Below are 71156 nucleotides of genomic sequence, written 5' to 3'. Positions count from 1 at the left end.
TGGACCGTCGGTCAAGCTGCTGTCCGAAAATGGAACACAGTTAACGGCCCGGTTCTTTCAGAACGACTGCCGAATTTTCGGCATACGCAATGTGTTCACGAGTACGTACCACCCGCAAGCCAACGGCAAAGTTGAGAGGTTTAACCGCACGCTGACTTCCGCGTTGCGAAATATGTTGGAGAGCATCCCAAGGACTGGGACCTATTTCGCGACGCTGTGACATTCGCATACAACACGCAAGTTCATCGAACTACGAACATTGCGCCCTTCGAGTTGGTGTTAGCTCGGGTGCCAAGAAGCCTTGCGTTACAAGCACAGCCAACTTTGGGAGGATTTAGCTCGAATCGAGCGTACTACCTGAAATGGCAGTCGTGGTTGGAAAGCCTGATGAAAGGCGCTGATAAGAGCTTGCGGAAAGAACAACCGCTCTACAAGCGATACTTTGACGCGAGGCTTCGCAAGCCGAAGTATGACATCTCTTCAGGATCATACGTATTCCTTTGAAAAGAGCAAGGCACGGCCATCGAGCCGAAATATAAGTTGGCACAAGTGGCTACGGGTCCGTATCAAGTTAAGGAGTCAACTGAGACGGTCGTCATTTTTATAGGCGACCAAGAAGAGCGCTTGTCGCGAGATGGACTCGAATTAGCCCCTAGTCCCATGGACTAAACGCCGATAATCGGGCTACGACAGCGCTACAGTTCCTAAATCGAGGTGGGGGACGAGAAGAACCCGCCGCGCAAGCAAAGGATAGCACGGATGACGGACCGTTGATAAATCAGGAAGCTGCGGGCATCCCGCCCGATCTACAAGAGATAGGAGGTTCGGAAGACCAGGATGAGGATGAGTCGCTGGCTCTTCGGAAGGGGGACGGACAGTTGAACACGCAGAAAGAAGGAGCCGACAGTCAGAAGTATGTGATCGACAAGATCGTGGACCACGGCTACGACGAGGAGAAATTAATTCTCAAAGTGAGGTGGTATGGGTATACCATCGAGGACGCAACGTGGGAACCTATTGAGCAAATCCCCCGCATTGCGATAGTCACATATTTCCGAAGGAAAAGGCTACCATTACCGGCGCAAGCGTCGCACGCACAACCGGGATAGCCATCGTAAATAGAGTTAGTCGGTTAGAAACAACTGGGAGATCAGAACTTCGAGGAAGGAACACATCTACGAGGTCCGCAAATAAGGAGTTTGAAGGAAAAAAGAGCAAGGCAGAGAAGCGAAACTGTATCCTTGGATGAGGCATTGAGCCTCCCGGAAAACACGAACACGCCTCACCGCAGTACGCACGAGAAATGACGTTTCGAACAGGCGGTCCGCCCGCGTGGAGGATGATGTAATCAAAAAAGAAAAAATAAGCGTGTCCACAACAAACTGCTGAACGAGCGACACAAGTCAGAGCTCGAATTCCAGCCATGCTGAGAAATTATAATTAAAAAGCAGGAAAAATCACTGCAGCTGCAGTCCGCACGCGAAGTTGTTGTCGCTTGCCACAGTCGGCGGCATAAATATTCTAAGTCTCTCCGCAGCCAACCCTCATCCGACCTCACATGATGCCAATCGTCACACTCACTCCTAACACACTGCCCAGGCTCGACGAGCAAGAAAATCCGTCCATATGGACTACCGTCAAAAGACCGCTGCTACGAAGGACCCCGCGCGACCGATGTCGACGCTCACCCACAGTCCCATTTTCCAGAGCGATCTGTTTAACACTTACCTACCATAACCTCCCTTCCGTTCCCTTGTTTTCTTTGTTTCTTTGCTTTCTTGTTTTCTGTTTTGATATACTCTATTCTATTTTGTTTTATTTCTTTTTGTGGTTGCAGGACGATGATGACGTGACCGCGTATCGCGGACCTCGATCAACAAGGCTGCAAGGCAAATCGATAGACGGACGAGGAGGAGAGGGAAATTGTACCCGTCAGGAGCACGAGAGAAGATGGTGCGCAACTACAGATTGATACGACGGCAAATCGCGTCGGGAGCGTCAATCCAAAGGACCCCACATTTCGCATACGCGAAAATTGGAATTCTCGAAAAAAGGGACAACGAAGGACTACGTGGATACACATCGACCACGGATCATAGCTTGTGTTCCTTATGTCCGTGCGTCTTTCAGATAGGAATTACCCCGATGATGTCATTTCCAATGACATGAAATGTACACGAGCAGTATCAGAGTTCGTCGAACATAGTGGGCTTACGACAAACAACCGAGTCGGACGAAGAGCGGACGCAGGACACACTCCTAGTGGGTCGGAAAAGTTCCTCAGAATAAGGGGACATTGCTCATTGAGCAGGAGGGTTTTCCAAATTTTGTGACAACCGTCCGCCACTGTCCCTTACTTTACCCTCTTTTACTATTCTTGTTTGTTATCTGTATTCTTTTTGTTACTATATGGTCAAGGCGATACCCGAGACACAAAAGCTCGACGAGCAGGAGGGATGGACTGCGAAAACAAGAGTCAGACTGACTTCGGAACGACCACGGACCTTAGTGCGAGGCACAATCATGGAGAGCCCGCAGTCAAACTCTCCCGTCATTCTAGAAGAACAAGGAGGTAAAAAGAGGATTACTGTATGAAGAGGAGAGTTAATAACGAGTGGGGGTTGAGAAGGAGAAACAGCGAAAAAGGGAAGCTATCCAACTGGGATGCTGCCGTCGAGCCACTGGTCGCGACTAACTCAACGGCGAGCATATTTTTGTCACGAGCGACAGACTTACCGTTATACCGATAACCCCCTCTCCCAACTTTTCGTTTCTGTTTTGTTTATTTTTTATGTTGAAAGCGCAGCCCGGACCACGTCCGGAAGACGTAAGAGACCAAGGGAGAAAGCACGACCGTCGGTCGAGCTCTCATGAACAAGTCATACAATAGGGAGAAGCAACGTCTCTCGAGGCGGGAGTCAGGTTGATTGATGCGTGAAGGAAGAGAGACGTGATTGACCATCTACAAAAAAAATGGGGGTACGCTTTCGTTGACAAGAACGCAGCAGTAGATAGATTGAACATGAAGTGACAAAGAGAGGAGAACGGAGACCTCAGGAGGACGGTCGTGGGAAAAGAGAGCGATGTCAGAGCCTCGAGTGAGGACAACGACGAAGGGAAATAGAGACTCACAGGAACCATGGACGACAGAGGCAAGATGAAGGAGATTCCGGATCGGTAAAGAAAGAAGTCGTTCATCCTCTGGACAGGAGTAGAAACAGGAAGAAGCAAAGGATACGAACTGCCAATTCGCGTTATGCGCAATGGCTGACGTGTATTCCGATGGACCGACACGATCGTTGCGACAGGGAAAAAGAATACATTATTTTTTTATTGTGTTCAGAAATCCTTGGCAACGAAACACGTGAGTCGCAGAAAATTATCCAACGGGGAAGAGCTTAACGGATACGGAGGAAGGAGCGGGAAGACAATGCAACACATAGTGGCATGCTCTGCGCCTATGTTGACAGCCAGACGAACAGCAAGGGACTCTTCCCTTAGGATCTGAGATTCAAAGGGCTTGCTAGCTCGCCATTTCACACGATTGTCAGTGGCGAGTCAAAAGCTACCCTGCCGCTCATGCATGTTTATAACACGGCGAACGAATCGCCGAGCCAAGAGAATTCAACGTGACCGCACGAAAGGAGCCTGAGAATCGTCCCGACGAGCCCAAAAAGGGATAGTTCGTACACTGCTATTTTATTTGGGGGGAAGCTTTTCCAGTTACCTTGGTTCTGCACCGGAGAGATTGGAAGGTAACTTCGACACGGAGAGAACAGAGGGGACTGTCGCACGTGACAATTCACTGTCGATGAAGAAGAGGATTTCGCCAACCCCGACCAAATGGCGAACACAAACGGAAAGTTCTACGAAGACCTCGAGCTTTTCCCTTGACACCCCGCCAGGACCTTGCCGCGCAGTGCTTATGAGAAAGCGAAGACGGACATCCGACTGCAACTTAAAATTGTGTTGACGATCACATCGACGAGCTCAACCAAGAGCTAGACTACGGAAACGACCAGTATTCATTTATTTATTGCCATATACCAAACCTCTGCGGTTTACCAAATTTAACAATCATGAGCCTCACCAAAGGAGCACTGCGGACAATATTACGTCGTCATCATGAACAGGGGACTTTCGAAAACGAGCTGGACGAAGGGAAAGGTCATTGCAGAAGACCTACAAGGACTTCGGGTACTACCCCCACAGCGAAAAAGGAAGGAAAGGGAATTTGGATCGAGTTTCAACTACGTGGAGGGCCTTACAAAAATTTATGTGTGACTACCGCCCAAAAGCAGGAGCACACAGGCCTAGGGAAGTTACAAGTCCCTGGACTCAGAATATTTTACATGATAATTGGGTACAGACGTCGATGAAGTCAGGACAGAGATGGATCGGGATCGTTCAACAGTCAGCAGGCCCCAGAGGAGGTAATCACGTGTTTGAGAGCTGAGATATTTTCTCGCGAAGGGGTGAAAATAGACATCGAGAAAGCCTGAAGGCTAAGGAAGATGGGGGCATTTCTGAAGGCCGTGAGAGGTCCGTGGGCCGAACATTGAAAAAAAAGAGGGCATGACTCCCTGACCAGCGACCTCTGGTGGATGAGCAAAGGAAAAGAGAATGAAATGGGGGAAGTGCGACTGCGGTAGCAGAGACTCACGGAGAAAGGGAAAAGAGGAGGAAGGCAGTAACGAGGAAAAGAGGCGGGACCGTAAAAGTTTCGTTTGTCTTGTCCTTGCCCATGCGAAAATCGTCGGCTGAGGGAAGACCGGAGCGGAGTAAAAGGGGAAAAGAAGTTGGAGATGAAAGAGTGAGCTTGCTGTGTAAGAACGCTCAGAGGGGGATATGTAGTGCAATATGGGGCTCCACAGGGGGGTGAAAAGAAAGGAAATTTTTGGATATGAGAAGTAGTCCGGGTTGGGGGACACACGTGTGAATAATTGCACCGTTTTAATTTTTAATTATTTAATTTTATTTAGATAATTAGTTAGCATTAATTTTGATAGCACTAGATTAGATCTAGTATGAAGCGCCGCGAGCTACTGTAGTGACTCTGGCCGGGCGACATATACCTTAGCCCACTGGCCACCAAGTCAGTAAAGGAAAACCGAGTTGCCAGAGTTGAATATCGCCTTGGTCGAAGTTCGTCTTTCCCAAGACGCTCCCTTTATCACAGATTACGTTACCCTTTGCGCTCGGGGGTTCCCTTTCGTTTTCCTTTATTTCACCTATCCATTTCTATTTCTATTTCTATTCCCTTACCTTGTGTTGGTTCCACAGTGCCTGATTGCGATCCGCGTTGTGACGACTGGAGTCCTAGAGCTGTTGTGTTGGTTCTTTTGTTTGTTGTTGGTGCCATCGGCTTTGGTTGCGACTGGACCGGTGTAGGTGTCTTAGCCATCGGGCGACACGTGGGTGTAGTGCTGCTACTTGTTTACGTCCCCCGACGGAGGCTGTTGCGACGACGTCTCCCTCAAAGGGCCTGTTGTGTATACAGGACAGTGTTGGTTCCATCGGATACAGGTTGCGACCGTTCCGGTGTCGGTACTTTTCCATCGGGCAGTACGGACGTGTAGCGCTGCTACGTGTTTGCTAATTCTCGTTGGGCTGCGTTGCGACGCCCCCGTCGAAGACCTTATCAAGGGTATAAGGTGTACCAGGCGGTCAGCGAGCATTAGCTTTACGACCCATCGGGCCCGGCTTCTTAATCACCGCTCCGAACTCGACGAGCAGCTGCCTGTACAAGACTTTACCACCATTCGTCCCGGGCCGGGCATCTTCCTTTTGCCCCCCCTATCAGAGATTTGAGCTACTGTGGGCCGCAAGCGCACTTAAAGGGAAAGGGAGAGTCGGACACTCCGTAGGGCTGTGCCGTCGGCAACTCTTGTTGGTTGTTGTTTGTTGGTTGTGTTGTTGCTGGACCGTTTTACTCTGGTTCCGGCCTGACAGGCACATTGCACTACAGCTTTGAACTCCCGCTGCAGGACTTTGGTCACATCACCTTGCTCCTTCCCGACGAGATCAGAGCTGTTAGCTCTCCCATGGCGGTGTGCAACTCGAAGATTTGCCGCTCAATTTGCGTCTGTGCGAGGGCTAATTCGGCCTCGAGAATTTTCTTCGTCTCTTGGCGAATTTTGCTGCTCATTTTCTGTAACCTCTCGTCCAGATTATCCTTGACGGGTTCAGTTCCCGTCAAGGATTCTTTAAATTTTGGGTCTGCAGCCGTATTGGTTTGGGTGCGGGTGCGGGGTCTCGACAGGATCCTCGACGCCCTTGCCGACACATTTCTGCCCGCCCCGGGACCGACCTCCCCCGGTGCGCTTGTCGGCATGGTTCGTTGCAAATAAAGTGGACCTTCTTAACAACAACCAAAGAAACAATAACTACGATACCTAGAAAAATTGTAGGTCCAGACTTCCGCAGACAAATTCTAGGTCTGCAGACCACATTTGTAGTGCAATGCGCCTATCAGAAGAGACCAATGTCCGACGGTCCAAAATACAACTGCGCAACAAACAACAACAACTGCCGATAGCACAGCGCTACGGAGCGTTCGACTCTCCCTTTCGCTTTAAGCGGGTTTGCGGCCCACAGTAGCTCTGATAGCAACGGGGGGCAAAGGGAATGTCCCGGCCCAGGATTGGTGTGGAAGAGTCTTTCGAAGACGTGTGCCTAACGAGTGTGGGGGGCGTCTACGTAGGTCACCCTTTCACCCTGGTTTGTGAGGCCAATGCTCGATGAGCGTCTTCGGAACCTTGAATACTCGACAAGGTCTTCGACGGGGACGTCGCAACGCAGCCTGACGGAATATGGCCAAAGTAGCAGCGCTACACCAGCGTTATGCCCGATGGCCGAAACACCTACACCAACTCGGTCACAACCGAAGCCGATGGCACCGACTTAGAAAGAAGCACCGAATGGTGTGCCAATATTGTCGTACGCACGCGCTGTAAGGCCTTAGACGGAGGCGTCGTTGCAACGGACTCCGACGGAATTAGAACACAGTAGCAGCGCTACTCCCCGTGTTTCCCGATGGCTAGAACACCTGCACCGGATCGGTCGCAACGGAGGCCGATTGTACCAACAAAAAGCAAAGGAAATAGAAAAGTAAGGAAGATAGAAATAGAGATAGAATTGGTAAAAAGATACGGAAAAAGGAACCCCGAGCGCAAAGGATAACGTAAGCTAGAGTAGAAGGGAATGTTTTAAACAAGACGGACTTCGACCAAGTGCTAATCAACTCTGGCAACTCGGGTCACCTTTACTGACTTAGTGGTCAATGGGCTTGGGTATATATATCGCCCCGCCAGAGACACTGCAGTAGCTTGCGGCGCTAGATTCTAAATCAAATATATTGTGAGCGAAATTAATAGTAACTAATTAACTAAATAAAATTAAATAATTAAAAAATATAACTATGCAAATACTCACACGTGTGTCCCCCAACCACAGACTACTTTGTCATACCCCACTAGTTTCCTTTCGTTCCACTCTCCTGTAGAGCCCATTATTGCACTACACGTGATGAAGGAGTCTGCTTGAGTCTCCTTTGAAGCCCACATCTCCAGTTTTAGCATGCATCACGTCGCCTCTGCCAACGAAAACGGAGTATGGCGGTATGGAGACGACCGTCGCTGGATTCATCTAGGCTACCTCTATGAGGTCATTATCATCAGCTGGTACAGTATTCACTTGGGCAATTCGAATGTGAGAACCTTCGCATACCCATAGCCTGACGTCCCTTTCCCCTGAGCAGATCGTGAAAACCCCAGGGCTTTTAGAATTCTCCTGAACTTAAGAAGCCGTCGGCGTGGGAACGTCATCGTTAATCTTCTTCTTGTCACACTTCTTGGAAGTGTACAGCCAACGGTCCCCACTGCTCGGAATGTACATGTTGGTGCCGTCAGAACTGGAGTTGTTCCAAGCACGTAGTGCTGCCACTGCCCGAATAACACGCGAGTTCCACAACACACGAGATTTGAAAGCCCAACTGCGCAAAGTATTCCCTTCAACCGCCGTCGTCATTCCATAGTTCGTAGCAATATATCACTCGATGCTCTTCTTGCCAGCTTCGCTGTCGGCTTCGTGTTCACGTTTTAGTATGTGCGTCCACTCCAAGGGCGTCCGCTCGAAGATAGACTGCCGGCTGGAGTTTCCAACACCAGGGAAAGACTGTGCTGAACTTTCACGTAGGCGTTTATAAAAGAGTCCCTCCTCCAAATGCGGAAGGGTGATGTCCCTCAATGTTTCAGACATGTGAGCATCATCAAGATACCTGAACCGACTTCTGGGTCCCCTGCAATTCTCGTAGACGTCTCACCGAGGTCATTGCGCAACGTTTCAATGCTTGCCATGAGAGTTGGCAAGGGAACTCCGTGAGCCTGAGCCGTTCGCTGCATTTTCACAAAAACAGATATTCGGCACCGTCGGTCCATACCAATTCTCCAGCTATACGCAAACCTCCGAGGCATGTGAGGGGCTCCCTGAATCCGCACCTGCGACAAATCGATTGCAATTCCAACAGGGCTTCTTCTTCGGCATCAAAGTCCTCTCTCGGACCGGAAGGTCCCGTCTTGGGATCAACAGCAGTGGAAGCCTCTTTCATTTCTAAATCACTAGAACTTGAGAACGGCGACAACAAAAAACGTCATGATAAGAAACTGGGTACCGGAAAGTTACCTCTTCGCTCTGGAACGACTTATCCGGTAGTCGCCTAAGCGCAGAAAGTCGTTTTTGAAAGATTCGCTCCTTGCAAATACTCTATTTTCGATGTCACGCCACCACGGACCGAATGACGTGGTACCAGTTCGTGTTTTAGAAGCAAGACCCTACACTGAAGGACGGCTTGGGAGCGGTTAATACCATTCCAGACCTTCTCACGTGAGTTCAGACCCTGCTCGTGGTCTCAAATGTCAACACTGCAATGGAGGAAAGCATGGAAGTAGTTACTGTATGATAGTAACTACTACCATGAACGACACCGAACGTAGATGGGTTGGGTTGCGCGGCGGTCAAAGCGGCGGCGACAGTGGCGATACACAACTTCACAGACATCGTAACCTCTTGAGATCACCGACAGTGTTGGAACGATGGTAAGGGGATACTCGGGGGCAATATGTACAACGCGCTCTGGGGGCCTCTCTCCCCTTGAAGCGGCCTCACTTTCGTGCAGTATGGCCGCGGCTGACGCTGCCTTACGCTGAGATAACGCGGGTTCGAACACGGGAGGGATTCTGGAGACCACCCGGTGATGACCGGCACCGCGGTCCGGGCGCGCCGTGCACGGTAAAAGGCAGAGCCGTAGTCAGCGATAAAAGAAAGAATTAAAAGGAGAAGAAGGTCTAAAATAGCACGAGCGGAGTGACACAGTAGCTAACGTAGGATTCGTAATAGGTCTCGTGCGGAGGGGGTAGTGGGCAGTGCGTGGGGAACTAGTTGGAATTAGGGGGGTAGATAGGTCGGTCGGTGTGGACGTACCAGTTCCAAGTCGAGGTCACTCTCTAGAATCCAGAATTCCAAGGTAAGGACCAGAGGCTTTGTGATTCTTTATCTTGAGTGTCGGGTTGACTATGCGGTCCCCGTCGCCGTAATGACGAAAGATAAATTATAGTAATAAATAGGATGTAACGTGCCCGATACATCCTAGTTATTACTATAATACCCCGGTTAGCTCCGATGAGACCAGGTAGGGCCCTTCTGGCCCCGACCCGGGGGAGGGGTGAAACGTGGCCACCTATCAGGTCCGCCGCTGGAGGGGGATTCCACGTGTATCGTGGTACTCGTGGGAAAGGTGTGCGCGATTTGGCGGAGTTGGGACAGCTGTCTCTTTATGCTGAACGGTACACTACAGATCCCCCTTCTTAGAAAAACACCAACAGGTCCCCGCGTGGATGTAGGGTGAAAAATAAGCGCCACATTAGCCGGCGGCGCTGATGTAGAGACAAAGGGAGCGACTGAGAGGTCTTCTGTGGGGCGGTTGACCAGTGAGGGACGAGGACCAGGTCAGTTTGCCCCCCTTTTCGGCAAGCTTTAAATTCGAAGCCAGTGAAGTGCTGGAGCACTCATGTCGTTCCATATTTACATTTTACTTCCCCTCTTTGGGTCCATTGTGCCCCTTTGTTTCCGTTACTCGCTCCCTTTTGGTTTTCCTGACACGACGCCGGTGGAGACGAGAAAAACACCTTTGAAAGCGGAGAGGCGCTCCGTTATCACGGCGACGAGCGATGGAACGGTTCCAAAACCCGTATGGAGAACCGGTGGAGACGGGAGTCATGAATTGGAACGGATGGCCGACTCGTCGGTAGTTGCGCGGCAAGGATATGGTCGACGACCCGCTGGTGTTCGAACGTTCACCATTTCTTAATACTGCGTGCTTACGGGACAGCCACCTGATCCGATCATATACGGACGTGACAGGAGCTCTTCTCCGGGGTGTTCGCTTAGGAGCTGTATGGTCTCGTGATTTTGCCTTCCGCCTCGTGGTGGAGGAGGAACACGTGCGGCCGAAGTATCGCGGGGATAGGCGTGGTCGACGCCCGAAGTATATGGCGGCATTAGTGCACCGGCTCGCAAGGACTCTGTTCAACCGCCCGATCACCGTCGAGTGGAATTTTGACACATGGGCGTACTGCACGGAGGGGGACCGTGGTTACGTCGCCAATTTGAGGCGTGTGTTGAACAACTTACTACAACGTGTCGAGGAGCCGGCCGTTGAGCATCTGGCGGGGCACAAGTCGATTATTCCTCCACGTTTTGAGGAGTATGCGGAACGTGCAAACGACTTAGGACGGCGGCGGACGCGGGCGCTTCTTCCTCCGTGGCGGAAACCCAGATGATGGGGGAGATCTAGTTGTGGAGGTCGCCCTGAGGGGCTCCTGTAGCTACGGAGGTCGAGGGGGACCCCCTCATCTCTGAACGGGCGTCTGTTCCTTCGGGGGCACCGTTTGCGCCGGTGGCGGGCAAAGAGGAAGACCTTGCTGATATAAATGAATAGTCGGGGTTGTAGCGGGTGTGCGTCCTCATAAAGGAGCTCCCTGTGGTAACGCGTAGCGCGCATATAGAAAAAGAGAAGAGGTATTAAGATAGACATTAAAAGGGGTCCCCTTCTCGGACCTATCGCTTAAAATAGCCGCCTGATGCCGGTTGGGACAGCGTGCGGTGGCCCCTTGCGCGGAGCGACGATGGACTGTACCGCGGGTGACAGTAGAGACGGACGTGGTTGACCAGAGAGAAACGCCGGTGACGGCACGTAACGACGCGAGGAGTGGCAACCGGGGTGCGGTTACATGTCCCTGTGAACGACGAATAGGGAAAGGGGCGCTAGAAGGACATAAATCCAGAATGATAGTCTGGAGCGTCGATCGCGCGCCCCTGCGAGTCGATCGTCGTTCGGCAAAGGGTAGTCCGGGACTTGACACGCCGTGAGATGACTCGGTGCGCCTCTCTAGGGGGCGACAAGGCGGCTGACGGAGCCGATCATTCCGGCAGTTCAGCCCGGGGCTCACTGCGTAGCTTGGATCTGGTACCGAACATGTCGCAGGCACCGCTTGGAGGGGGTCCTCGGGTCTGCATAACCCACAATGAGGCCTCCTTTGCGGTTTAAGCCGGGAGAGGAAGGGGGATTCCAATGGGGAATGCGGCGGCAGCCCGGGGGTCGACCTTCCTTAGCAGAGAAGTCGCACGGGGTCATAGTAGTCGTACGGTGATCAGCCCGCCGCTACGGTCGCTTCGAGAGGTGGCCCTGACGTACCCTGACCTGATGAGACGCGCTCCAGAGTGGTCAATCGGACGTCTGCGTGGTTCCAACACGATTTAAAAAATCGGGAGTACGTCATCTATACATATGTACCACACCCGTCGCTGCGTAGGCCCAGTTGCGACTGACGATTCGGGGTCTGAGATACCTGGGTAATAAACACCTCTACGAGGGATCCAGACGTAAGAAGCTGCTGTAGGGCTCACGCGAGACGCAGAAAGGAGGTGCTATGACACGAGGGGACGCCTCTGGAACGGCGGGACATAGACGGAGCGGGTCATTCACGACGCACGCCGTTGGGGGTCCTCGTCTTCTGCCGGTGCGAATGGGCTGGGAAAGACACCCAATGAACAGAAAATCGAAGGGCGGAGGGGGTGTAAGTTGTCGACCCCCTCACTGTCCAGGGTCGACCATAACCTGAAGTTTGGTACGGAGAGACGCTTGCGTTTGCAGAACCATACCACTGTATTATAGTCTATAAAATTAGCGGGTTCCCAAGTGTCATCGTCTGCGGCATACCCGTACGACGGCTCGCAGAAAAGCGGCATCCCGTCCGCTCCCGGATTTTGACCAGTCAGAGCCTCGACCACATAGGTATTGGCGGCTTCATCGGTAGGAGGGGCCATTTTCGTCGCCTCAAGGGGCGTGGTGTCGGGCGTTGAGATGAGGTGTCAACCGCAGGTGACGGGGGGTCAGGACGTCCCGGAGAGTGAGGAGAAGTTTACCGAAGGTAAATGTAGACGCCATTTTGGCGAGGTGCCCCTCGGTGATCTCTCCCACACTCGGGGCCGTTTGATGGGAGCAGCGAGTAGAGTCTGTGATCACCACCGGTACGCTGTGATCGGCCCGGGAGTTTTTCTCTTGATTTTCTGCCGTGGGAACATCGCCACCTGTCAAATGTCTTGGTACATACGGTACTCGCTCGTTCAATCGACGACTTATCGCCGTTCGGGGCGCGGGTTCTCAAGTACGGTACCGTCGCGGATATCTTTGGTCCTTTAAAAAGCCTGTCTACTCAGGCAGGGACGCAGGTAGACTACAGTGATACTGGCGGAGGCGCTATGCCAGAACTACAACTTCAATAGCAGTGGATAAAGTTCTTGATCTGTTGCCCTTCGCTACCCACCTCTTAATCGCTCGCGCTATGGGTCCTTCTCCCGTTTTCCTTGACACCCCCCTTAAGTGCTCTTTTCACAGTATCACTTGAAATACATATCTGCCTTTCCTTCCGGACGTTAATGCGCTTCCTCACTAAACCTCAGAACTCACAGCTCAATACAACTGTATTGCAATGCGCCTGTCAGGCAGAGGCCGCGGTCCGATGGTCCAGCAAAAACAACAACAGAAACAAAAAGAAGAACTGCCGACGGCACAGCGCTACGGAGTGTCCGACTCTTCCTTCTCCGTTTAAACGAGCTTGTGGCTCGTAGTAGCTCAGATCCCTGATAGGAGGGCACAGAGAAACAGCCCGGCCCGGGATCGACGTGGTAGAGACTTGCGAAGAGAACTGCTCGACGAGTGTGGGGTGAGGCCTGTACTTAGGTACCTATACCTCGGTTCCACTGGGTTGTAAGACCAATGCTAGTTGAGCTTCTTCGACACATTTTAACGCGACAAGGCCTTCGACGGGGGCGTCGCAACGCAGCCCGACGGGATGAAATGAAAGTAGCAACGCTACACCAACTGTGCCGCCCGATGGCTCGAAACACCTTCACCGGTTCGGTCGCAACCGAGGCCGATGGCACCAACACAAGATAAGGGAAAATACGTAGAATTAGAGATAGAAAAGGATAGGGAAAGAAATAAAAAGGAAAGGGAACCCCCGAGCGCAAAGGATAAAGTAATCTGTAGTAGAAGGGAATGTCTTGTGAAAGACGGACTTCGACCAAGGCGATATCAGACTCTGGCAACTCGGGTTACCTTTACTGACTTGGTGGTCAGCGGGCTAAGGTATATATCGCCCAGCCGAAGCCACTACAGTAGCTCGCGGCGCTAGATCCTAGATCTAATGTAATGTCAGCAAAATTAATGCCAACTAATTAACTAAATAAAATGAAACAATTAAAAATTAAAACTGTGCAATTATTCACACGTCTGTCCCCCAACCCGGACAACTTGTCATCTCCAATTATTTCCCTTTCACTCACCCCCTGTAAAGCCCTGTATTGCATTACAACAACTCATGTTTGTTCACTCTCCAATTTCTTTTCAGTGTAAAACTTGTCTTACAAATGAGTTGAATGGTCGCCACCCGCTTCGTGGTTTAGTACGGGGTGGCATCGAGCGACCCTACAAAATGGGACAGCACCCGATTCCTTGACCATATACATGCAGGGTAGGAAAGACACACACAGTATGAACGTATTTTTGTTTTATACTTTGTATAAACATACTGTGCATGTCCTTCTAAAACAGACTCAAAATAAAAGGAAGATACTATCTTAGGAGGTAAGAGGGTAAGTTCTTCACATTGGCAAAGAAGGTTTCCGGGAACTGTGAAATTAACGCATGACAGTAAAGAGAGTTTTGCCACAAGCAAAGGTATTTGCTTCTGAGAACAGGGGGCTCAACAGTATCGGTCGAGATGCCCTGCGGGTTCCTCACATCATAATAAAGAGGTATGGAGAAGCTATGTACGGTGAGTAAAAGGAGATAGCGAAATTGGAAAGAACATAACTTGGAACGAAGCATGATAGTGACAGAAATTAGGGTAATAACTCCGGCGGGATTACTTTGCTGGCTCTTAGGCAAACGCAGACCACAGAACAAGTCTAAAGTGCAACCTAAAAGATTCCACACGCCACCGTAGTCGCAAATCAGTGTGGTAGCGGATACATGTTGTCTACACTTTTGAACTAACTCCTCCATTCTTTAAATGGGCGGCGTACAACTTCACTACAGTTCTGTTCCATTCTAGAAAGAATTTTCAAAAGAGGAGTACAGTACCCAGTGGATGTTAAAGGGATGGATGGGGGATTGAAAGCAAGGACATATGCGATTGTATGGAAATTAGTTCTAGACTGAAGCGATAGTTTATTGTGGTCTAGCATCTACTGTATCGTGTGGTATAACTACCTTCGTCCCGACCACTCGGAAACGAGGGGGGTTAGAGGTAAGGGAGCGCGCGCCCCCGGGTAACCCGCGCGCGAACGCAAACCGTACGGATAGACTCGAAAAGAGGGAAGGCTCACGTGGCCGGTGACGCGCAGCCGGTCGGTGGTGTTAGATCCGGACGGCCGGTCACGGGTTAGAAGCCTGAGACTAAGAGGGAAACCGGAACGGGATAGCAATTAGCCGTAAGGGAAAGGAGGTGAGTCTGTCTCTAGTTTACTGGAACGGGGCAGGTGCCCCCGGTTTTAACCCCTAAGTGGGATGCCAGGACACCTGTCCTGCTACAGTAGCTGTTACTTACTGTATACCAGCTACTGTACTAAATTGTCTAATTTGTGCCATTAACTACTAGTTACTTACCGTTCGGATCCTGCACGTGTACCTGGCGGGTTACTACTGTACTCCGCACCGGCCGTCAGCTCTAAATATAACTCCTTACGGTTCTGCTCGCGCTTACAGCCCAACGTACTGTAGGCCGGGGCGGCAGCGGTGGTGCCGTCGCCTTCGCGCGGTTGTACCACATATCGGTCTAAGTGGCAACTACGAACTTTATAAAAAGCGTGGAGTTCGGTCGGGGAAGGTAGAAAGGGGCACGTCATAACAACGCACTAACCATGAGACCCCCAACCCGCAACCCCAAGTTTGTCCAACTTAAAAACCGCTTTGCAAGAGCGACTCAACAAAAGTGAGTCACTCTGTTCACTTTATAACCCTGCGCACCGCTCAAGTACAGTACAACCTCGCCGTCTACTGCACTTGGGTGAATCTGGCTACTAACACTCCGCGAAAGAATTATAAAGATATCTGTTTTCAACACTTGGCACGTTGACAAGTGGAGCACGTAAAATCAAAAAAGCGGATTTCCTCTTTGCATGAGAAAAACACATCTACAAAAAAACAGTATCATTCGGCTTAAAGTTTGACTCGGCGGGAAAGGCTACTAGAGTGCACAAAAGAACTATAAGAGAAGTTACTGTTTAAGGAGTTTCGCGCCAAACAACAGGAATATACATGTGACTCTTCAATCCATACGGGCCTTATAGGTACACGTTCATCGGCAGTCACTGTCTTAGAGTTTTAAAAGATGGGGAGGGGAAAGTTTTGACGAAGCACGAACGAGAAAAAATTACCCTCCGAATGAACAAAATCGTTTTCAGATAGCAGTTGCAGAGAAGCCTGCCCGTTCCATGACGGTGATAAGCAACCATTTGAGGATTTAAAAGCGGCGTGGAGCTGAAATGGGTCCCGAAAGGCCGTCGAAAATGATGGATTATGACTTTCGTCAATTTCTTCGCGCAGCTTGTACTCAAAATAAATCACCTTGAATCTCCGACAGAAACCTGTCGTGCACTGAGGGGGAGGATTGGGAATCCCCCTCAGTCAGAGCACCGCGCGTTCGGGGGCGCGGGGGAGTATTCGGGAGACCACCCGTGGAGTAATCGGCACGGGGTCCGGGCGTCTAACGCAGTAGGTAAAGTAAGGGAAAAAGTGGGAAAGCAGAGCCCAGGAGGGGCGGAGCGGTAGGGACAGCTGTCGCGCGGATAGCGGGGGGTAGCGGGAGGACGCGCGCGGTAGAGATAGGTGGGAATCGGAACGCAGATGGCTCGCAGGGTACCGTCGTAGAACGGGGACCGACGCGAGGCTACGACTCCGTTCCAGAAACCCGAGTTGTAGACCGAAAGCTTCGTGAGGATTTACTTAGAGTCGGACGTTCGCTATATACTAGCCGACGTCGGAGATATAATTAATTAAACTAAAAAATACTAAATTAAAACGACGGCGGCGACGGCCGGAGAAACTCCTCTTGGGGAAGTATGACAACCCTTACACGTGGGGAATGACACCTGGACACGGGGGCCTTGATGCCCGGTTACACGTGGCGTGAGGTACACGTGTGTCCCGGAGAAGGAGTCGTGCTGGCCGGGGACAGGTGTCCCCTGGGAAAAAGGAAAGATGGGTCAGTGCACTACAAAACCCACCTTACTTGTCAAAGAGCGCAGAGACTTTCAGTCCATAAATGTGATTGGGCTGTTGCGGTATCACGGCATGACGAAGGGACATTCTTTGAATCCTCGACATTAAAGTGTGCAGTAAGATTTTGCACGTGTGCACGTTAGCTGCGACGTCCAGAAGCGGTGCAAGGTTGCAATTAGAGACGGAAAATTACATTTGGATGGTCTCAGTCGGTTTGTTCTACGTTTAGCATAGTATGGGTATCAAGGAGGAGTTTTTGTCAACTGGAAATCGAAGAGGGATCTGTGATGGTTTGCGTGTTTTCTGTGATTGAAACAACTAGCTCGGCGTTTTTGAACGTGAAGCGGAGGCAAAGGACTTGATTAAGATGCTTTAAGACCATGTGATGCATTTCACGAACTAGGTTCATGCTTCGGATTGGATGTTGTACGTACGGGCCTCGATGAACACTGCTCAACTCTCCCAACTTTAGCGTTTGAACTATAATATGAACGATCATCTTTCGGCTTTCTCCTGACTTAAATCGGATAGAGAATGTAATGGGCAATAATTGCGATGATCCGCACAGGCCAGGGGGGCTACTGAGGGGCGGCACTCAAAGCGTCGACACGTAGTACAGGAGGCGATGTAGGTTGACCGTAGATAGTGGTCTTCTTGAAAGTTGTGGGTTGGGTTGAGGTGGCGAGTTCCCCAACTGGTCCAACTCAAGTCCCCTTTTTATAGACTTTCTAATCTTTTTAAACAATACTAAAAATGAAGGTTCCGAAAAGGGCCTTCTAGAAAACCCTAGATAAAACTACAAACATAAAAGGTCGATTTGAAACTCCGAAAACTTTAGATTTGGCGAACGTTTCTACGCTCGAAGAACTAAACGTAAAACTTCTGGACGGCTCTGTTTGCATCTAGATTGTCGCAATAATGGCATGAAGGATATGTGTTGAAAAAGGTAGTTTGCGCAGATCTGGGAGCTACGGGACTGTATTCGGTAAGTCCAGCTCAAGTTGAGGGGTTTCAGGCACTCCCCAGGAGCTTTGTGCAGATACTTGAAAGACCAATAACCCTTTTCAATCAAGGATTTTCCTTAAAAAGCAAATGCTCATTTGGAGGAGGTTCTTAGATTTAAAAAAAGCCTCAGACCTTTATTATGTGTACACGGACACTACTGCCACTTGATGAAATCTCCACCACCACAATCAGTGCACCATCATGGGAGACAACAGTTTTGATTTACTCCTTCTACTGATGACAAAAATGTCACAAACTGTGGCACATACGGACATGCTGGTGTATCCAGGAGTGAAATTGTCAGGGGCACATCGCCAGAAAGAGGAAGAGGGCAATTCGGAGGGTGAAGCAGACGGACCTGGAAAGGGAAACGTGGAATCGGGGTCAAAAGCAGCATATGCGAAGCGTACCGCTGCTCGTCTGTACGACAACGTACGTTTGCTCGACCCCGATGTGGATCCATTTGAAAAGACTGTACATCTCAGCCGTTATGAATTCGATGGCATGCATGGTTTGGTACGTGGAGAGCTACAAAACGAGATGGATGTGCGATGAGAGCATGCTGGAGAGTTTCGTGCATCGCATCGGCGTTGTTTGAACACAGAAGAGATTTTTTTCATGTTTGTGGACATAGTAGGTGGGTCTAACGAAGGGGGAATTGGTATGGGCCATCACTTGTCAATGAGCCAGACATGGATGTGATGAAAACCTTCCTCGCCATTTCTGACAACGTGTTGGACACACATTCCACGTTTTCGCCTGTTATGCGGAGCATATGGGACCTTTTACAGGACATACCATAGCAGTTCTGCTCGGCAACTATGCAACTGTCGGCGACGTGACGTGTTATTGCGCTGTATTCGACGCAGCCACAAGTCGCATCTAAAGTTTTCAACTTTTACAGCGGCGCCCCGAATGAAAGGAGTTGCATGAGCACTCAAGCCTTTTCTACAGCGTTCATGACGAAGCGCTGCCAGGGGCGGCGGGATCCGGTAGACGCTGTCGATGGAGCGATGGATGGGGGCGGGCGCGGAGACTGTTCTGTGAACGGCGGCGCAGGGTGATCCGGAGAGATAGTGGCTGGCGTTTCACTTGTCGGAACTGGAGCATCCAGGATTAAACCCATCGAAGTGGGGTCTGCAGGAGGGAGGGGGAGGAAGGGAGGGAGGGAGGAAGGGAGGGGGGGCGAGAAAGTAAAGATGTGAAGAAGGGCAGACCGCCCTTAAAGCGAACCTGTGCGCGGATAGTCATTTGAGCAAGCTAAGGTTTTTGTGAGACCTGCCCAGTCCGTCCCACTATTTTCTTGTCTGTTTTCAAATTAGCCAGAAATGTAAGCTTTTTGCTGTGCGAAATTAAAACGCATCCATGACCCAACTTCTGGAATTTCAAAATCAAGCCCAATTCTCGCTTAATTAAAAAGGGTTAATAGGCAGTACGAACCACTTGTGGAAAGCTGCAATCCAGCAAACCGTACACATGAGTTTGAAACTAGCCAGAAAATCATTCCTTTGCTCTCAGAGATTCAGCGAAAAGTGAAATATTGACGCGAGATGCATCAATAAAAACAATAAAAATTCTGCAAATATAATATTCGGCCCTTTAACTATTAGCACAGCAATGCAAACTCGCTAGTGTCTAGCTGACAAGTGACCTCAATTGAGGCCATTTGACCTCATATGCAGTCACTTATATGAGGTCAAATGGCCTCAATTGAGGAAAGTTGTTGGCTAGACACTAGATTTTCTTAAAGGTGCCTTCCTGTGTGAACAAAGGGAAGATTCTTTCGACTGCAATGCCTTTCCGACGGCGGCGACGAAAGTTTGATGGAGCGCAATGATGCCAAACTATCTGAACTTGAAGGAATTTCGCTGCAGCGATGACGAGGGCACATTGCTTGAGCGTAGCGTTTGTTGTGAACTTTTGTAGAACGACCCTCATCAGTAGGTATTGACAGCAGTTACTAAGCATCTCCGTAATACGGGAAAATGGCGTTTTCTGAGCTGTCAGTGCGTAACCACACAGTCCGCTTGATTGTTTACTGATAGTTGCGCAATACCTCTGTAACTGCGCGGCAACCCCCCTATTGGCATGTTGCGCCACATCTACGTCTTTCTGCAGATTTCTACAAATATTGCGCAATTGCACACTATCTAATCTTTAAAACTTGAAGCATGCATTACCCCTGTCCCTAACTCTCTCCCAATTATGGATCTTGTGGCCATTCGTTGAGTTAGGCGCGCTCTGCGACGGGCTCTATAGCGCTCTTGCGTACGCTTTCTTTTCTCTACAGTAGCTTCAACAATCTCAGCTCTTCGGTTCAAGAACTGGCGATAAAGATCGCCGTCATCTGCACGTAATGGGTGTTTCAGAATGTGCGCATTCGTCATGGCCAACGTAAACAGAAAAATAGGATCATGATTTCCTTCAGACCAACGAAACTTATTAGAAACAACCATCCAAAGCGTGCACTGTCTGCCGAAATAATTTTCGACAATAATTCTGTCTTCTGCAATTTTTCTGTTTGTATCCTCGTCTTGTCGACTCAACTCGCTCCCCAGAGTCTTTTTGACAGGTGTAATGGCTCTGATGCTCTCTGCGGCCTCTTGGTAACCTTTGTCCATCAACACCGCCCAGTACCGAGGGTACTTGTCCGCCGCAGTGCCCACATCAGGAATACTACGTTCATCAACTGATTTGCGCAATTGGGTCCTGTGCCACGCCAAATTCCGATAGAAAATATCTATGTCTGCGGTCGAACCCGTATAGTGCCTTGAGCAACCCACTGCCAATCCATTAGCCAGGACAGAAACCTCCGTTTTGAAACCATACAATTTATGTTTTGCACTAAAATAGGCCTTACTTTCCTGAATGTTACCGCAAGGACGGTTGGTTTGTTGAAATGCTACGTCGGTGGCGTAACGCGCCATGCCGTATGTTTTGAAAGTGGCATTTTCACGAATAGCTTCTGTCATCGTGAATTGTTCTGCAGCCCCGTCAACGTAGACATCGTATCCGTAGTCGGCCAGAATCTTCAGAAAGCTAGTAACAAGACGCTCAATTGTAGGGCCCTTATGTTAAACAGCTTTCCCAAAAATACCATTGTCCAGAGTGCTTGCACACTGCAACCGACATGAAAAGTACATCCTTAGCAGCATACTTAGATCGCTTTCGTCGGCCACAGTTGTAGGTTTTTTTATATGTGATCTTGCAAACTGCCATAAATGTCGTAAAACTCGACTGAACTGAAGTTTGTCATGGCATGCACTGACCGGGGGCCAGCACTGTCGACAAAGGAGTCCATTATTGGGCTTTCTGACCCCATTTCATCCTCATCAAAAACCGAAGGCTCGACATGCTTGGAGTATTGCTGTAAATCTTGCTCTCCCTCTGCCGAGATTTCGGCCAAAAGGCGCAAAGCCTCGGACGGATTGGTGGGGCTGACAGTCGGGCGCCGAGGAGTTGCCATTGCTTGGGTTTGAAAGTGAAGGGAATCAAAGGGGCTGGGTGAGGCAAGCGCAAGAGGGGGAACGGAGGAACAGGATGACGCAAGTGTGCAAGAATGGGACGGTACGCAAAAAGAGAAGGGTACGCAAGTGCATGAAGGAGCAGGACAGGGATGGATGTGGGCTGGCAAAGTTTGGGAAGCGTTTATGTAGTACTTTGCGTGCTTACTCTTTGGACTTGACTCAATCATATGTATCTTGGGGTGCCAGATGTGTGATATCGATAGTTTCTTTGCTGTTGGCAATGTAACCGCTCATTTCCGTAGTCGCACGGTCTTCTCGTAATTACTTTGTCCCCAGAAGATGGCGGAGTAACTCCGAAATTTGATTATCTCGCTCAGTAACGTCCATCTTTCTAAGAATTGGCCCGTATTTACTGTGGTGGTGACACGTATACGTAGATAACAGGGGTTTCTGGTAGATCGGTTTCTAGTGCAAAGATCGTTCTTTTCTTTAGTTACGTTATAAGCCCACCAAAAGTTGCTTAACCATTCCGCAGTCATTGAAAACACTAGACAATAAGTAATGGGAGCCCCTTAGGGGTTCTGCAAGTATTTTAGCGTCTTCTGCTTGCATTTTGACCCAGGGAGGTCTCTTGGTGCTCTTGTAGCCCTCTCCGTGACTGTCACGCCATCACGGTAGCCGGTAAGTGTATATTTAATATGAAAATTTCAACTAAATACTGTACATTGCAGCGCGAACCTTACGTACTGGACGTCGTCTTTGCTAGTCTCTTGTCCGGTCGTCGTCTTTATTGCCTCTTCCATTCCATCACCGGATGCCACATCCACATTTCCCTCATCGCTGTCGTCACCGATCGTATCTGCACCCACCTGCGCCACTTCCCTATCTCGACAGAGCGGTCCTGGAGCCGAAAACAGTCGAGGCCTGAACGAATAACGGTCAACCCAGTGGCTGAGATGTTTATGAACCGGAGTATAACTTTCGCATGCGAAGGGCTCATCATTTTTACAGCGATTTTATCACACTCGACATGATGAACGACTGGAACTCACATCGACGCGATCAAACGCCCATGACTACAAGTCCTGAATTGACGCGGTTGGATACGGCTGCTGTCGCTGAGGCGCGGCGGTCGGGGGCTGATGGCAGTTATTTCGCTTTTGGAGATGGGAGCAGTGCTGGTGGTGGCGGTGGCGGAAGCAGCTAGTAAGGTTTTTTGCCCTCGAGAGTTAGATGTTGTGTATGTATTTATATAGACTCGGAGCGAGATTTGCCTATGTACCGTAGGTAGATATTACTTCGGGGGCAATCCTGGTCGTCTTTGCCCTCCCACAATATACGAAGATGATGCAATGTTTTCTCGTTGTTCAAAAAGTCATTTCCACGTTTACATATGTCTGGAATGCTGTATATGACGTGCTACACACATAAGTCGAACTAGTAGTCATCCGAACCCCAACCATCTTCAAGTTATATCTACCAAGCATGAAGGGCCCCTTTCATGGTGCCAAATAAGTCGCATCTGCAGTGGCAGTACTCCCCGACCGACTTCCTGACTGCTCACTGACAGGAACACCGTCCTGTCACTTCTTAACCACTCCTCAGCTTTCTCAATTGCTAGTGAAACTCATCTTTCTCCAAAGTTAGAATAGCGAGTGCCATTTTCGCCTCTCGCAAATCAGGCACGACATCTGAATAGACGGGCTCCCTTGAAAGCTTTAACTCCAGATCCCCTACATCTCGTCTCAGAGCTGTGTTTTCTGCCATCAGTTTTTAAGAAATTCTGCGTCTTCTCCATACCGGCTGTCCTCTAGCTCCCGTTCAAGCGATTCCTTGTCTTGAAGAAGTTCATCGTTCTGTCGCCTGAGCGCTCGATTTTCCCTACGCAGCTTGTCACACTCAACCCGTGATGGTCCTGCCGTGTTAATGGCACCGACGTCCGTCTCAGTACTTCTAAAATGACTGCTGTATGAGGTTCCAAGTGACAAGTCAGTCCCTGAAAACACGGTTCTCGGTGACGCAGATGGCTTGCGTTGTATCTTTGACTTCTGTACAGGATCTCCAGGAGCGAGTGTATTCCCTTGACGATTAAGATTCGAGGGGTTTCTCAAGTATTGCTGCGATTTAGGTTGCGGTGGTTGCACGTTAAGGGTAGCATCTTCAACACCGATGTCGTCTAGAGAATCACCGGCATCGATTTCCGACCTTCGTCGTCATCTCCGACCGTAGATGACTGGTCATCTGATCCCGGATCGTAAGAGCCGAAGAGGGCTGTGCCGCGAGATGGTTTCCTATTTTTTGCCTCTGCGAGAAACGTAGAAACGACGCGCATGACGATATGGCCACCACAGGAAAGCGGGGCGCCCACGCGCTTCGACTATGACGGAATCTCACCATAATCGGCAAAAAGGAGCTTAATCTTGCCGATAATCTTACCACGCTGAGAGTTCTGACGAACGGCAAGCCTGTAGACTTTGTCTTCGAAGTTGGAGGCCTCCTTCTTCTTCTTGAAGAGAGTGACTTCTTGTGAAAGAACTTCGCCTCCGAAATGAGCGATGCCAGAAGACCTGTCAATTTTTGCAGCCTTCATTAACATAACTTTGGCTCCCCGTTCTCAGGTAACGACAACATCACTTGACGCTATAATCTTGTCCACGGACTCGATGTGGAGGTCGAACCCCAACTTGTACTCGAGCTTGTTCAAATTGCGCATGGAGCTCACCTTGCCGATGAGCTTTGAAGAAGAGCGCTTCATATTGTGATGGGAGGGTGAGACACTGCGAATGGGGAGAGGGCCAGGGGAGCTGGGCTGGGGATAGAGCAGGGTGCATATAATAATAAATGTTGGCAGGCTGGGGGGAAGTGAATGAATTGACGGGGGCCGGCCTATCGTACGGAACAGCGGAGTAAATTAGAGGGTGACACAACGCACAACGCGGGCAACGATTGGGTGGGATGCGGTCGGATCAAAGCGGCGGATCGAATCCAGCGCGTGGACGTGACACAACTCTGCTGATGCCGCGCTAAAACCCCACTGCTCGCCTCGATCTTGCGCTTGCGGTCTTGCAGGACAGCGGCAAGCCCGCTTGAGAGGCTGATAGGCTTGGAAGAAATAGTGGCCATCTTCTTGATGCGCCCGGTGACCTGCTCCTGGAAAGCCCGCACTGTGGGCAGGTCGCAGCACACGGGCGCGGTCGCGTCGCGCGGCCACTGCGCCCGGAACGTGAACAGAAACGGGCCCGAAGCCAGCTTCAACTGCGTCGCCTGTTTGATCTGCCGCTCGTCCAGGATCACGCGCGACAGGTCCCAGTCCGCGCTAGCGCAGAGCGCCTTCGAGCGACCCGTGGCCAAGCGCTCGCGAGAGGCCCGCGCAAACGCGCTTTCAGCCTGCCCGTCCTTGCGACGCTTCTTCATCCTGACCCCCTCCCAGCTGCCCCACCCTGGCAGCACTTCTGCGCCCAAGTCCACAGCCTTGGGGGAGAGTCCGTCCGATTTCACCCTCCTTCATCGCATGAAAGTCTGGCTTGTCAGTACCCCCTGCTCCGAAAAATGCCTTTCCCACTAGATTCATCCGTACCATGTCGTCATCTCACTCTCGTCCTCAGCATCATCGCGTCTGACATCCGCTTTTGTTTCCTTCCTGTGCGTCGTTGTCTTTGCTTCCTCATCGTTTTCATTTTTGAACCTCGTTTCTTGCTTGTAATCTACTACCGAGGTCGTCGGTGTTGTCCCCGTTGCGCTCCTCTTGCACGTCTTCTTACTATTCTGCTGCAACGCAGTAGGGACCTAACTGAGAGCTGAGAAAATTGACAGCAGAGCTGTGCTTACTGAGTGCACTAAGTCGTGATTTATTCTTCGTTGTCAAGGCGGACCATTGACAGATGTCAAGGACTTCAGACAAAAAACATCCTGCACTACCTTAAGAGGCCAGGAAGAAACTTTGACATGCGGGCTGATCTCGCTACCATCTTCCAGCATGTGAGGGAGCAGTATCCCGGCTCGCCATTCGCTGGCTCGCTCCACAAATCCAGCTTCTTTGCCGCAGTGCTCATCCATACCTTCCCTGCACACATATCATGCAGACGTCCACCGCCATTCGCATCACTCGCGCACGCCATGTTCCCGCATTTCATGTCAAACGTCAGCTCATCATCACTGAGAACTGCGCAGATGGAGGCTGCTGCGCATCTAAACCCTCTGGCAGCTGTCATCCTCCGACCCCTCCTCTTGCGCATCAATGGCAAATTTCAGCTCGAAGACATTTGATCAAGTAGCTGTAGAAGTTGCTGATCCGTGTCAGCATCGCCGCCGGCAATCTCCATCTTTTGCTTCTTCGTAGCCGGCTCCGCCTCTTCCCTTTCGTCGTCTTTGCCGATTTTTATTATATCGCAGCCATCACGAATTGCGCTCCTTGCTCCTTCACCGCTGCCTGGCTCAACATTTGCATCGATTTCGCTCGCATTTATCATGTCGTCATCACCGGTCTGGCTCTCTTGTTCAGAACCGGATCCTAAATGGGATGAGACCTCGGCTTTTTCAGGTCCTTCGTCGGAGGAAGACTCCGGCAACGTGTTTTTGCGACGCTGGAGATGTTTCTTCGCTCCTTGCATCATCTTACGTTTCTCTAGAAGCTGCAAAAGCAGCGGTGCGGATGCGTCAATACAGTCGAAGTCAATGTCCGTCATTACAGCAGGAGATCCGAGTTCAAGCGCAGCAATCCCGGCTGTACCTGTTCCGCACATGCAGTCGTACCAGAGCCCGACGGGCTTGCAGTACGCAAGACCCAAGTCTTTCAGGAGGTCTATCGACTTCTGCTCAGGACGAATTTGCTTACGGCGCCGCGAGCCGCGCGGCGCACGGAGCCCAGAGGTCTGAGTGCTGTAGACGTCGTCCGTATCGAGGTATCCCTCAAAATAGGAGTTCCACAGGAACTTACCCGAAAAGGGACGGACATGGTCGATAATATTCACTGTTCGAGCTCGCGTCGTATGTTTAAGATATGAATAGAGCTGGTCCAAATGCGTAAATCGATCGATGCTTTTGTAGAGCACAAGAACCAGTTCCTGTCCGTTATCCGGTCTGATCATCGTCCCAGGCGCTCGTCGCCGAAGCACTACTTCCCTTTCGATGGTAATTCGTATTATGTTGAAGTAAACCGGACAACTCGAGCCCATGTTCTGTAGCGTTGTCACAATTAGGACATAGGTCTGCCATGAACAGAAAAGCAGTATATTCCCACGCGTTGCACAGGCCTCTGCTGCATGAGTTACGACTCGCTTCACATCTTCCGCGCTAATAAAGTCTCTAGTGCCCTTTGATACGCCAATATTATAGGGTAGATCGACAATGACGAGCATTGCTCTGCCTCGAACATGATCTCCAAAGTACGATTTCGATGAGAATAATTCGAACGACTCGCGGAACATTTCGATATTCATGCAAGAGAGCTTTTCTCTTGCTACAGCGGATGCTTCGATGTTGAGCACCTGCTTCCCTTTCGGTAGGGGCATCTGTAGAGCCGTGGGTGAGCCTGGAGTGTTTGGATCATTGGATAATCCCGGCGTATGTGGAGCACTCTGAACATCGTAATCAGAAAGGGGGCCTTCCCCATCAGATAATTCTGGCTGAACCGGTGCAGGACCACCGGTTTTGCTGTCGCCCATTTCATTTTTTTCTGCCACCCCGTTTCGAGACACCTGAGCGACGTTAGTCCTTCCCTCAGCTACGCGGCATCTTGTCGCGCTGTCCTCCCCCCCGCCCGTGCCGCCTGCAGGAGTGCGGGCGAAATCATGTGGGAGGTGTCAGCAGCTGTTCCCTGGTCTGAAATCTGCTCTGCAATCAATTTGTCTGCCGCGCCAGTGTTCACCATATGCAGCAGCTCGCGACGAAATTCACCCGTCGCGGTTTTCTCTGGTACTGTACAGTTCTCGTCCACTGCCTCGAGGCCAGCATCATCGTTCACGTAGACATTGTAGCCCAGATAGCCGAGTAGCCGAGAAATATGCGTGGACGTTACGGTCATGGCAAAGCTAGCAGCATCCACCTGTGATTTTGTCACCGCCCTGGTATCTTTCTTGAGAAATTTCACGCGCGTAATCAATCTCTTTTGTTGTAGGCTAGTCAGCTTGTGAATCCCAGTTGCCTTCGTGTTTGAAGACGTCCAGAGATTTTCGTATCCGATCTCCGTCATCACGCTCTGCATGAGGTGGAGCGCCGGCCAATGAAACTTCCGTGCAATCTGCAGGCGCTGCCGAAATGTGTTCTCAGATTCAAATCCCTGAGCGGGAGAAGAGGCAAACTTGGAATTGTCCGAAACGCGGGCATAGGCTGCTGCATCCTTTCTGCGGCCATTACTGGCAAGAGAATGATACATGTCCATGGCCCGTCGCACGAGGTGTAACTCTCCATCTACATCTCTGACTTGGTCGAGAAGGTGCTTGCCAGCCACAAGCATATCCGCGTAGGTGAGCTTCACGCGATTGGATGACGCGGCATTAAGCATCGTGCCCAGCATAACCATGGAATGCCTGCTGCACGTTCGGAGCAGTCGGGCTTGTGGCCGCATCTCCTTGAAGTCCTTGCGATCTTGTGGAGTGGGAGCCTCCTCTGCCAGCATAACCAGGGCTTCGAGCAACGCGGCGCCATCGCACACACCATACCACACATTTCCCGTCTTTTCCCCCTCTTGGATTGCACGCTCGGCGGTTGGGTCGTCAACGGCCTTGCCGGCTTGAACGAGATCCGACGGCAGCGCCTTGTACACAGTCAGGGCCGCGGAAGCTGACACAAAAGACAGAGTTGAGATGCTGTGGGCGAGCGCACGTACACGAGATTTAGAGACAGCGCGAATGCGCGCACCGGGCACACACCTCGCCGGGTCAACGTGCACGAAGCCGTCAAACATGTCGGCGAAAGACATTGCGCTCTCGGCCTCATGACCATCACCGGCCGGCGGGCTTTCCATTTCGCCGACTTCGAGCAGATGTGCGATAAATCTAGCAAATTGCTTCTGATCGTAGTCCTCTGCAAGCGAGCTGCTGCGCGATGCGTCCTCACTCGATGTTGTAAAGGATCCAGTGCCATCAGCACAGTGAGATGACTCGGCTAGGCTGATTTGGCCTGCTTCATGCGAAGCAGGCCAGCACAGCCTAGCCGACGCTGATCACCACGTGACCGTCGCCACGTAGAGAAGTTGACGTGTTCATCAGCTCATATCCCTATCCCCATAACACTGTCAGCAAAGAACGAATAAACGATACTCGGTGTTTGGAAGAGGCAAAAATATTAGCCAAGGCAAAGAATATCGACATTTCGGGATATCATACCCTTACTTACAGCGATCTGAGAGTTATGACAGTGTTTTTTTTCTGAAGTTTTACGATTTCCTTCTGCCAACAAATATATTTGGACCTCTTATGACCTGAATAAACATTATCGGGTGCTTGCTGACAGTGGGTTCAGTCTTCGTCAATCGAAACAACGGCAGCGTGGATTCCGAGCGAAGAAATGTAAACAGTGGACAGGATTCGGCTCATGCGTCTGGGAGGGATCCTCGCGAGCCAAAAAATGTGAAAGTTGAGTTCGAGAAAGTTGGAGTGGAGCATTGTACACAGAACACTGGGAGCCATATATTTAATCTTTCACCCTTCCCCCTTCCTAGCCCCTCTTTACTTTTGATATTCAATTTCCAAGCCTTCCGTCCCCGTCTCCGCACTTGGTGCGTTTCCGCCGCTATCGTCATTCCCTGGTCGCCTTCCAATGCGTGATTTGCCGGTGACGGCGTCCCCGAGCACCCACACATTCGCTTGAGCTTGGCGACCAGTTTTTCCGCCTCGCCTTCCTCCATTCTGCACCGCGATCTTGACGTGCGTTGCTGCACTTGATCGATCTCCTGACATCTCCGTTTGAAGATGAGGACTGATATGGCCTACCTAAGCAGGATTCCATGTATTATTCATAGGGGTATTTGTTCGTTCCCTCTCACGGGAAGTTTGTATGCGATTGCTGGGGATATACAACATCTCTGTCACCCGTTTATAGTTTGCCGTGAACTGACAGATATTGACGCATGGAGACAGTTCAAGCAGGACTAATGTGCTGAGCGAGGTGTGCATATAACAACAACAGGGAACTGGATTTGAAGATAACGACATGAAATCTCCCTTTTTATTTCTCTCCAACTCATAGTCAACTTTGGAGCTCCGGGCACCATTTTCGTCATAGAAATCCGTCTCTTCCTCCCACAAACCGTTGTAACTATCATCCGCAAATCAAAAAACCGCCATCGACGGCGTTATAACGCCGTGTGCAGAGTCTGAATATTCATAAACTGCACTAAATCTCCGCAAAAGCCTCGGTCCGTCATTTTTAATCCATGAGCGCGCTGCCGAATACTTTCTATCCTCGCTTGCTGATGTAGCCACCAGCATCTCGAGATTCACACGTGACTAACGTCCTCGATATTTCTTTTTGTACTTTCACTGGGAGCTGCCCGCTCCGGAGAAGCTTAGGAAATTTGCAGAGAACGGAATCGACATAGATTTCGTCAGCATCGCCAACCGCAGGGCAAAATTTAGCTGTCAGCTCTGCGACTCCATTTTCGGGTTCCATCCATTGGACCCACAACACCGCGATGCGTTGCTCTTGCCCAGGAACAGGATTGGTCTTTTTCCGCTTCACTATCGCTCCAATCCAGAATCTCCCGAACTTGAGCTGGGTGACGTGCGGTCGGACCACAACAAGATCTCCCACATTGTACTCCACGCCCGCGATCGGTATCTCATCCATGTCGAAGTCAGGCTCCTCATCTTCAGAGCCTGGCGAGAGCGACTCTCCGCATCGCCCATCAGGCAGCCGTTCTCTCATGTATACTGCATCGCGTGTGTAATGCCCGTTCATCTCTGGACAAGTGCTTAGGTTCCAAGGGCATGGAACTTCGCCACCAAGTGTCAGTCTTGCGATGAGAGTTCTAAGAGCTTCCATGCTCGCCTGGGAACCGATCCGACGTTCAACTGCCTGAATGCGTCGCGTCATCCTGTGCGCGTCTTCTGTAGTGCTCTTCTTGCGTACAAGAGGAGGAATTGTCATTTTTCGTAGGTCCAAACTTAAGCCTGCGCGCAGAAACCCCGCCGGCAGCCCAGAAGACAGTAGAGACACGGAACTCTGCGAAATTGGCCAAAGCTTGACCTCACACGTAGAGGCACCTGCTGCGTCAACTGTGAATGAGAACTCGTGGTACACAGTAAATCCACTGAGCTCTGAGGACGGTCGAAGAAGCCTATTAACCTCGAACAGAGCTTTCGTGTTGATAGTTGAGTCAATATGTGATATGATCGGCTGCGGAGTGAAGCTCTCCCCAAGCGCGGCATGTAATTCAGGAATAGTGCATATGTTCTTATCACGGATGCCTGCCCCAGTCCTAGAAAACATCTGATCAATGTCCTCATGAGTGTGACCTTTAGGCAGATAACGTGCCACCACTTTTTTGAATACTCCTCGAACGACAAGCAGCTCAAAATACCCATGAGTGAACGAGTTTTTGTTCTCGCGGGTGCAGTTGTCGAGTTGAACAAAGAGCACGGGCGGTAATATGAGATCCAAGGCTTGTAATCGGTTACTCTCGGACGTAATAACTCTGTGAATCACCTCGACTACAAGGTTAGATCCAGTTAGATTGTAGTCCTCCGCAGTGAACAAAAATGCTCCGGCACCAGCTGACTTCCCTCCGTGGTTCAGTACACCAATGAGATGTATGGGAATACCCAGCCCAATTGAAGAAGCCTTCAATTTGCTCGCAAAATGTGGCAATGCGTACTTCACTTGATCAGCGCCGTCTACAATCAAGGAAATCGTCCTGTCAGGGCGGAGCTGCGCTTCGTCTCTTGTCGCGTAGTACATGGCACGACTTGCACGTACGAACTGGATATGCTCGGACCGTCTCCGCAGCGTATCCTCTCTTTGCTCCGCGGTCAGAGGTCCATCCAAATCTTCGTCAAACTCGACGCATGTATCACACCTAGCAAACCCGTGCAGTCGTCTCGTCTTGATCTCAGGTGCAACCTCCTTCCAGGTCCGCACGAAGTGCGTGTAACCGCATGGGAGGCGACCAAGCGCCCTCTCCTGTTCACAGTAGTCTTCCCACACCTCTATTTTGTTGCGTTGTGGGAGATGGAAAACATCGCGCTCCGGACTGTGGTCAGCGTCTCTAGATTTCACTCCGAGAAGATACGCAGCAACAAGAGTGTGCTTGCTGCCATCCAAAGATCTTGCGCGCCTATTGGCATACGGTGAAGACGGCGCATGCGGAGTACCAAGCACACTATTAAGTAAGTCCGGCGACGCTGTTGTTACACTGCGCATGTATGAACGACAGACTACGATCCCATGGTACTGAAAAACAGGCTTGTTCTTGCTGCTCGATCCACTATCAGAATCTCGGTCGTCAAGCGCATTTCGATCGGCCACGAGTCCGATGAGAAGTCGTTTCCGGTGAACTTGAGTTTTGCCGGCGCAAAAGGAACGACGGAGGCCCCTCGACTGCTGAAATGGAATGATCTGGCCACATCGCTGTGCGCAGCACTCCACCGGTGGTTTGTACGTCTCCGCTTCATTCGCAAGCGCATTACGCCTCATTGCAGCAGAGGACTTTGACTTGCTGATTGCATTGCGATTGCGAGAGCTTCTTCCGCGCCGCACAGAACCGCGTTGGGACTCTGAATCAGAGCTGGAGCGTGGCATGGGAACCGACGCCGAAGTCCGAATGCGGACCGCCGTGGAATACTGCTACGACAAGCAGCAAAAGCATGCGCCCCGCGTAGTGGCTGACTAAGGTCCGGGGCATACCAGGCTTTCGCGCCTAATGTCAAGACCAATCTGCAGCCTTCGCTGGAATCTATCGAGAATAAGCCCTACAGCAATGATGCTGAGAGAAGGATGGAAAAATCTTCGGCAGGGGAGCAACGCCCTGCCGACGCGGCCACCCCTTGCTCACGGCACGTCCCATTGGGCAATGCTCTCGCGCAGTGCAACGGCTGGCGTGCCAAGTGGTGTCGGCGAGCGAGGAGAGGCCGCTGCCCGTGCTGCACCGCGAAGGGCAGGACAGGGCGACATGATGGAGCACATGCTGCATGTGCCGGGCGGCGGGGACGCGGTGGCGAGGGATGGGGACCGCATGACGGGGCTAGCGCAGCTCAGGAAGAAGCTCCCGCGCATGATTGAGGGCGGGAGAAGGCCCTGGTCCTGCCGCTGCACGAGCTTGTCAGAAGCAAGCTGGAACGCGAGCAGGCGTATAAGATCGCGTCGCAGAAGGTCAGCGCCAAGTGGGCGCGGGTAGTTGGCAAGAATTGCGAGAAGGAGGTGTTCAACTTTGCGAAGGGAACCGCAGAGACAGATAGGAGGAATATGAGCGCTGTCGAGGAGGGCTTCAAGATGTTTGAGGAGCGTGAGAAGGAAATCCAGATGATGCTTAGGAATGGGGGCGTGGGGAGCGATGTGCAGGTTGTGAGGAATGAGGAGAAGTTCTTCAAGATCAGCTGGAAGTCGCTGGAGTGTCCAAAGAGGAGCTTGTGGAGCTCCTCCTTGGACACTCCAGCGAATTAATGATGGAAAACTCTGACGACAGTGATTGTTAAAACTCTGGGTGTGCACAGCATGCGACAGAGAAGCAGCTTGATGCCAAGATAGAGGAAGTAAAGCATTCTCTGAATCAATAAGAGAAGGCAAGTTCGAGATAGAAGAAGCGAAAAGGAGTGATAGGAATGAACTTCATGCACATAGCGTCGCGCTGCGCGGCCGCCAGTTCGACGCCCGTGTCGCGCGCTGCGTACGCCACGTCCACCAGAAGCGGATCACGGCCGCCGAGTGCACCGGGCCGGCACCCACATCGGCACGGGAAACAAGGCCGGCATCATGGGCTTGTGAGGCGTCAGCGACGTCCGCCTCGGCGACTCCCTGCACGCGTGCTGCCGGCCGCAGCGCCGCCTACGTGCACTACTGCAACCTCACCACCTTTGCGTTCGTGCCCACAAGGGACGAGGTGTACGGTTGCGCGGCAGACAGTGTCGTGCAATGGCTCGCGCTGGAGCTGGTCGCGATCGCCGCACAGCAGGAGAAGCGGAACGAGGGCGTCAGAGGCGGGGAGGAGGTGCTCAAAATGAACTCAGAGGGATGGCATGGGCAGCGCAATTCTAAGATGGCGTACAGCTTGGCGGGCGACGGAAACGGGTTGTACATCGGTGATGGTGCTGGCTAATTGTGGCCCGTGGACTCGCAGGAGGCCGGCAAAAAGGGGGTGTGCTGGCGGTTGCATAGAGGCAAGGTGACGTGCGCGGGAGTCAACGTCGCGGGGGGAATCTGATGGCAACGGCGAACAATGACCGGCGGGTGTGTGGGAGGCGTGGCGGATTGAGTGAGGCTCCGAGCTGGGGTGATACTCTTCGTCACGGACTCCAAGTGCAAGTTCCTGAGCTTGAGACCAACGAATATATAAAATATTTATCGGGTACCGTGATGGCGTGACAGTCACGGGGAGGGCTACAAGAGCACCAAGAGACCTCCCAGGGTCAAAATGCAAGCAGAAGACGCTAAGATACTTGCAGAACCCCTAAGGAGCTCCCATTACTTATTGTGTAGTGTCTTCAACGACTGCGGAATAGTTTTGTAACGTTTTAGTGGGCTTATAACATAACTAAAGAAAAGAACGATCTTTGCACTAGAAACCGATCTACCGGAAACCCCTGTTAGATGCTGCTGTATTATTATATATAGCTTCCTTGTTGCACAGTTGTTGAGTATATGCGAGAAAGATCTAGCGCCTCCACCCTTCCTTTCCCTTTTGATGACCGCCAAGCTTCCACTTGGAAGCTTGCGCAGAACAATACAGAAAACCTTGAAATTACAACTAAAATCTAGTGCAAGAAATCAAACATTAATCAAGCCTCACAGCGAGAGCAGCCTTACCAAACTCACGATGTGCGAACACGGCAGCAACAGTCGGCACAGCCGCCGTGCCCTTCATGCTGGAATAATTTGACAGGTAAGTAATGATTTGGCACTAAGCCCTGAAATCAAATTAAAAACTACTATTTTTTCTGCCCCGTATACAAATGGCCACTCATCTTCCTGCAATTCTAGATATGGGTAATGGGGTGATTTGGACAACAAGACAAGCTCGACAGTTTTATTTACTCGGTGTCAGCAGCGCCAGATTGCCCAGACCTCCTGAATTTACGCAAAGGGTAGATCCTCTTCAATGGAGAGCGGGTCCTTTTCTCCGAGTTATCCACCAAAGCCGAAGCTGAAGCCTTCTGAGGGGTGCTTGGGCCAACACTGACCGCCTTGCGTCCCTTCGCTGCTGCTTTTTTGTCTCGTGCAGCTCGTTTCCTGCCCTGTACCGCCTGGTTTTTCGCCAGCGCAGCGGCTTGCGATGCAAGCTTCCTTTCCTGCGCCGTTTGCTTTCTTTCCTCGCTTCAAGCCTTTTAACCTCAGCCTTGCGACACTTTTCTGCCGCATTCTTCAGCTTCTCAAGACGCTTCGCCTCTTGCCCCGCGGCGAGCAATTCTGCTTTCTGTATCTTCTCCCGTTTCTTGTCCTCCTGGTCAGCTTTCTCCTTGTCCAGTCGATCCCTCCGCGTGGTTATTGCTTTGTGTACTGTTATGTATTCTGCAGGTGCACCGCAGAGAAGGGGAACATTCGTAGCGAATACATGTGTGCTCACACTACTGGCTGTGTTGCTGCCCCGTAAACTGAGTAGTATGGAATTAGTACTCGTCGCCCTCTGCAGTAAAATTGCAACGCGCTGCAGGGCTCGTGACGGATCAGCGACGAATTCTAGAATTTGTTTTGCGACTCCCCTGGTCTCTTTCTCGGTGGGCGTGGTGCTGTCCTCTCTCTCAACGAGGTCAATAACCGGAACATGCTGAAAACGCCTCGCGAACCGCCTCTGGAAGGGAAAAAGGCCGATCTTACTAAAGCTTATCGCACACTTGTCCATCGTGACTGCCTCAAAGGCCCGCACACCACACATCAATTTGACCCCAATTGACTTCGTGTCAGTAACTTTGTGCTTCATTAGCTCATCCCTTACAGCCCTGATGTGACTATTAAACGTTTTGTTAATGTCTTGGTCGCAGGGCTGTAAGAAGTGGGAGGTGTTAGCTGGGGCAACGACGACTTCACATTCATTTTCCACACACGCCTCCACCCATTCCATATCTTTCCAGGGACCGTGCCCATCCAGCGTAAGCAAATAGTGAATATCAGATGGCACAAACATTCGCACGTAGTTATTAAGATGTTTGATAAATAGTGGAAGAACCGTCATATCCATGGACCCCTTGTCAGTGCAGACCACTACTCCCCCATTCCGAAACCAACCTTCTGCATCCAAATTTCCCAGCAACGTCCTATTGGCATTAGGATAGGCACTAACATTTAGGGGCTGAAACCAATTGGAAATCACCTGTTTACCCTGCACAATGAAAAACGGTGGACAAATTCTGCCTGATGCAGAGGCAGCAGCCACGGCGGTGACATGCTTACCCGTTCCCGCGGATGCCGGCTTGCACCCCCCGTGGTGAGTCGTAGAGTCACATAAAAACCTTGATACGCTTCCCAAACTCCAGGTCGCCATTGGTCTCGTCGAGGTTCCATATCGGATCGCCTTCCTCCAAAATCCCCGGAAAACGGCGCCGATTCCCTCAATAATCTTGAAGAACGGATCGACATGTTCATATCTCTCTCCCTTGATCTTGGTGAGATCTTTTGCTTCGTAATTTCGCAGAGATAACTCGCAGTGCTTGGCCCTATAAAGGCGCACGGTTTCATCTGAGAGTGACCCGTTTTATAGGGATGACGATTCAGGCGAGCTGTTTGGGCCATAAGGCTCTTCAAATCGTTGATGTCGGCAGCGAAACCACGTTTACCAGCGTAGATGACACGCTCGGCGATCATGGACTCTTGTTGTTGTGACAGATGCGATATCGCCCCCGCACGGTTGGAAGATGGATTCATTATTTTGCGGAGGGCTGACGCGTTTCCTGATTAGTGATGAAGCTTGATGCGGCGGCAGGTGCCGTAAGAGAGGCAGCAGAGGGACGCGATTTTCGAAGTTGGAAGGGTGGTGGACTGGAGGAGATTGAGAACTTCGTTACGCGCTTGGGCTGCCTTTCTGTCTCGGTGGTTGCGTGTTTTGGCAAGCTTGGTGAGCTTTGTCATCGTCGGAGGCATATTGAGACTGTATGAGTCTCGAGTTTGATTGTAAAATTGAGGTTTGAAGTGCCTTTATTTGATGTACTTTTACAATAAGAACCAATGTAAGGTATGTGCATTGTTGTTATATCACCGCGCTGATTTGAATTTTTAAAAGAGTCTACCCTTGAATTAATAGTAACATAAGGGTGATTGTCCCACGAACTTGCTACTTGTCAGTACCTCACCTCCTGTCCAAATAGCACCCATTATCCAAACTTCCCCAGCATGAAGGGTAGTTTGACTAAGAGCATCTCCACCCGTGTCCGATCAAATGACCAAATAACCAAATTTAAGTGCCAAGTGGCTGATAGAAATTGGTTGGGCTATTTTTTTGGAACGGTAGATTTTGGTCATTTGGTAAACCAATATGGTTGTTCCCACCCGTTGCCCACCAAACCACTTCTTGGTACGAGCCGAGCTCGTACTCAAGTTGAAGAGGATATGGAGGGCAGTTGGTGGAACGATGTCATCGGGGATGAGAATGAAGACCTGATCCAGGACCTTCTGGATTCGAGTAGCGAGGATGAACCCCTTCGGCGATGGGGGGATCGGGTGCGGGAAAGGCTTTATCTTAACGTCGTTGAACAGTCCAGTAGCCAATCGGACCATGTCTTCCTCACTCACGCCCGTAGACTTGGAACTTAAGATTGTCCGGTGGCATGCGGAGAAGCGCACGCAGAGCTTAACGACTTGCTTGACGCGGGTCTTAATCGATTCGAGAGGGCGAGCGAGCAGGTTTACTGGCCTCAGAGCATTCTAATCTTCCCATACTTTCGCGAAGAACTTGGCGCCCTTTTGCTCAGCACCAACAATGATATCTTCAGAAGCCCGCACCCACCCTCGAGATACTGCGCAATCTTCTTCAAGGCTGTAGTTGCTCCCTCTTGTTTTGCTCATGTTGAGATGGAAAAACTTCCGACGCGATGTTCTCGAACATGGCGGGGAGTTGAATGATCACTGCCCACATCGAGCTACCTTTCCTTCTGCCTCTGAGGTAAGTTTTTTCTCTTTTGATCATTTGAATGCGCCCGGTGGGAGTCGTACAATTGAAACCAAATGACAAAATATGATTATTTGAGTATTTGGTTATTTGATTCAGTACCGGTGGAGATGCTGTAATGCAAGAAATTGCACCAAAATTCACAGTCAACAGTGAATTTTGGAGCGATTTCGTACATGCCTGATATCAAGTGGGCACTTACCGTAAAATAGCCTCGGCCCACTGAGGGCCGTTCTACGGACATACATATCCGGAAATTGGTGATTTGGAAATTCGAGGTACCCAATGAGGGATTAGCACTTGTTGTAATGTATTTTCCAGTTTCCCTTTCTGCCCGGAGCGTGTATACTTTTCCGGACATGTGAAGAAACGCACCAACAGCTAACGTGCCATCATTCCCGACACGCCCACACATCAACCAACCGCCAAAGTGCCCTCTTCCTTTTCTTTCCTTTCTTCCTAGAGCTTGCATCCAGTCCCCCGACACGCCCACACCCCCCAAACCGCCAACGTGCCATATCGTGTGTTTTCCCTGGCAGCATGCGTTGACTCCACCGACACGCACACCGACCCGCCAACGGCCAACGTGCCGTCTTCTGTGTCCTCCCTGGCTGCCGGAAGCCCGAATCTATCACCCCTGACACGCCCACACTTCCCAAACCGCCAACGTGCCATCTCGTGTGTCCTCCCTGGCAGCTTGCGTTGACTCCATCGACACGCACACCGACCCACCAACCACCAACGTGCCGTCTCCTTTGTCTTCCCTGGCTGCCGGAAGCCCGCATCTATCATCCCTGACACGTCAAGCCCCCCAAATCTCGAAAGTGCCATCTCGTGTGGCCTCCCTGTCAGCTTGCGTTCACTCTCCTGAAACGCACACCGACCCACCAATCGCTAAAGTGCCGTCTCCTGTGTCCTCTCTGCCTGCCAGGAGCCCGCAACTATCACCCCTGACACGCCCACACTCCCAAAGTTTCACCTCGTGTGTCCTCTCTGGAAGCTGGCATCCACTTCCCGACACGCAAACCCACCCACCAACCGCCAACGTGCCGTCTCCTGTGTCCTCCCTGGCTGCCGACGTGCCATCTCCTTTGTCCTCTGCTGGCTTCTCGGAGCCCGCATCCACTCCCTAACACTGCAACAAACGCACTAGCCCCCAAACTGAGACTCCGCCGTGAAATTTGAAAGCACGGAAACACCAGCTTTCCTCGAAACCATGGCGACAGTCATTCCCCCAATCGATTCACCCTTCGCAACAATCGACCCTGTGCGATATTTCCTGCTGCAAGGTGCAGATGGAAACGAGACATCACAGGCAGAAAGGGACAGAGTGTATCAGCTGGGAATAGATCGCGTTCCATCCGATCTACAACAAGCCCATGACTCGATTAGGATTGCTTGTCTGGACAATAATGTCCTCAAAGCCTGTCTAAAAATTATCAACGTCACCGGAGCACAAAACACCAAAGTGTCGATTAAGGGAAAGGTGTTGGCAGCTAAGATGGTTCAAAGGAAGATATCAATATCCGAAATTCTTCCATACGTCGATAACGGCCAAACCAATCCGACGCTGATAGTACGTACTGTCGACTACGAGCACTGCCATCTACGGCGGTCAAAATCATCCGCAATCGCGCGGGGGAAGACGAACTGCAGTGGGTGAGAGAAGATAAGCCTCGTTTTGAGGGATCTGAGGTCATTGTCGGGGAACCAAATCTCGAGATAACGCTGGAAAGCTTCGACGAAACACAGAGGCAACCAGATTTCGAGGCGAACGAGTACTGCAGGTTGTTGCATGTGTTGGCAGACAGTCGTATGCTGGTCGCTAGAGCTCAAATGATGGAGCCCCGATCCCGTGACGAGCTCGATGGAGAGTTCATTGATCCTTCGTCAGACTACATAGCAGCGATGTACAATAACGTAATTTTTAAACCGGAACCCTGTTCAACAGTGTGTGGTGGGGTTACACGGGACGACATAATATGGATCGATCCAGGACAACGGAAGTACGAGCGACTGGCGGGGACATTGAAGCCGAAATTTGGAGAATTCAAGTCTCTTTATGGAACTGCGGTGACCCGGTTTGAAGCATCGGGACAGGGAGACCCAGATGGATTCGCGCTCTACGCATATGGCAAAGTGCATCTGATGTACGCTTTTTGCTTTCTCGAGCGTCATCCGTTTCTACAACCTCTAGCCACGAGGGCTCTACAGAGTGATGCACAGAGGGAGGAGGGGGTCGGAGAGGGGGTCGGTCCTGCAGACTTTTCTGCACCTATGGGAAGCAGAGGGGTGTCACCCGGGCACAGAAAAAAGCGCAGGGGCAAAGCGCACGAGATCAGTATTAGGGGAATGGAGTCATTGTCGTCGGCTTTACAGCCGATGTCGCAGGTGGTTGCGCGAGCGACAGAAGAGGCCGAAAGGGATAAAGCGCAGTACGAGGCTGTCGAGGCGAAAGGCAGGTCGACAAAGCAGCTACTGTCTGCCATCAATGAGGCGAAAGATATGATGGAAAAGGCTGAGACAACGGAGGAGCGGGAGGTTTACGAAAGAGTTGTGCAGGGTCTGATGCAGAATCTTACTTCACAAGTGTGATGATATTTCTTAGCGATCGCGAGGTCTAGGCCGTATGTACCCACATTCAAACAACCTTTGTGCAACGCGTTGGCGCAGGTAAGCTTCCTTCCTATCCCTTCGCCTATTACGAGTTACGTATTGTTCATTGTGTAGTGAGTTTTGCGTCCAAACTACAGGGGAACCACTTGTCCTGTTATCCTCGTGTGTTGGTATCTCCTCAAAGCATTCGTCGGCCTTCCGATCTATAATAAAGTTGTGTAGTTTGCAGCACACCATTATGATGAAAGTACATTTGGATAGTCGATACCTGAGCGGTGACCACAAAATTCCAAAGTGCATGACGAGTATTCCGAAGGCTTGTTCCACTGTTACCCTACATGACGAAAGGTAGTAATTAAAACCACTCTTCCACTGAGGTAGACTTTTACCACTGTATGGCGTTAGGATATGACCTCCATTTCCATATGCATCGTCCGCTGCAATGCATGCCCACGGCGGAAGGGTTTCGCTTTGTAAAATGTCGTAAAGTAGTGTAGCTTGGAATGCTGTGGAATCATGCGTGCTCCCAGCGTGCCTTGCAGAAACAAACACAAATTTGTAGTCAGCTGTAACTGCGGCCTGGATGCAAAGTGCATAAAAGCGCTTACGATTGTAGTACTTACGGGGGTCAGGAGTATCGGAAAGGCTGGGTTGTTTAATCGCTATAGCGATTCCATCAAGCGCGGCAACAATTCCATGCAACGGGCTTCGTCTGAGCGATTGAAACAACGACGCACTTTCATTACACTCAACCTCAGTTGTAGGGAACCTCATGCGCGGTAACGATTTATCCAAAGCGGTCAAAGTTTGGTCAAAAATGGGGTACGTAGTGGCACTTGATATGCCGTAAGGCCATCCCACATCCAAATAGCTAGCCCCTGCTAACAGCCTTAAAGTGACACAAAGCATCACGCGAGGCGTCACCGTTGCAGCTACTGGTGCACTGCGCGAACGCGATCTGCGCAGTGTCGGCTCGAGTAGTGTATGTATCTCCTCAAAATGCGCCTTTGACAGGCGATACAACCGTCGAAACTTCTCGTCCCCCAAAGCGTTTGCATGTTTTGCAAAGTCGAACCTGTGGCGAGGAGGCACTGTACGACCTCGACGACCGTCTTCGTTGGTGATTTCGGTAAGCACACCCGCAGCTATTGCACACCCAATTGAAGTGAGTACACTACGCACCAGGCCCGTCCTGCGAAATCGAAACCTCTTTTGGAGGACGGTCAGCGCTCTGTGGCATCGGGCGGGGAGCCTCTGGAAACGTGGATGCTCCATGAGGCGTGGGTGTGTGGTAGCGATCACGAGAGATCGTTGGGGGCGGTCGTCGCCACAGGTCGCGAGACTACTGTTCCAAATTTCTATCCGTCAGGCCATGTCTCCATAAAAGCGATGACGAGCTGGAAACCGGAAATTACAGTATGATGTTCATCACTTCCAGATTTACAGTTTCCAAATTTTTAACTCCATAAAACGGCCCTGAATGCACTACATTTGTTGGTGGTGAAATGGGGGAGGCGGTTTTGGGGAGCGTGCCGTTCCGTGGTGAGGGTCGGCCGAGTGTCGTCCCCCCTTCCCCGCAGCGCCCGTCACCCTCTCTCTTTTATTTCTACGAAATTCCTTCCAGAAGCGTCCACGTATCCGGCCCGGATTCCGCCGGGCCGTCCGCGTGCGCTTCTCTAAAATTCAAATAAAATCTCGGACTACAGAATAAAATCTCCCTCTACAGTAAAATGCAAATATTTCCCTAAAAATATCTCACATGACCCCCTCGTCAGGGCCGACCACGGGGCTGCCGTTGCACGTAAATATACTGGCCCCGCTTCCTCGCTTGACCGCTCTGGCCCCCCCCGGCCACTGTCTCTCCACCTTCCACCGAACCTAGCTCCCTTCTATTTCATCCGCTCCACCGCCATCTTGCGCCGACTACGCTCGCATCGTTTCTTTCTCGCGCGGCCCCCGGCACTTCAGCCTCAACTTCGGGCGGTGTGGTCTCCGCGTCGCCCGAACTTGTGGTTTTTACGTCTAGCGTCACCGTAGCCCCGGGTCGCGTGGTCTCCGCGTCTCCCGGGCCTCCGGCCGTTAATCGTCCGACGCCGTCTGAGCCTCAGGCCGCGTGGTCTCCGCGTCGCCTGAGCCTCCGTTTCTCGTTGTTCCCGTTTCGGGACTTCGTTGAAACGCGCCGCGTTCCGAGCCACGCACGAGAGGTCTGTGGTCCTTTGGGCGGTACTCTCTGTGTGACATGGCTCGGACCAAGCAGACGGCGAGGGCTTCCACTGGCGGGAAGGTCCCTCGTCGAGCGATGGCCACCAAGGCAGCCCGTCGTTCGGCGGGCCTGTGGCGCGAGAACGGGGAGGAGGTCCGTGAAAGGGCGTCCCACCGCGTCAACCGACCGTTCATTGACTTCGAAGACTCAAGGAATGCTGAACACCTCTCAACCCTTTGGGAGCACGCCGGACGCTCCGATGTATCCGCGGTTAGGTATCAGGTAGGAGATGGATACTTCCGCATTAGATACAAAGAGGTCGATAATCGTGCACCCGTCGTGGCGGCCGTCTCTGCCGCCGGGGCCCGACTTCTCTTCGGGCCCCATGTGCTGGCATTCGTCACGGCTCGTCTGTCCCGGAAAGCTTGGTTCACTGCCGACCGGTGCTTCCGGCTCGGGCTCACCGAGAGTCACGGCGACGAGAGAGAGTAACACTGCTGCAACGACCCCGATTGGGTCGTCGAGCTGGTTTGGTGCTCCGACGGTAGCAACGGCGAAGCCCAGGGGTGCTATTACGCCGTCGGGAGGGGAGCCAGGATAAGTACCTTATCCTGCTCTACATGATGACGTTCGATCGTGTGCCCTCCGAGAACGAGGACGCCCGCCGGGGCTTCAACTCTGCCTTCGGGCGAGACTCCTCGACACGCATGGACGCAATTCTGGCCATCGACAACTGGTGTAGCCAGAATAGGGGCAAAAAGAAGCGCGTTAACTACGCCATGTCTCGCAACGTCTCTCCCTTGGCGTCGAGGTATTTCACCAGGTCTCAGCCCGTACCGTTTCAAGACAACACCATCCTCTGTCTCCGTTCTGCCGTCTGCAACGCCATCTCACTTGTCGCTGGCTGGCGCGCTGCCGACCGCGTCTGGGCGGCGGAGTTGGAACGAGTCACCGAGTTCGAGCGCCGAAAGAAATATTCGCCGAGCGTTTATCACTTCACTCATGTCCAACGGACCCTTCAAGCTGATTACCACGGAACCGTATCCTTGGATCACGTGGTTCCACCGCCTGGGTCAATCGTTCATGGCAGGTCCAGTGCCAGGTCCCCGTTATGGCGGAGCTCGGACGTCAGTTGGCTACTCCGCCTGTCGACAAGTGTGGAAGCCGGTGTCTACGTCCTCCGCCTTAATGACATCCATCGCTTCCAGCACGCTATTTGTCTGGACGCACGGTCGGAACCGGCGCTGATATATGACTGTGCTGAGCGGTATGCCATGCAGCTCACGAGCAGTTCTCTCCGCTTGTGCTGCCCCGCTGGCGATCCGACCAAGTTTCAGTACTTCGACGATATGCGCGTCGTGCACCGAATGGCAAAGCGGGATAGAAGCGACGGCAAGAGCCTCCGCCTCTAACCCAACCCAGGGCGGAGAGGAGCTATCCCACACGACACACTTCCCTAAGAAGGGTCGTCGTGCGAAAGGATCACTCAAGTAATCAACCAAAGATAGTTCATCCAAAAGAAACGTAATTCATCCGAGTCATCTTCAATCTAGTGCATGTGTAGGTAATCAATGCATCACATCTACATAAGATGTGCGGGTTTCTGAATAAAAGGGATTAAGCGCCTTGCATGTATATCCCGTCGACTGTAACGCAAACCCGGCGACACGAGTGTGCACCGCGGGTGCTTTGCCCGTACTACCCTGCAGGGGCCGTAGTACTTCGATTCTCCTAAAGGCCACTTCCGTAGCCCTCCCAAGGCTGCTCCTCGGGCAACCAGAACCTGGTCGCCTACGTCAAATTGGCGTTGTGAGATAACTGCCATCTTCTTGCTCTTCCTGTCCAGCTGTTTAGCAGTCCTCGTCGCTCGGAGCGCGAGGGTCGCTAACAGTTCCAAGCTGCGCCCCTCAACGCGCCCCCATCGGATTTGGTTCGACTCGGACTGGGGTTGCGAGGGCGGCTTAACTCCATACATCAACTCGAACGGGGAAAACCCGTCGGACAGTCGGCGCCGACGGTACCGGTAGAGAATCTGTTTCAACGCCGATTCCCATTTAGAGGTAGCGGCGCCCTGGCCTAATAGCGTCTTCCGAATTGAACGCTTGATGGTCCCAACCATACGCTCCGCTTTTCCGTTGGACATGGGAGCATAGGCGAGGACCGGTTTCCATGAAATTCCCTGTTGTGCCATGAAGTTCTTCAACGCTGTCGCGCTGAAACATGTTGCGTTATCTGAGACTATAGTCCGAGGTGGACCAAACGAATGGATGATCTCCTCCTTCACGAACTTGACAACTTCCGCAGACGTAGCGGTCTCGGTGGCCCAAGCCAGGGGCCAACCAGTCAGATGTTCGACCGCTATCAGGATGTAACGTTTTCCGTTCTTCGTCTTGGGAAGGGGTCCCGCAAAGTCTATCGAGAATGTCTCAAAGAGCTGAGAGACTGGTATCACCGCCGTGCTCTTGTACGTCGGGATGGGCACAGCCTTTTGGCAGCCTTCATATCCACGAACGTAGGCGTAGATATCACCATGAACTCCCGGCCACCAGTACCTGTCAAGGACGAACTGCTTCGTAGCTGTAGCGTCCCAGTGGCCAATGTCGTCATGCAGCGACCGCAATATCTGCAGTCGAGTCCCCCGAGAAGGGATTGTTCTGATCCCATTCTTCATCCTGCGAAACAGCCTTCCGTTCCAGGCGAGGAACCGCCTGGAGTTCTTCTTGATTCTGCGCCTCTGCGCAACATCTTGCTCAACCATCTCTTCTCCTTCGAGATAACGGTACGTGTCCCGCACATGAAGTTCCATGTCTTCCAGTATATCTCCTTTTGCAAAAGCGGCAGTACATACCAGGTCCCCCTCATCCTCCTCGCGCCTGCCATCGTCTTTTCGTAGACGCGAGAGAAAGTCAGCGGCACAATTCTTTGAGCCGGGGCGGTACAATATCTCGAATTCGTACTCCGCCAGGAAATCCAACCAACGGGCAAGTCTACCGTGGATGTCTTTCTTTTTGAACGCATACTGAAGCGCTTGGTGATCCGTAATCAACTTGAACTTTTGCGTTGAGAGCAAATACACCCGAAATTTCTTTAGCGCGAAGATCACCGCTAACGCTTCTCTCTCACAGGTGGGGTACTTCTTTTCAGTCTCCGTCATCGTCCTGCTGGCGTATTGTATCGGGTGAATCTTCTTGTCTTCCTTCTTCTGAGCCAGAACTGCTCCCACTGCCATGTTGGATGCATCTGTCTCGACCACGAAGGGTTCGTCAAAATTCGGGAGCGCCAACAGCGGAGGAGACGTCACCATCTTCTTCAACTCCTGGAAGGCGGTCCGCATCCCTTCCGTAAATTTAAATTCGACTTTGGTAGAAGTAGCAGCATGCAACGATGCAGAGACTTCTGCGAACTTAGGGATAAATCGGCGGTAATACCCCGCTAGTCCAAGGAAGCTTCGTAACTCCGTCTTGGTGCGCGGCTCGGGGGTGTCCCAAATGATCGATGTCTTCTCTGGATCCACCTCAATCCCTTTCTTTCCGATTACGTGCCCCAATAGCCTGGTCTGTGATTGCGCGAAGGAACACTTCGCAAGATTCAACTTCAATCCACTGCGAGCAATCAGCTCGAACACTTCAATCAAGTGGTCAACATGGACGCCCAAGGACTTCGAAAAGATGACCACGTCATCAAGGTATACTCGGACGAATGGAAGGTCTCTGAATACGCCATCCATCATCCTTTGAAATGTTGAAGGAGCGTTCATGAGCCCGAATGGCATCACTTCAAATTGAAACGTCCCGTACCGACAGACAAACGTCGTCTGTTCTTTGCACCATGAAGCCATCCGCACTTGCCAATAACCCCAGAACAAGTCCAGGGTAGTGAATAATTGGCTCCCCTCAAGGTCGTCGAATATCTCTTCCATTTTAGGCAACGGCCACTTGTCGGCCTTCATCACGCGGTTCAGCGCGCGGTAGTCAACACAGAAGCGAGGTTTCCCGTCCTTCTTCGTTGCGATGACGACCGGAAACGACCAAGGAGCTACAGAGGGGGTAATGATCCCTGCCTTCTGCATCTTCTCGATCTCCTCGCGCACTACCGCGTTGTGTCTCGGAGGGAGCCTCCCAACGGCGTGCGAAATGGGTCTGTCGTCATTTAACTCAAACGAATGTGACAAAGAGACATCTGCCGGCCTGAGGTCGTCCAAAAACCATGCAGCTATTCCCATACTCTTGATAGAACATATTATGCGGTCGGCGTTCTCTCTACTGATATGGCTCAGCTTAGACATGAGAAGTTCCTCCTTCTCATCTCTCTTCTCTTTCTCATCCGCCGGCTCGTACTCTGAGCCTTCCTCAGCTAGGTCCGGAAGTCCAGCATGAGGATCTTCGTCCTCAGTGACTGCTCCCGCCCAGGCAAGGTCTGGTTCAAACGGCACCCTTTCACGCAGCGAAAGGACGAAGTCTTCATCCGTGTCAATCGAGTCAGCCGGCACGGCCCCCGAGTCTGACGTGAAGTCCTCACTGTCGATAGCGGATCCCGGCTTCTTATGGTCTTCATCCACCTCAAGACTTAGTCGAATCGTCTCATCACCCACAGTTACTTGGACATGCTGTTGCCCCAAGTCAATGCACGTTTGGAGCTTCTCTAACGACGGCATCCCCACGATGACGTCGTACGGTGTTCCCGTAACGAAAAGAAAGTCCATCATGCTCACCAGTCCCCCAAACGAGACGGGGACCTGGCGCAGTGATCCAACACAAGGGGAGCTCTTCCCATCTGCCACAGTGATGTGTTTCTTCGTACTCTCTGGCGTCAGAGAAAGTCTCTTCATGAGGTGCGGCGACATGATGTTCGGCACCGCACCCGAATCCAGTAGTGCTTGAGCATCAGTTTCATAAACTTGAACAGTAACTACCCGAAGACGCCTCGGGAAGACATCCGTGTGGCCCGCAAACCCGCGAGAACGCCCCAATCTCCTGGATAGAAGGCGCTTCATCTCCTTCCTCGCTCCTTCAGCGTCTCCACGGACAAGTTGTCCAAATGTTAGACCAGACAGCGCATTCGCCAGCTCTGACACGACGTTGTACTTACCGACGTGCTCCTGGAGTGCCGCCTTCTTTGAAACATTCTTCTTCTTCTGGCGTGCAGGCTTCACTCTCGGCACTCTCAGCGGCTCATTCCAGGGGAGAATTCCCTTAGGAGCTACTGGAGTGGGATTCAGCAGCCTCGGGATCGAAACTTCTTCACGGTTCTTCGACTGCTTCGGCAAGGCCTCTCCTTCGGCGTTCCGTTTCGTAGCTGCCACCAATTCTCCCTTGGTGGTCTCAGTTATGACCGTGACTTGCTTCGAGTCTCTGGTGGCCTTGTCACCGGCGTCGTTGGCAGAACCGCCTGCTTTGGGGCCATAAGCGCTTCCTGCGCCAGCGTTACCTTGAGGACGTGCATGAGCCACATTCTTCCTAGCAAAGCGGGACCAGCAAGTCTCCGTCGTGTGTCCAATCTTCCCACACGTTGGGCAACGAGTATCACGGTGTGGGTTGGAACGACAACGAGTCGCTGAAGGCCTTGGTTCCTTGCAATAGGAACATGTCCAACTCGTATCACTGTCCCCTGGCGTCTGTCGTTTCTTCATCATCAGTGACAGTTCCGCCAGCTGGTTGGTGATGGCGTCAACCTTGTTCTCCAGCTTTTCCTGTCGAGGATCCACATCAGAACGCACCAGTACGCGCTTGGGCGTCACAGGTTCAACGGACTGCGCAGCAGTTTTCGCCGCCTTGAAGGCGTCACGGCCTGCAGCAAAGTCCTTCACGGTCTTCATTAGTTCTTCGTACGTCGTCGGAGAACGATAGATCGCGAACTGAGCAACATCCAAATGTGCCATTACGGCATTGCGAAGCAAGCTGTACTTTGCCTCGTCGTTGAAACCAGCCCTTCTGTAGAGCTTGTCCATTTCATCCATCGAAGTAAGCAAGTTCTTACCATCCAGTCGGCAACTCATAGCCTTCTGGATGTTTTCTTCTGGCCTCGGTGCCTCCGTAAAACGGTCAGACAGGGCGCTCTTCACACCGTCCCAGTTACTGGCGGCCTCGGTCAGACTCCCGTTATGACTATACGTGTCATCGTAATAGTCGAACGCGGCACCCTCAAGGTGGCATAGGATAGCTCCTGCCTTCTCCTCGTCAGGCGTGCCGCGCATAATGATGTTCTCGTATACGAAGAGAAACTTGGAAACATCTGACCCGTTCGACCCATCGTAGGTAACACGGTTAGGGCCCGCACTTGTGTCTGCGCCGGCCCTCCACAAGAGTATCATGTTGGTGGTGAAATGGGGGAGGCGGTTTTGGGGAGCGTGCCGTTCCGTGGTGAGGGTCGGCCGACTGTCGTCCCCCCTTCCCCGCAGCGCCCGTCACCCTCTCTCTTTTATTTCTACGAAATTCCTTCCAGAAGCGTCCACGCATCCGGCCCGGATTCCGCCGGGCCGTCCGCGTGCGCTTCTCTAAAATTCAAATAAAATCTCGGACTACAGAATAAAATCTCCCTCTACAGTAAAATGCAAATATTTCCCTAAAAATATCTCACAACATTTATTCGAGCGCCAAGGGCATCTCGTTCCCGTCCCCTCTGCAAGAAGACCAAGAACGAAAAGCAACGACGACCAACGACTAACAACGGTAAAAGAGGGAGATAGTGCGAAGAGCAAGCACCGCTTAGCCACCGCCACCTATTCGAATCCGAACAACACCCCCCATTCCCATACTCCATGGCCGTCGAGTCGATCAGACGAGGCATGGGTGATGTGTTCAGGCCGTCAATAGTAGCCGAACGTAATCCTGCGTCGATATGTGTGAAGCTTGATTCTCGGGGGAGCGATGGATTACCAACTACGTGTGAGTCGCGTCTAAAAGCGGCTGTGCTACAGAGAGATAGGAACAAGCAAGTGGGTGCCACAGCAATGGGACAGGGCGGAGTCGGGAAGACATGTGTCCTTCGAGCGATCGCACACGACGATGAGATTAAGGCGGAATTTTCGGGAGGAGTGTACTTCATGTCGTTGGGGAAAGACGGAAACGTGGGACGGCTGATTGAAGAACTGTGTCTGATTGTGGAAGCGTCCGGCGGGAACCAGACGGCTGTGGAAATGCGAGGGCAGAGCGAGTTTGAAAGGGTGTTAGCGAAGGTACAAGCGTGGTTTTGTAGTCATGTGTGTCTGTTTATCATTGATGATGTGTGGGTGGTGAATGATATAGACGCGAATATCTTTCAAAAGTTGTCTGTTCTGGCTGACACTGCGGGGAGCAGCGGGGGAAAGACGAGCAGACTACTGTACTCCACGAGGGATAAGGAGCTGCGTCAGATTGGGGAGCGGGTTGCTTTCGAGCCGGGGGAGAAAGTAGGGAAAGAAGCAGTTGACATGCTTGTGCACGCAAGTGGGGCGAATCGAGAGGAGGTGGATGATGCGAGATGCAAGGAAGCCGTGAGTGAAATACTGAAAATGTGTGGCGGATTGCCGCTTGCGCTGAACGTGGCGGGAACGTGCGTGAGGTACATGAGGGAAAGATGGGAGGGAGAAGTATCAGAAGCATGGGGGGCGTACCTTTCGAGGGTGAAGAGTCGTAACACGATTCGTGGGGAGATCCAGCAGGACGGATATTCGTCGTTGGATTGGACATTGCATAGGTCACTAGATATCCTGGAGTCGGGAGTGGGAAGGAGTGGGGAGACGGATGATGAATTTTCGTTTCGAAAGATGCACCGGAGTCTGTGCGTTTTGAAGAAGCAGGACTGGATACCTTTGAGTTTGGTTGGAGATTTGTGGGAGATGGACGAGGAGCGGACGGAAAGGTGTGCAAAGCAGATGGAAAGGGTTGGACTAGTAGAAGTGCAGTATGAGAAGGGTTGTGGTGGGTTGCGGGTGCATGATCTGACGCACGATTTCGCGGTGGAAGAAGCGAAGAAGAAGGAGGGTGTAGAAGAGTGGTGTAAGAAGATGGCGAATATACGCACGGCAAGAGGATTAGTAGTAGAAGAACTGCATAGACTAGACGAGCAACGGGCCCTTGGGGAGGGCTTTCGCAGTCGTCCCCTCCACATAAACTACTATCAATCGCTGCAGGCCACGCTTCGTTCAGCTTTGCAAAGTTTGGACTCTGGTGCTCATGTTGGACGTGTATCATTTCAAGAGATGTACGCTGCATTGTGTGCCACAAAGAAACAGGATTTGATCCCTCTGAAAGTGTTGGTGGATCTGTGGGAAGCAGCTGACGTTAAGGTGGCGGAAGAATATGCAAAGGAGATGGAAAGTGTCGGGTTGGTTTCCATTGAATGTAAGACTACCCGTCCACCCCAAATATTAGGGATACGTCTACATGATCCTGCTCATGATTTTGTACGTCAGGAAGCAGAGCGGATGAAGATTTCATTTTGGGACTATCAGTGGCAACAGAAGCCATGGCCCTCCATATCTGAATCTATTCCTCTACTTCTTCGAGAAAGGGACCCAGTTCACCGCCTTGTCCGCTCTGCCATTCCACAATCCTACGATACGCTCACCCATACTTTTTCCGTCATTTCACATCGTCACCGGAATGCTCAGATCTTTTCCACAGATTTTGGGGCGTACGACGTGAAAGACTTTACTACCACTATGATCAATACGATGAATGATCACGGTAGTGAAGTTGCTGAATATCTCCGCAATGCCATCTTATTTGTCCTAGAGAATAACTTTCCCTATGACCGAGTGCTGGTATCCAACACTCTCAACAATATCTCTGTGATGTACTTCACTGAACCGTCGCCACCCTTTTCCGGTCCGCAACTGCGCAAACAGGGACGCGAACTCCTCCAACGAGCAGTTGACATATCTAAGCAATGTGACAGAGCGAGGGCAAACTTGGCATTGCTTTTATGGCGCGGACATGACATAAGGAACGATGGGGCCGAGATATCGCGAGCCATAAAGCTACTAGAGGAAGCGATCTCTATCTGTCCACTGCCGAGGTACAAATTTTTACTTGCTCGTGTATTGATGTCCGCCGAGTCGGGCGTATTTTGCGACTGGGTCCGTGCGAAGGCGCTCCTAACTGAGGCTGTACGCAACGACCTTTACAAACCAGCTGTGAAACTTCTTGCAGACATGCCGGCACATGGACATGAGGAAGTCCCTCTGGATGTCTCAGGTGCTACTCGATTGCGCTCCCGTGCGGAGCAGCATTCGAAAGACATAACAGACATGCTTCAGCGTGTTGATTTCCAGGACTCGCGAGAGTACGTCGAGAAAAAGCTCAAGGAAGCAAAAGCAAAACAGTCGCAAATCTTTTTGATGGTTTTAGGTGGTGGAGCAAGAGGAAAGACCTCACTTGTCCGCAGTCTTCGGGGGTTGCCATTCGTTTCTGAGTATAACCAAACAGAGCTAGCTGCACTCTCTAGGATACAAGTGCTTCTAGGAAGTCGAAATATGAGCGAAGAGGACGGCGACGAGCTTGCGTTCAGTCAGGACTCGCTGAACGCTATCCTATCACGACAAGCAACATCATCTCCGAGTGTCAAAGCCCAAACAGCAACTGTCGAGAAGACGAATCAGGACCCAGCTCTAAGCATTCTTCATGCATATTCAAAGAGCGGACATGCAACAATAAATGACCAAAGGACCCCACAACGAACAACATCGTCTATTAATCTGGCTCCTCAAATTGGAAACACTTTTCAACCGCCAAAGACAACAATTGATCCCCATCTGGCTCGGGTTCGAAATTATTTGGAAAACTCATCCACTCTGAAGAAGATAGACGGAACACTTGTGCAATGCTGGGATCTGGCTGGACAGTCACAATATGTGATGGCACATGCCTTGTTCGTTAAAAATGGGAGCTTGTTTGTGTTTGTAGTTAATTTGAAGAATCTATGGAACATTTCAACTCGAGTCGAAGAAGTGAGGGAATTATGTCGGTGGATGCAACTTGTACATGCACTGGTACCGGATTCCGAATCTGTGCGACCGATTATTGTTGGTACATACAAGGATAGTTGCGGGGACTTGGGGGAGGCTGAGAAGGTTCTACGTGAGGGCTTGCTGGACGAAGTTGGGGAAGCAGTGTATGACACATGGGTGCGTGACAAACCTGAAGCAGAGAACGGCGAAGGTCGCGCCATTCCTTTCATCGCTGTGGAAAACAGAACTGCTAAGGAAGATCCTGGAGAGTCTGGCATAGAAGAACTAGAAAAATTAATCAAACGGTTGTCGGACGATATCGTGGCTTCACGACTGGAAATACCACTTCGGTGGATAGCTTTCGTGGAAGAAGTAGAACGGAAGAGTGCTGAAATGAATGCTGAAAGGATGAGCACCGTTGTTTGGAACACACAAGAGATATTCAAATGTGCAGATGGGTTTTCAGCCTTTAGTACAAAAAAGGAAGAGCGACATGAAGACGCCTTACGAGCACTGAAATATTTTAGCAAGCTTGGGAGATGTGTTTTATTTGATATGCCAAAGGAGGGAGTATATTTGTTCCCACGTCCTGCTGCCATGCTTGATTTCGTACGGCGCGTGACTGGACCCGAAGAAAAAGTGCGCAGAAGTCTGCCTAAAAAACACGCACTATCCTTACGTGACGGTCTGTTGACAAAGGAAGGTCTGAAGAAATTGTGGGACGAACACTCGCAGGAAATTTGCGATATGATGCTCGATGCCTTATGCAGCGTTGATATACTCATGCGAGTGCAATTCGCTGATGGCACCTCAGGAACTTCGGAAGACTTGATTGCGATCCCAGCACTGTTGAAGGAAGCTGACGACTGGCAGGACTGTACGAGCCGACCTAACGAGTCGGAGGTACGGTTAGTTACTGAATTTGTGGACGCATTTCCCCACGGTCTGATGGGTTGCCTAATCAGCCATCTCCACAAAAAGGTAGGAAGGGTTAGGCCAAAGGTGGGGTTCGTGGGTGCAAATGCTGCGGATTGGGCTGCGAAAATTGAGTTAAAAGAATCTGGACGAGTGGTGTTTATATTCGTGAGTCAGCAACGACGTATTGAATGGAAAGTGTATGCGCAAGATCCTTTGAGTGTTGCACGGAGTTGTGTGACGGAAGTGGAGGAGCTTTCACGCATGCCACTCAGTGGCAAGAAGTTTCCTATGAAGCACTTTCTGCGGACGAAGTGTCGCTCAGATTTAACCGGGTGCGGAGGAGAGTGGACGGCTAAGTTTGAGATGCCCGGAGATTGGGTCGAGAACGCTACAAAGGCGAGATTGCCGAACCTCGAAGGCGAATGTCCTGCCCCATGTGGCGAGTCATGGAGGCTTTTGGACCTGATGCCAGAAATAGAGAAATATTATGGGCCAGCTGATCCTAAGGCATTGAAGGCATTGGCCGTCATTCCACGGAGTTCTAAAGAGGTTGGGATGAAGGCCGTGGATGTATTCATAAGCCATGCGGGAGTACAGAAAGGAAAGGGAGGAAAGGGAGGTGACAAGTTACATTTTGCCCGACCGCTGCACGAAGATCTCTGTAAGCGGGGAATGTGTTGTTTTTTGGACAAAGTTAGTCTGAGGCCAGGAGATGATGGTGTGGACAAGATGACAGTGGCCATGGAAACTGCGGATATAGGAGTTTTCATCCTTTCGCCAGAGTTTGCATGTCAGCGGTGGACTATGAAGGAGTTGGAATGCTTCCTAATGAGGAAACGAAAAAGGAGGAAACGAGAAGCCTCTGAAACAAAGAAGCCAGGGCAATCACCAGGGCAATCTGTTCCCATACTGATACCGGTCTTCTACCGTTTGAGCTTGCAAGAGTGCCGGAGGTTTGACCCAGAAAAATATTCGAAATTGTTTCGCGACGAAGATTTCTATGATGAAGCGCGACAGCGAGAAATGAGTACAGCAACAGTCACGGCGCTGTTGAAGGAATTGTCCTGGACTACCGGGATCGAAAATGACGGTGGAGCGTCAAATGACAATGGTGACCCTTTTGCATCTCTCGCACGTGAATCCCTCGTGGAGAGAGTTGCGATGGCCATTTCAGAAAAATATGCTAACATCCAAGCGAATCGAAACGAGCTCTAACTCATCAACCTGGAAGCCGACGTGACAACAATCAGGGTGGAAAGCCCATCTAAGAGCCGGAGCACAGAGAGCCCCCAATGCATGACGGTGAAAAAAGTCATGGACGGGTAACAAGAAACAAATTAATTCAGGCACACAGATTGACGTTAAATGCTTTCGGGATTGCTGTGAGATATACAATATTTGAATATACAATTTGAAATCTGATTAGTTCTATCGGTATCATGACCATGGAATGTATCATGACACCGTCCTCCCATCCAGGACAAGACCGTGATGATGGTGGAATTTCGGCCACTTGTCCTTCAATTGCCCTGAAACAGGGTCCAATGCTTCAACCCTCCGTATAATCGGGTCAGCGGCCAATGATTGGCAAATAAGCTACCGTACTGCGACATTTTATTGACTTCAACAGATGTCCGAAACAGATCCCGTTCTCTGGCGAAGTGCGTGTTAAAATAGTTAGGTTATACTGCAGTAATTGATCGTACAGTATTTTTGGGGGAGCCTTTTGTCCGGATAGAGCAGTTTAAATGTAGAGACTTTTTGTTACGCACCACTTTTATTTTGGAATTTTGTTACGTACCACATTTTATGAGCCCCTTTTCTTAGGAGCGCTCTAGAGTGATGAGGAGGTGAAGAGGGCGTCGTCGGAATGAGTTTGATCAAAGGGAACACGTTCTTTGACAAGCACAGCATCTTGATGGCATCCTTAGCCCTGTGCGCCACGGTAGGCCGATCTCACAAGGTAAAAAACTCAGACTCTGGGCGCCTGCGTATACAGTGTCCCTCCCCAGGAGTGCTCATACACTTTGAACGCCCAACCAGACCGCAGGGCAAACAATGGCTTGTGGAAAATGGGAAAACCCAATCTCACCCACTCCTGCGACGCTATAAAGGGGAAACGTAAGCCCCTAGCCGTGTGCTAGTGTTTGATAATCTTCGCGAGCGGCATGCGAACGTCCCGGAGGCTGCACTCTGGAATTATCTGGACACAAAGTGGGCATCGACTGTTATTCATCATGCAACACTTGAACGCCAGTATGTTGCAGCTGCTGCCCTTGCCTCTCAAGTAAACATTAACGTGGATTTGCAGATTCTGCCTATTGCCAGACAGATGAGGGCGTGGAGAGTTCCGAGTCAGGCAGGTCGGCCGAAGAAACGGCGGGAACAGGGGGTCGCAGCGCTTCAACGAAAGTCGCGTTGCTCTGCTTGTGGTCAAGTTGGGCACTACGCTACGACTTGCGAAGCTACAGACACTGTGTACCTCTACCGGAAAGTCGTTCGGGAGTGAGGTGAAGAAAGTGGTACGTAACAAAACGTCTCTTATTAAAATGCTCTCGTTTTAGTGCACTACAATAATTGCGTTGAGGTGCATTTTATTCGTGCTGTATGCGTCACCGTCGTACGATAATTTCCCACACTGCCCTTTCTTGCTCGCTTGCCTCCTAATAGTCGGCCGCAGTGTGTTGGATATCGCTACTTACTGTGCACATCCTTCTCTACATGTCTCCTGGCCACTTACCACACATTGTCTGCGTCTTCCCTTCTTCCGCTCCGCGCCCCATCTCCCGCGCCGCCCGACCTAGCCCATGCCGCACCGCCTCGGCAAACGCGACGCATCCCTTTCGATTCCCTTCACTGCCGCGAGGGCTCGGTTTCAGGTCCCCCATCAGTTGTACACGTCGCCACGTGCGACTGCGGTTGTGTGCCGAGCACTGCATGCACTCCTACGTGTCGCTAGCGCGGGGTCAGTCCTTCTTTTGCATGACGTCATGCAGACTCAGATAAATAGAAAACGCAACATTTATTCAACGACGTGCGCATGCGTGATTTGTTTGGGCAGCAGCGGCGTTGACACTGACAGGTGGTCGTCGAAAAGCTTGCACTCCATACACACCATGCGGAGGACATGCCATGGGCGTCACTGCTGCGTCTGCATGGGGGCATGGGTATTACACAAGTATCATTCCCGCATCGTTGCGGCCCCCGGAATGATATGTGTGTACTTGCTAGCTCGCCTCGAAAGGTTTCCAAATGTTGCGTTGTAACCCGATGCCTGGTGCTACAACCTACACACGTAGTGCGAGAGTAGAAAGAGCGGACGCGCAACCTACAGAAGGCACGAGACAGCGTGAGACATGAGTATCTTTGCATGTTGTACAAAGGCTGTGGAAGTTGTGAGTTAAGGGAACGCTGTAGGCAACTGTAAGCCGTACACACCCGAAAATGCATGTCATGGGGTGTTCACTCTAGCGTCGCAGAATTGGTGCCCTTCGCTATTGCAACGCAGGCGGGCGCTCGCACATCGTGTACAGAATGCAAGGGAGAGATGAGGTGAGCGGCGCCGGACACGCTCCGAAGCAGAATTGGGAAATGTATGCATATGAAATGTATGTATGAAATGTATGCAACGGTCGCAAAACGAGTACAGTGCCTCCTACGATATAGTGCCATAGCGTGAGATATCTCTAGCTATGGCACTATTAGAGGGATGGCACTATATAAAGGAGACTCAAATACATATATTTGGGGACAAAGCACGTTGTTAAAAGCCTGTAGAACATAACTAAAAAACTTCATCCTTTGAGTACAGTACTGAGTATTCGTCGCCACATTTTCCCCCCGTCGCACCTCTCATACTGTACGAATATCGTAACAATGAACCATGCCGGATGATACACGTGTGGGATTATGATAACCTGTGCCAGAGGGTGAGCCATAGCACTATATAGAGGGAGGCACTACTAAAGAAGGCACTATTGAGCGACCCCCCTTGTAAGCATATATATACAGTACATGTACAGTATTTGTTGCCAATAGGCTGAAAGGCAAAAAAAGGCAGTGGAAAAAAATCACGGTCATGTGAGCAGAAGAGCATTGGCACTTGACCTATCAGGCACAGCGGGGTCGGGTTCGCGCGTGCCTAGGGCCCCAGGGCCCCGGGGCATACGGTCGCCACCTTGTGTATCAATCGACGGGGGGCGTGTCGCGGTGCGGGGTGCGGTCGGGGGGACTCGAAGGGCGGGGTGGGAATATGGGTGGCGGGGGGGGGAGGCGGGTCAGTCAACCCCAACTTTCGAAGATTCCGGGTGCTGCAAAACAATTGGCGTGCGCCGCCTGCGCCGTGTGTCCGCTCGCCACCCGTTCTGTGGCCCACCGCCCCTCCAGCACGCCATCGCCCATTGCTGACGCGCCGCAGACATTCCTTCCTAACTCTGTCATTTTCTCTCGGCACGCATGCCGCCGCGGAGACAACATCATCGTGCCACCGCTGCCCCTCACTCCCCGCATGCTCAAGCCCCGCTGTGCTTAATTCGCCCCGCGCTCGACCCCCTGACTACCCTTCTGCAACACCCGGTGCAACAACAACACTTCAGAACCGTGTCGCCTGGTCATGCTTTCCTTCTCCGCCCAAACCCCTTGCTCGCATATCAGCGTATCTCCGAACCCGCATTAACCACCCCTTCCCCCCTCCCTTCCCCTCTCCCTTCCCCTCTCCCTTCCCCTCTCCCTTCCCCTCTCCCTTCCCCTCTCCCTTCCCCCATCGCAAATACCACCCGTCCAGTAGCGGGCACCCGAACCCGACCCGGCGACATGACGATGTCACAACCGTCAATCGCGGATGCGAGCGCCACAACCACACTATTCGTCCCCTCATTTTGCAAGGCCTCCTTGGCCTCCACCGCCTTTCTTCCCCGCGCTCCCGCCGCCCTCTCTTCCGTGCGCCACCCGCATGTCGCGCCCGTTGCAACTGGCCCGCGCCTGACGATGCGACAAGACTCGGATCATGCAAGCAACGTACGGCCGTCGAACACTAGCGCCGCGGACCACTCCGCCGACGAGGACACCGACCGCAGACGAATGTCCATCGACTCTAACTTCTACCGCGTCAACCCCGACCTGCTGCAGTCGGACGCCGAGGAGAACCTGCGAGGCTTCATCAAGACAAGGGGGAGCCTAATTCCGGGCGAGGAGTTTGTGTTTTGGTGGGTCGGTGACATTTATGACATGGTCGACGGCGAGAGCTCCAGGCATCTCTTCTCCTTCGAGGGCTACAACATCGGCCGCATGGTGCGTGTCGACGGCGGGTGGCGCATGCTCACGAGGGAGGTCGGCCTGTACAAGGACAAGGACACGGGCGAGATCCTGGGCACGTGGGAGAACCCGGAGACTGGGGCTACGAACAAGTGCATCCACGTGTGGAACGACCCTGTGAACCAGCAGTTCCTGCTCGAGCAGAACGGGCGCAAGTTCAAGGTCCCTACCACAACGCAGGACGACGACATCTACTGGCACTCGGAGATCTTCCTGCGCTACAAGAGCCCGCTGCAGCGCGACGAGTTCCCCGCCAACACGCAGAGCGACACGTACCAGTCGACGGAGATGTTCCAGTTCTTCTCCAAGCGCGACGACCTCGCGTCCGACAGTCCCAGCGCGGACTGCCTCATCAGCTGGGTCCGCGTCGGGCAGTGGCTGCCGTGGATGGAGATGGGCGACCGGCCGGGGCGCCTCGTGTACCACTGCCGCGGGCGCAAGCTGCACAACGGCTTCTCGGACCTGTCGGAGAACGTGCGCGACTACGTGCAGAAGCACCACCCGGAGTACTCGAGCGCGCCCACAAACTACACAACGCCCAACGAGACCTCGTGGACGTACATGAAGAAGCTGCTCGAGGCCAAGGGCGCTCCGCGCGCGGACGGGAGGATCGCCGGACCCGAGCCGGAAAAGCCCGGCGCGCACGTGGACCCGCCCGAGGCGGTGAACATGGTCCTGGCGCCGAGGAAGATGAGGGCGGAGGAGCTCGCGCTGTTTGGCGGGGACGTCGCGGAGCGCCCCATCTACATAAGCATCGCCGGACGGATTTTCGACGTGAGCTCCGCAAGCAGGCACTACAGGAAGGGCGAGACGTACAACTGCCTGACCGGAAAGGATGCTTCGCACGCGTTCATCTCGGGCGACCTTTCCGAGGCGGGGCTGCGCAACTCCTCATCGATTGACCTGCACAACCTCGACAAGGAGCAGGCAAAGGACCTTACGCACTGGGTCGAGTTCTTCGCGAACACATACCCGGAGGTTGGGGAACTTGTCGACTGGTAGGGGTGCTGTGTGTCGAATATGTACAACGTTCCGGTGCGGCGCAGCTCGACGTGGGCTGCATATTGTATTGTAAACTTCTGACTGAGTGAGTATCGGGGTGCGAATTATTAAAGAGAGGTAAACATGCGGGCCATGTTAGTTGCATTCAGGGTTTGTGTCATGGTTTTTGTGGTTGGAAAGTTGTTTCGTCGTCATGAGAAGACAGTTTAGTCGTGAAGTGAGCTACATGCACATGCCTCACACAATGGCAGCAACAATGGTACAAGTGTGTGGTAAAAGGGAGTGCCCCCCGGCCAGGAGACTTGTGGAGAAGGATGTGCACAGTACACCTGATCACAGTATTTAACCTGGGCCAGGTTAATTTTGAAGCTCATATTTCCAGTTGCACACATCAAATAATCTAGACCATGTTAATTTTGAATCCAGGCCAATTCCTGTGGAATTCCCAAATAAGCTGGACCATTTTATTTTTTGGTGATATATTTAACTTGGATGCAATCAACTTGCGCATCGCCACGACTCTTCATTGGATTGGCTCACCATCAAAATGCATGCGATGTTCCGCAATAATGGCTTGAAGGTCCTGGGACAGCTGCTTTTCCTCCCACAAACCGTTCCAATTGAGGGCCAAACCGGTTCGAATCATCGCCTTTCTACGTTGGTGACCGCTTCTGTCTCCCTGCTCGTTAACGTCTCGAACAGAAGCAGCAGCAAGCTGCAAGAAAACCCGTTTTCCGGGGTTAATGAATTTTCCACTTTGCCCATTGCTCGCTCCCATCCACTCTCCTCTCACAATCAACCCAGCTTTGTACTGATCCCATCTTTTCTTCCACGCATCCTTGATTTTCGAAATTACAAAAGAGTCTGCCGGCTGTAGCAAATCTGTCGTAGTCGGGGGAAACTTCGTGAGTTCAGTGTTGAGATTTGCAAGGGCATCGCGTAGAGCATCACTATCATTGTGACCTGAACAGTTGTCAACAAATAAAATTCTTTTCCCACCAGTGGGGTGTGGCCTCATTGAACGGGATTCAGTCAACGATTCAACAAAAACCCGACTATCCATCCATCCCTTTTTGCCCGACCGGTAGCAAACGCCTGGAACGTCGTCGAGAACCCCTCTAATAGGGTATGAACAGTTTGAATTCTTGAAAAGTAGCATCGGGGTTTCCAACCTGGCATCCCTTCCCCCCGTCAATCGAACCATCATCGTCATGCCCTCGTCACCTGAAACCACATCCGCATACTTAACGCACTCCTCCCCTCTAAATCCAATGGTTCGCCCATTGTCCATATTAAAAATAAAATGGGTCTCATCCGCATTCTCGATGAGGTCCTCCTGGAACTGCCCTGACTCAAACCCCCTCTTGAACATACCAAGGTGGAAGGCCACTGTCTTTCGAATAAAGTTTCGCTTGCCCGGACTAACAGAATGCTTTCCGACATGACGCCTGATAACCAGATTGTGCTTTACCATAAAATACTCAATCCATCGTGCCGTTATTTTGCCGACGAGTGGATTGTTGTTGGAATTGACGGACTGATGATATGGCTTCTGCTCATCCGCGTTCTGTACTAAAGCAATCGCGATGGTCCGAAGGCCGGCAGGGGTCATCTTGATACTTGCAGCTCGAAGACGATCGAACTCAGCGCGAAGATCGCGGTAGAGAGCAGCAACCCACAGCGATTGCGTCCGCGACCTGGCATCGCTTTGAAATTGTAGCGCTTCCGGCCTCGCTGCAAGTGACCAGATACATTTCCCGATCGACGTTTGTCACTGCCAATAGCGAGATACACATCTCTCCTCTTCCACCAGTACGAAACTTTCGCATGCTTGGATTTGTAGCTGCCAGTAAGCAACGACTGAAACTCCCTCAAGGCCTTTGCAACGATTTGCGTGTCGCCAAAACTGACTGCTTCTTTCGTCATCCATTTTAGTACAGAGAGGCGTTGCGCGATAGTAGAGACGAGATGCTGCTGACGGTGGGTATTTGGTAGAACATTCTGTAGACTGACGTCCATGTTCTCGGATTGCAGGTCTGCAGAAGCATCGTTCTGCGACCTGTGCGCCGCGGCGGTGGCCAAGGCCCGTTCGATCGGACCTCGAGGAGCCATTTGGATTCGAACAGTAAACGGATCGGTTTGCTTGAGACTCAAAACCGAAATGGTATCACAGGTATCACAATCTACCAGCTGTCAAGAGGGAATGCACTTGACAGCTTGATACGTCTGTGCACAGCTCTGTTTTGTTTTGCATTTCACACCCTTGAATGACGTCGAGGCATGCTGACAGTCGTACAACGGATGCCACGTAATATCATCAGGAAGTATGATAACCAGAGGAGGAGGGCTGGTCACAGCAATTAATCTGGACCATATTATATTTGATTCCATACTAATTTGTGTGTCTAGGTTAAATACTGTGATCAGTGTAGTATAATATATCGCTACTACATATTATGTGCAGTGCCTCCTACGATATAGTGCAATAGCGTGACATACCTCTAGCTATGGCACTATTGGGGGGATGGAACTATATAAAGGAGGCTCAAATACATACATTTGGTGACAATGCTAATTCTATGAATATTATTCTGACGAGTGAGGAGGTGCGCCTCATGCACCGTGGCAGGACCCAGTAGAGGCCTCAATTGGATCCCAGCCTATGAGGGCCATTTGCAGGGGTTTCGGGACACCAAGAAGACTATTTAGACAAGTCGTCCCGCTGCCCCGATGCCTTTTTGCCTCCCGTTAGAGTTCCTTGTTTACTTTTTAGCGCAACATACCACGCAATGGAGGGCATTCTAACCGCAGAAGCGCCGGGGACTCTCCTCGTGAAGTTTTGTGCTGCGAGCTGGTGTGAGGTACTAAAGCCTTGGTGCGCCAGTACTGTACCGGGGGAATTAGTTCTGCTGATCTCTCGTCTCAGAGATGCGGAGGAGGGCTTTGGACCTCTGCCGACCGGGTGGACATCTGATCAAGTACCCCCTATTTTGCGTCTTGTGAAGTGGTTACGTCATGCTTACCGCAAGGGAAGTACCGATGTATCTCCGTGGAACGAGCGAATTTCCCGCGTTTGGGAAAGTCGCGAGACTAACCTCGAAGGGGCAGAGTCCGTCGGTCGGTTAATGTCTTGCGAGGACGACATTCACGGTGCTAAGGAAGTGGAGTTAGGAAACTTGTGCCAAGCTTTGGACTCCGCTAACGTCAAGATTGAAGGAGTGGATAGCTTCTGGTCTGAAGCTGCTGGTGAGTCTGAGTTGCAAGACGGGCTGCTTAAGCTTTGGCGGATTGGGTACGGGCCTCGGACGTTCGCAGGATTCAGGGAACGTTATGCTTTTTCCTCTCTTCCAGAAAGGCTCATCGCTTTCAAGAAGGAGTTTGTTGCGTCAGCATGTCGTCGTCTAAGCATGGAGGAATGTCTGGGTATGTGCCGTATTTTGGGTGTTCCCGAGGCCCGATTTGCTGGTGCTCCCCTGGGTGTGGTACGGCAATTACTATCGGAGCTACACTCGACCATTCCCACTGCCGAACGAGGGCCTACGTTTGAAGTTCCATCGCAAGCTGCCGTTCACAACGTTGACAATGTGGTTGTGGGACGTACAGAGAGACGGACGGATGTAGCATAACCGCCGACTACTGTACTATATATTAGATTTAGAATTAGATCTAACGCTGTAAGGTACGGACCTTACAGCGTGTGCGCGCGCATACCTTACAGCGCGCGCGCACTAACACGTGTACCCCACGTGTAGCACACGTGTGCTGTAAGCCCCGACGGCTGACAGCGTTGCAGTGCGGGCCGGCCCGCACTGTCTACAGTAAGCCGACTACAGCACAGTCCATACTGTACTGTAGACGGTTAATTAACTTGTACAATAAATATAGGGAGCGACCGCCGGCGGAGGGGACCAGGACAGGCAACCCTCCACCGACAGTCGACCACCCAGCTTACTCTACTCACACCGCCATTCCGCGAGTAGTGACCACCGAGCGGGTAGAGGACGCGCGCGACACCGCGGCGAGCTGCGATCCGCTTCCGCCCGTCAGTACCGGATCGTCAACCGGTACTGCTCCGGGGCGTCGAGGCGTCGATCTACTCGCCTACGCGCGCGTCCCCGCCGACCACGCTCTACCACCCGCTACCGGCCCGCTTCCGGTGGCGTTGGTTGGTTCAAGACCCTCGATACGCCGATCTGGGGTCTTCCGCCGAACATCACGAACATCCCCTCCGCCGGGTGTGGGGTGTTTATGTGACACTGGTCTCCCGACCTAGAAGACCTTCAAGATCACGCCGAGAAGGTTTTCCTTTACCTCCGCGTCCGTACGCGCTGAGATGAGCGCCGAGTACCCGACCTCGATCCGATCCGAGCCGGCGGATGTGCGAGAGGCCGCGCTACGCGTCCAAGTGGGCGACGGCGACGCAGGTCCTCGGGACCGCGAACCGTCGCCCGACCTCTCCGAAGGACGCGCTCGCGCGATGTACGATCGCATCGCCGAGTACATCGAGGATGTCCGGACATCTCTCCGTATCGACGTCTCCGACATCGTCTACGCCCGCTGTATGGAAGAGTTGCGCTCCCTCCGCGAAGGAAGGTTCGAGCGCGTAACTCAGTCCTTGGAGAACCTGCGCGCACTCGTCGACCAGCTACACGCCCGTGTGGCGCTGGTCGAGGACGCGCGCATTGATTCCCCCGCCGTAGAGGTTGCGGGTCGACCCGCGAGTGCAAACTCCGGGGTTCGACGAGACCCACAACCCTTCCCATCTGCCGAACAGATGGGAGCGTTCGCACACATGGCGGCCGAACTTAACTCAACGCGCCGCCGTGCCCGTGAGATGGAACAGACCTCGGCCGAGAGGCCGCCCGGAGCCTCCTCGAGTAGGCCCGGTGCCACTGTTCCTTCGGTCGCGTCCGGATCGCAAGAGTGGCCCCCGGCTGGTGCCGTCACCAGCCGGACGGCGGAGGACATCAAGCCGACGGCAGACGCGAACTTCGCGTCCGAGACTCAAGCCCTGCCGCATGTCCCTGGAAGCATGCGGCAGTCACGACGGGTACCGACCGAACTCGACCAGGGCCGTGGAGGAGTCGCCCGCGGATCAGGGAAACCGATTCTCCCCTTCGATCCTCGCTGGGGCGGCTACCAGCCGACGGATCTTACCTCGCATCCCGGCCCCGTCGATGTCCGAACACTGCCCGTCACTCCATTCGGAACGTTGGGTCCCGCCGAACCTGGGGTCGAGCCCGTCCACACCATGATACAGGAGTTCAGCGCCGTCGCGAACTACCGGATGTATCGGTTGGACAACACCTCGAGGCGCGTTACCTCGGGTGACGCGGGACGGATCGCCAAGTACGTCCAACGCTGCCGTGGGCTCCGCCCCACGATGAAGAGCTTCGACGGTACTGATGCGATTCAGTTGCTCCCGTTCCTGAAGGATATCCGGATAACCTTCAATGCCCAGCACCTGACGGAAGGTGTGGCAGTCCGTGTCTTCGCTCACTTCCTCGAGCGAGACGCGGAGCGGTTGTATACGAGTTACACCATGCGCGGCCTCCGCGCCGGCCAGCTCCACGACGATACGAGCTGGCCTGGTCTCGTCAACCAATTTATCAAACGCTACCTAACCGACGACGTGTTAGGGGAAGCGTTTGATGCTGTCGCGTCGGCGCGACAGCTTCCTCACGAAACCGAGAACACGTTCGCGGACCGGCTGGAATCCACCGCGTTCCGATGCACGGCCGTGTTCTCAGAACAAGCCCTCGCGCACTACTTCGTGCGCGGGTTGTCCACTGCGACCCGGGCCGCAGTGGCAGAGACGATGCAAAGGTTTCCCGGACAACAGAAGACCGAACTCTCAACTATTCGCCGTATCGCAATGGCCGAGGGTACAACCTACCGCGCTCGTCGCGGGTTGCCGCTGCCGGACCGGAAGCCGACAGCGAAGGGAGTCCGAACTCCAAGGTCGCACGGAACAAGTTCGCCGGCGACCGCCCTCCACATTGGAGAAGATGAGTGGCAGGCCGACCCTGTCCTCATTACGCAAGGCTTCGACCGCGCAGGAGGCCGACCTCCTACGCCAGCTTCCACCGGTTCGACCGGAAGCTTCGCAACGGCGTTCGCACACACGCCGAAGGCCACGAGTGGTCCGAGCCACAACATGGGGGAGCTGGATATCTCCAGTTGAGAAGGAGACCGCTGGCTGCCTAACGTGCCTCGACTCACCGAGGAAGAGGCACGCCACGCGGCGACGTTCGCGTCGAACGATGGCAGCGCGTACGTTTGTTGGCTGTGCCGGACGTATGGCCACGCCATGTACGCGTGCCCGTTCCTGTCGCCTGAACAACGTCAGTTCACGGCGTACAGGAACTACCGCTATCAGATGGAGACGCGCCCCGGGATGCGCAATCTCATCCAGCAGTCTACGCTGGAAGACCGAGGCCCGCGGCGAGGAGACCCGAACCGATCGGGTGGGTGCGTCCGTTTCGCCCCTCGCGAAGGCCGGTATCGACACCCGGGAACCGATCAAAGGGATCGTCGTGATCCTCATCGGATGGATACGCGGTATCCCCGTCGAGATGGAAGAGGCGACCGGGGCCGTGCCCAGTTGCCCCAAGGGGTACAGAACGCCATCATGTACCTCCAAGATTGGGTTGGGGATCCGAACCCCCAGCCCACAGAAGGAGGCGGAGGAGAACCGGTTCTCGCCGCCCCTCAAATATTGCAACGGCCGGACGTTGCAATTCAAGGGGGCGAAGCATCCAGTTACTTCGTAGAGGATGCCCAGCCAGGGTGGAGGAACGACGCGCACCACCACGGCCAGGGACCCGTTGACGCGCTAGCTAACGATAGCAGGGCGGGTAGCTCCGACAGCTCGGGTAGTTCGAAAACCCCGTAAAGACGGTTACGTTCGCGCGGTCACGTGAGCCGTCTTGTCACACCAACCTAGACCCGTTACGATTCAACTCCGGCGGAGGAGGGGAATGTTTGCCGATAATATTCCCCTCAACTCCGCGCGAGCGCACCGAGACTTCCGTAAGTCAGGTGCGGGAGGACAAAGGCGCCGAGGCCACGGAGAGCCCGGCACGACTAGATGAAGAAGGCACCGTGGCCACCGTGAGCCACGTGTCAAATAAGGAGCGCATCTAACGCGCAAGCGGCCCGACCCACGTGTGTCCCGGGCCGCCAGAAGAAATCAAGTCGCGTACGGACGCGACTTGCCGCGAGGACGTCACCGACCGACGGACGCCTTGCAACCCAGGCAGAAGATCACGGAAGAGAAGCCGGAACCGACGCCGGCGGCCCAACCGGAACGACCTGGCCGAGCCGTCGTCAACGAAGGTAGTCGACGGTGTCATCTGCTTGATGACATCGAAGATATACAACGTCCTCGGCTCGATCGCAACCGAGGGGAACGCGTTCAAGACTCGTACCATTGCAGTCGATACCTGCTCGGGGTATAACTTGGTGAGGAAGGCCGACCTTCCTCCGGATTGGACGCGCTACGTCGTACGCGACGCACGCCTGCCACGGTTGGCAGGCGCGAACAGTAACCCGCTCAAGCTGACTGTGGTTGTGCAGCTGGTCGTCCGACTGCGGAACACGACGTTCCGCATTCCGTTCGTGGTCGCCGACCAGCTCGCGGTGCCCGTCCTCCTGGGCACGGCGTTCATCGATGCGCACGTTCGAAGTATCGACATCGATGCGCAGAGGCTCGAGCTCCGACAAGGTGGCTCCGTCGCCATTGTCGATGGGAAGGGGGAGCCTTCTCCCCCAACCCGGCGCCACGGTCGCCAGTCAAGTCGGGCCGACGTACGCGAAGAAGCCCCACATCCGATCCGTGTCGCCTGATGGGTCACAATCCCCGCCATGTCGCAAGCACGGATACGCGTCACTACCGCGGGGAGCGGCCTCGTTTTCTTGGAACCCAAGCCGTCACTCCAACGTCGAAACGGAGTGAGGCTCACGAACGGTGTAGCTGAGGTCTTACCGAACCAGACCTTCGACGTGATCGTGGCGAATTTCTCGCGCCAAGCGAGGCGGCTCCCGAAGCGCACCATCGTCGGTTACGCGAAGCGCAATCCGCTGGCGATCCTGACGCCCGAGCGCCGAGTCGGAGCGGAGATCGCACACGCGCTGTATCTCACCGACTGGGACGTGCAAGCCGGGAGAGGGGGAGCTGGCCGACCAGGCTCCCCGGAAAATAAGACCGCCGTGGGAAGTCACGCCGGCCCCGGCGATCAGCCGGCGGGGTGCCCATCATCGACGGAAGGCACCGCGCGAGTCACAAATAAGGATCCCGAAAATTCGCCGATGAATTGGGAAAAAGAAATGGACTTGTCACACATCGACGATGACAAGCTCCGCGCACGGGTACTCGACATGCTCCGTAACCATTCGAGTCTGTGGAGCGGTGCGCTTGGTACGATACGATCAACGGAGCACCGCATACCACTCGAGGCGGGGACGAAACCGATTCGTTTTATGCCCTACCGAAAGGGGCCCCCCATGCGTGAGATGGTTGCTAAAGAAGTCAACAAGATGTTGAACGCCGGAGTTATCGAACCCGCAAGCACCGAGTGGGCTTCGCCGGTGGTGCTCGTCCCGAAGAAAGACGGCTCCCTTCGGTTTTGCGTTGACTACCGACGTCTCAACGCAAAGACGGAAGCGGATTCGTATCCGCTGCCCCGGATGGACGACTGCATCGATTCGTTAGGGGATGCAGCCGTCTTCACTACGCTCGACTGCAATTCAGGCTACTGGCAAATCCCGGTCGCGCCGGAGGACCGGGATAAGACCACATTCACCACGCATATGGGTACGTTTCGTCATTTGCGTATGCCGTTCGGACTGAAAGGGGCACCGGCCACCTTCCAACGTGCATTGGACATCATCTTGTCCGGCGTAAGATGGCAGATATGTCTCGTATACCTCGACGACGTCATAGTTTTTTCCCGAACGCACGAGGAGCACGCCGAACACCTCGACATTGTCTTGAGCTTGTTGAAGACCGCCGGTATATCCCTCAAGCTCAAGAAGTGCGGCTTCTTCCGTCTGAAGGTGCATTACCTGGGGCACGTGATATCCCCAGGTAAGCGCAGCCTGGCCGAAACGGCGGCAGACGCCTTCAAGACGTTCACGTTCCCGAGGACGCTTACGCAGGTGCGCTCGTTCCTCGGGGCGTGCAAAGTCTACCGCCGTTTCGTCAAGGGGATTGCCAAGATAGCTCGACCGCTAACCGATATGACCCGCAAGGACGCCGACCCCGACTTCGATAATCCAACGGAGGCCCAGCTTTAAGCGTTCGAGGACCTCAAGGCAAGAATGATCGCTCCGCCGATACTTGCGCTTCCGCGGTACGGTCGGCCGTACATGATCGATACCGATGCAAGTGCGTATCAACTCGGGTGTACGCTGCTGCAAGAACACGACGAAGCCAACGACTGGCGTCCCGTCGGATATTGGTCGTATTCGTTAAACGACAGCGAACGCAACTACAGCGCTACGGAACGCGAGTGCTTCGCTGTAGTGTGGGCCGTCCGCACACTACGCCCGTACAACAGTGATTGGTTACTAAAAAGATTTTTCCTTCTTAAAAAGAACTGCGTTTGAATATTGCCTAAGCCGAATTTAAGCCTATTTATGGCTTTTAGACATAGGTGGCCAATTCGGGAAAGTATATTTATTCTTTGCGCACTGCAGCAAAGTGTGTAATTTTTGTGAAACTGTGAAATTCACGGTTTCAAAGAGTGAATAATTCCTTGGAGTCATGATGTAGATCAATCTCCTCTACCTTTATGTCGATGAACTACAGATTCGACAATCTTGACCCATGAAGTGCGGAGGCAATGTCGCAGAAAGAGATTGCATATAGCTGGCATTTCAGAGATGCCAGCTATATGCAATCTCGCAGTCAGTCGAGCACATGATGCTCGGCAAGCGCTCGAGGAGGTGCTACACGGCAGTCCGATGGAGGTCTTGATGGGGCAAAAACTCCTTTACGTTCGACCGCGAGGGGTGCACAAAGGAGCAGCAGTGGCTGAAGTGTTGAGACGCTTCGATGTCGAGGGTGAGGCGCCGGACTGGGTTTGTTCTATTGGTGACGACCTAACCGATGAAGACATGTTTAAATAAATATATCGCAATGCTGACGGGAAGAATATTAGTGTTCACACATGTACAGTTGAACGGAAGAGCACTTCAGCCAATTATTACGTACAGCATGTTGATGAAGTGCGTGACTAGTTGGAAAGGCTCACACAAGTAGATGTAAATTCGCCTTGATGGGGCATAAAATATTTGTATAGGAAGAAGACATCGCATCTTCTCAGAGCCTGTCGCTTAATGTTTTAGTCTCGGCCTTGCCTTCCTTCTCTCACTCCGTCGCTTGCTCGTGCACACATTGTTCGGATCGTCTAGCCTGTTTGGCAGCCAACCGTTAACAGTTCGACCGCTTCTCCCCGTTCCACCCGCCCACACATTTGCCGCATCTTACCACCACCTCTTTACCCTCTCACTTCCCGCCCCTTGCACCTCTGACCCCCAACCATCGCCTCTTAACCCCCCTGTAGGGGGGTGAAGAGGCCCCCGGCGGCTCCCACCGCCGCATCCAGTCGCGCAACTTCTCCGAGGTCGACTTCATGGACTCCGGCCCGGGCCGCTCGCTCATGTCCGAGCCGCCGTCCTCGGCCTGCAGGACAAGCTCGACTCGCTGCAGCTCGACGACGTCCTCGTCGAGGAGTACTTGCTCGCCAAGCCAGTACTGCGCACATTTCTTTCGCAACTTTGTTCACACCAAGACGCCACCCTCATGCCCTCCTTTTTCGGTTCTCGCTCCACCTGGTCTACCTGTATACTTTTCTGTATTTGTACAACACTCTTGTACATCGTGCTTTCTTCTACGAAAGAGGCGTCATACCACTTTCTCATTTATTAGCATGCTAGTTCCTTAAGCCCATCTCCTCACCTTGCCCTTTGCCACCTTCTCCACTGGGTTGTACAATAAAGTTGAATCGTCTAGTCGACACATCCCGACATCTTAGTACACATAGACACCCTCAGGTGGTTCCAGGTATTCGAAGAATAGGTCGACACCGAAGTCATCAATTGTCTCAAACTCTGTCGCGAGGGGTGGGGCCATTCGACATCCTGAAAGCGCACGAAGTGATACAGAGGTTGGAGGAAGCCTGTGTGACCTGTAGTTGTAAAAGGTGGTTTGGTGTCGTCGGAAATAGGGACCCAGTGCTCGAATACAAGAACGGTATCGCCTGAAATGACCTCGTTGGTGGCCAATGAAGCATAACCTGTACCAATCATGGCATCGTTTCCCAGACCATTGTCCTCTTGCAGAATAGTGGTGCACTCTTTGGTCTGGTTCCGACCTGCTTGAAATATGCGTACAATGGGAATCCAGGGCTGGTCATCAATCTTGACAGTTCCCTGGACGAGAATCTTTGCTACTTGTATGGGGCGGTTGTTGGGGAGGACGGGGCGGATTCGCATCATTGTGAAGAATCGTAAATATTGTTACAAGGTGGGAACGCTTGTGATATCTTGCTCCATTTGACGCTCTGAGCACATCCCTGACTTCTTGACGAGATTCATGAAATGATCAA

The 71156-nt window shown here is 52.3% G+C and overlaps 5 protein-coding genes; 4 read left to right on the top strand and 1 right to left on the bottom strand.

Annotated features, from left to right (window-relative positions):
* Nucleotides 1-39508: 39508 nt before the first annotated feature.
* CHC_T00005941001 (hypothetical protein) lies at nucleotides 39509-39709 on the bottom strand. Its single transcript, XM_005717506.1, has one exon. The coding sequence runs from the start codon at nucleotides 39707-39709 to the stop codon at nucleotides 39509-39511; it is 201 nt and encodes a 66-aa protein (XP_005717563.1).
* Nucleotides 39710-42419: 2710 nt separating this feature from the next.
* CHC_T00005940001 (hypothetical protein) lies at nucleotides 42420-42875 on the top strand. Its single transcript, XM_005717505.1, has one exon. The coding sequence runs from the start codon at nucleotides 42420-42422 to the stop codon at nucleotides 42873-42875; it is 456 nt and encodes a 151-aa protein (XP_005717562.1).
* A 7492-nt stretch (nucleotides 42876-50367) lies between these two features.
* CHC_T00009405001 (TIR domain-containing protein GTPase) lies at nucleotides 50368-54444 on the top strand. Its single transcript, XM_005717504.1, has one exon. The coding sequence runs from the start codon at nucleotides 50368-50370 to the stop codon at nucleotides 54442-54444; it is 4077 nt and encodes a 1358-aa protein (XP_005717561.1).
* A 224-nt stretch (nucleotides 54445-54668) lies between these two features.
* Nucleotides 54669-54794, top strand: CHC_T00005939001 (hypothetical protein). Its single transcript, XM_005717503.1, has one exon. The coding sequence runs from the start codon at nucleotides 54669-54671 to the stop codon at nucleotides 54792-54794; it is 126 nt and encodes a 41-aa protein (XP_005717560.1).
* A 2890-nt stretch (nucleotides 54795-57684) lies between these two features.
* CHC_T00005938001 (hypothetical protein) lies at nucleotides 57685-59692 on the top strand. XM_005717502.1 is given in 2 exon segments: nucleotides 57685-59544; nucleotides 59545-59692. 1 exon segment carries the CDS (start codon nucleotides 57685-57687, stop codon nucleotides 59542-59544), a length of 1860 nt encoding a protein of 619 aa, XP_005717559.1. The 3' UTR covers nucleotides 59545-59692.
* The last annotated feature ends 11464 nt before the right edge of the window (nucleotides 59693-71156 follow it).

The sequence above is a fragment of the Chondrus crispus genome, genomic scaffold, assembly GCF_000350225.1.
Source record: "Chondrus crispus Stackhouse genomic scaffold, scaffold_326, whole genome shotgun sequence".
Classification (NCBI taxonomy): Eukaryota; Rhodophyta; class Florideophyceae; order Gigartinales; family Gigartinaceae; genus Chondrus; species Chondrus crispus.
Note: the sequence above shows the minus strand (reverse complement) of the source record. Positions and strands in the feature narration are given on the sequence as shown.

Bases quoted from the DNA above. Each gene is read 5' to 3' on its own strand.
- CHC_T00009405001 (XM_005717504.1), top strand. From the start codon at position 50,368: ATGGCGAATATACGCACGGCAAGAGGATTAGTAGTAGAAGAACTGCAT.
- CHC_T00005938001 (XM_005717502.1), top strand. From the start codon at position 57,685: ATGCCGCCGCGGAGACAACATCATCGTGCCACCGCTGCCCCTCACTCC.
- CHC_T00005940001 (XM_005717505.1), top strand. From the start codon at position 42,420: ATGGCTCGGACCAAGCAGACGGCGAGGGCTTCCACTGGCGGGAAGGTC.
- CHC_T00005939001 (XM_005717503.1), top strand. From the start codon at position 54,669: ATGACCATGGAATGTATCATGACACCGTCCTCCCATCCAGGACAAGAC.
- CHC_T00005941001 (XM_005717506.1), bottom strand. From the start codon at position 39,709: ATGCACTTTGCCATATGCGTAGAGCGCGAATCCATCTGGGTCTCCCTG.